Below are 72089 nucleotides of genomic sequence, written 5' to 3' on the forward strand. Positions count from 1 at the left end.
ACAGCAGGAGGAGCAACACCCATAGCATCAATAGCTGGTCGTGGTAAGATTGGTATGGCTTTACATATTTCTCACTTTGATGGTTTTGATACATGGATTATTGATTCTGGTGCGTCTGATCATATGACTTATGACAAATCTTATTTTACTATATTATCTCTTCCACCAGTACCATATGTTACTAATGCTAATGGTGAGGCCTTCCCCGTATTAGGGAAAGGATCAGTTCGTATTACTCCCACAATAGAGCTTCACAATGTCTTATATGTACCTGCTTTATCTCATCATTTGATATCTGTCCCACAAATGAACACTGAAGCTAAGTGCTCTGTGACATTCTTTCCCATGTATGTGATATTTCAGGATCTTCTCACCGGGGAGTTAATTGGTCGGGGGTATCTACGGGGCTGGTTGTTTCATTTGGGTCAGACATATGCGGGGGAAAAACCAGGGGCACAGTCCCGGATCGCTTTGCTCTCCAGTTCTGATAAGCTAAGTGAAGTTTGGTTATGGCATCGTTGCTTGGGGCATCCTTCATTTAGTGTTATGAAAAAATCCATGCATACTTTGTTTATTGGTGTGGATGAGTCAGTTTTTCGTTGTGAACTTGTGTTTTGGGCAAAAGTCATCGGTCTACTTATTCCCCTAGTACTTCTAATAAAAGTATTCTTCTTTTTGAATTAATTCATTCTGATGTTTGGGGACCCTCCAAAGAATCTACTGTGTCGGGAATGCGGTATTATGTGTCATTTATTGATGATTGCACACGTCTTTCATGGATTGTTCTTCTAAAAACCAAAAAGGAGGTTTTTCCGGCTTTTCAAGCCTTCTATACCACTGTCCAAACACAATATAATGCCACAATTAAAATTCTTCGTTCTGATAATGGGGCGGAATATGTGAATCGTGTTTTTCAGGAGTTTTTTAACACACACGGAATTGTTCATCAAACAACGTGTCCTTACACACCTGAGCAGAATGGAGTTTCCGAAAGGAAAAATCGTCATTTACTTGATATGGCTCGGTGTATTCTCTTTAGTGCGCATATGCCTAAATATCTTTGGGGTAATGCTGTCATAACTTCAGCTCACCTCATTAATCGTCTTCCATCTCGTGTCTTTGAAGGCAGAGTTCCATATGAGGTGCTTGCTTCCCATGTTTCCTTACCCTCTTCTCATAATCTTCCAGCCCGTGTTTTCGGTTGTGTTGCTTTTGTCCATCTTCCAAAACATCAGAGGTCTAAGTTGGATGCCCGAGCGGTTAAATGTGTGTTCGTTGGATACGGAGGACATCAGAAAGGGTACAGGTGCTTTCATCCACCTACCAGACAGTATTATGTCACTATGGATGTTTCTTTCTTTGAGGACATGAGCTATTTTACGTCTTCTGATACTGCTCTTCACATGGAGATTTCATATTTTGAAGAACTGTATCATGGAAAGGGGGAGACAAGTCAGCCAAGAGATATGGTGCCAGGTTCGGTTGGGATTACTGATGTGTCAGCTACACATGCACCACCAGAGGATTCTGGTATAATCACTCCAGAGATTCAGGTACCGGAAGCTGACAACACAACTGCCTCCCCTACTGTTATTTATACCCCTGACCAACGTTCCCCTGGTACAGAAGATCACTCATATGAGGTTAGTAATTCTATTGGGACTAGTACTAGTGAAGCTAATAGTAGACAATATATCTTGCCAAATAGGTCTACTCGGGGTCAGCCAACAAAAAATATGAACCTACCCTTCAGGCTAAAGCTAAGTATCATGTGGCAAATTTTATGTCTACTAAAAGATTGTCTAAGTCATATGAATCATTTGTGAATCAAATTTCTGCTGTATCAATACCTAACAAAGTGCAGGATGCATTAGGAGATCCAAAATGGAGGAAAGCGATGGAGGAAGAGATGGAAGCATTACATAAGAACAATACATGGGAGCTTGTATCTCCACCACATGGCAAGAAGGCAGTGGGATGTCGTTGGGTGTTTACAGTAAAACATAATCCAGATGGGTCAGTGAGCCGGTATAAAGCACGCCTAGTAGCAAAAGGGTTCACCTAAACATATGGCATAGACTATGATGAGACTTTTGCACCTGTTGCAAAGATGAACATTATTCGGGTATTGCTCTATTTTGCTGCTACCTTAAACTGGCCGCTTAGACAATTTGATGTTAAGAATGCATTCCTTCATGGAGAACTTACAAAGGAAGTGTATATGGATCTTCCTCCTGGATATGTGACAGCTTCTCCAGATAACTGTGTATGCAGGTTGAGAAAGTCTTTGTATGGTCTTAAACAGTCTCCTCGTGCTTGGTTTGGAAGATTTTCACAATTCATGAGGAAAATTGGCTACAGACAGAGTAATTCAGACTACACATTATTTCTCAAACATCAACAAGGGAAGGTAACAGCCCTAATTATATATGTTGATGATATGGTAGTTACTGGTAATGATACTATTGAGGTGGACAGATTACAAAAACAGCTAGCCACAGAATTCGAAATGAAGGACCTAGGTACACTCAAGTACTTCTTGGGCATTGAGGTAGCCCGGGGAAGTGATGATATTTATCTGTGTCAGATGAAGTACATCCTTAATCTACTAACAGAGACATGTATGTTGGATTGCACTCCAATTGATACTCATATTGAGCAAAACCATCGATTAGCAGAGCACCTAAATCAGGTACCTACTGACAAAACTCGTTATCAAAGGCTAGTTGGACGCCTGATTTATTTGTCACATACCAGACCAGATCTTGCGTATGCAGTAAGTGTAGTAAGTCAGTTCATGCATAATCCCAGTATGGATCACATGGATGTTGTTGTGAGGATTTTGAGGTATTTGAAGTCAGCTCCAAGAAGAGGAGTAATGTTTTCTAATCACAACAATACCATTGAGGTTTGTGGTTTCACAGATGCAAACTGGGCTGGAAATATTACAGATCGGAGGTCCACATCAGGGTACTTTACTTTTGTTGGGGGTAATCTTGTTACTTGGAAGAGTAAGAAACAAAAGGTGGTAGCTCGATCTAGTGCTGAAGCAGAATACAGAGGTATGGCTCAGGGAGTATGCGAGTTGTTATGGCTTAGAAATTTGCTACAAGATTTGGGTGTTAAGCCTAAGAATGTTATGCAGTTGTACTGTGACAACAAGGCAGCTGTTGATATTTCACATAATCATGTACAACATGATCGTACAAAGCATGTGGAGGTTGATCGTCACTTTATTTAGGAGAAGCTAGATGCTAAGATCATTAGCTTTCCTTTTGTTCCTTCGGAAGAGCAACTTGCAGATATACTCACAAAAGAAGTATCTAAGAAGGTTTTTTATGACTCACTTAGCAAGTTGGGCATGGTCGATATGTATGTACCAACTTGATGGGGAGTGTTAGCATGAGTCAACAAACAACAAACAGATCTCACCAACCAAATCTATAGCTGTACTAATTGACAAATCTATATTTGGCTTCATGCTTGATAAATAGTAGTTTAGATTTCTATAAATACCTTGTAATTGTTCATATCAATTAAGCAAGAATATATACCTTTCTTCTTAATGAACAACATAATGAGACATTGATGTATGCTAGTTTTCAGGAGTAGAATGACCAGACATACCATAGCTTAGATGTTACAAAGATTTCACTACGATGCACAACACCAGGAGATAATAGTTCCTTCAGTGCAACTCCTATCTGATTTAATACAACGTAACACGCACACACACACACTTAAAAAACCAGCATACTGGGCATACAAAGACAGAAAATGTAACAGGGTGTTACAAATCGATGAATTATTACCTCTTTTTCATTACCATAGACTGTTGCGCAGTCAATATGCCAATAACTATTCTGCCTAACCAGGAAAGTTGTCCAGCATAAGTTCTTGTTTTTTTTCCCCCCCTAAAAAAGAGCCTATTCCTAACCATGTGAACTTCTATGAAGGAACCATTATGGCCGTATCAAAATTGTACCTTCACTACTGCAATGACAGCTTGACCAACCACACCCGGTTCAGCATTCCATGTTCCAAGGCCAACCGATGGAATCTTAGCTCCAGTATTCAGATCAAAATGCAGATTTTCAGAATCTTTATTGTAGCTCATGTTTTATGTACTGGTGAATAGAACCAAGATTCAGCCTGAGATGAACTTATATGATTTGGAAAGTGACAGTAAAGTAAACCAATTACAGCTTGAAACTCTTCGCAAACAATAGTTAGTGAAAGGATGTTGATATCGTTTACTAATTCCGATCAACTGTAGGAAGATAATGTAGAATCCGTAACAATACTTCTCACCAATGTAATCTGACGTGAACACACAACAGCTTTCTAGTTACTAGTTTTCCCATCTCCAACTTTTTCTCAGAGTTAAATGGTAAGGAATGAGAATGGTGAATGTTTTAGTTGTGTACAGCCTTTCACGGGAAAAAAATATGGATCTTTTACTACTCGTAAACCACAAAATAACAATAATAATAATGAGGAAACACAAAACAAAAAGTGAGGAAAAAGATACATTTTAGAAAAAGTGAGGAAAAACAAAACCAAAATTACAAGAAATGTATATGGTTGATAAGTTTGCGAACATGGAGACATGTTCTGTGTACCCGGAACACTACGTGACACTATTATATAGTGTACTCATCTAATCATATGACTCAATAGTGTGATAAACATGAGAAATTTTTCAGTACTCCCGGAGAATCACGTGAGATATCAAGTGGTCCTCTCTTCCAATCACCATTTGACACTCAAGATTTAATAAAAAAATCATATTTAAGTCATTTTATCAAAGACTATTTTGGGTTTCTTTCTAAAATCCTACACCATACACTTTTTTAATACTCTAAACTCTAAAACCCTATACCATAAATCCTACACTCTAACACCCTATACTTTAAACTCTAAATCCTAAACTCTAAATCAAAAATTCTAGTTCAAAATCATCAATATCCATGAATGTTATTTCACAAATAATAAAAATATGTAATATTATAATTTTGGTGTAATAAATTCACATGTCAAAATATAACAAGTGAGAAAGACCAGTAGACATTACCACGTGGTTCTCCGGAAGGATTGAAATTTTTTTCGATAAACATGCACGCGGTGAAAGGGGAAAAATTATTTAAATATAATTAACCAATCAAACAAATACAGTAAAAAATAGACTAATAACATTAAAAGAGTATGTGATGGGCTCACCCATAACCTAGGCATCTTCTGATATGGACACCTATCAGTTTCTCAAGACACATCTCCATTTCCTCTCCTCTATGTATTAGAACTGTAGCAGACATCTCTAGTTTGTCTTGTTCTAAGTTGTTTTGAATAGCCTTAGTGGTCTTTATAATGTAAGTTTTTCCTTTCATATGGGTATGAATCAAATGAACCAGTTTTAGCCTTCTTCTCTCCTCTCTAACTCGAATACTCTATCATTGGTATCAAGAGTCTTTCACGATGAGAGGCCTGCAAAATCCAACGTTATCGTTACCCATGTCCGGCGCGTTGGTTGACCCACCCATACCTCCACCCAACTCCACCACCCAAACTCCCATAGACCCACCACCAACACCGTCGCTAGAAAGCCTTCACCACCAAACTTGTGAGATCCGCGCTACAATAGCACAAATGCTAATTTCATAGATTCTCAAGCTGCGTTGCACACAAACTGACGAACCAGATGGCCTCCATGTTCAGTCAGTTCCAAAGAGTCACTCCGCCGCCACTCACCGGTACCCCTCCCTTTACCTTTGGACACTTCACACCCACCACCCCTGACCTGGCTACTGCAGACAAGGTCTGGGACTCTATGGGCCTCGCCAACCCGTTTCCAACCGGCTTTAGCTCCAACATCCCGCCGGGTTCACGAGCCGACGTTACTTTTTCCACCATTGCAGCCCCCTCCGCAGCTTCCCCTTCCGCCACACCTAATCAAACCTTCGATAACTCTTCCTACCGATCACCCAAAATAGAGCTGCCACGTTTTTACGGCGGCGATGCAGTAGGTTGGATTTCAATGGCTGACTGGTACCTCCGTACGACTCATGTTCCTATACATGAGCGAGTCTCTCTGGTTGCAGCCCACTTCGGACCTGGCCCGTCGTTGTGGTTGAACTACCTAGAGCAACACCATCCTAATATCACTTGGGATAATTCCGTTGACATGTTTTTGGAGAAATTTAGTTCAGGCAGTCCGTCAAATTTCAAGGTCGAGCTATCGCACCTCCAGCAGCGTGCTTCGGCGGACGAGTATTTTGATGACTTCACCAAATTGGCTTGTTGAGTTCCCGACTGGTCGGATGCGGATCTGTGGCCAGTTTTTTGTGGTGGGCTTAAGCCGGAGTTCCGCCACGATGTGCTAGCGTTGGGACCGCGGTCTCTCTCCCACGCTCATCAGCTTGCTCGCCGATACGAAACTAAGCTCAAGGATAAACGTTTCGGCAGTGGTCGAAGTTTTAAGCCGTCGACGTGGTTCACATCCACCACACCACCCAGTGGTCCCTCCTCTAGCTCAACCTCCTACTCCTCCACGCAAAACACCCAGCCCACCCAGCCCCCAAATTTGAAAATTGTCCCCACTCTAAAACAAAATACTCCAACTCACACGACCGTTCGTCAGTGGTCCCCAACCGAGCAAAAAGAGTGTCATGCTCAGGGTCTGTGCTGGACCTGCCATGAGACTTACCATAGCCTCCATGTTTGTCAGAAACCCTTTATGGAAGTTTTGGAACCAACTACTACCCCTGTCATAGAGCCGGTGGAATTTCATGACACTTAGGCACATCTGGACGAGCCGGAGGACACCGACACTCCATTTCATCTTCATGCTATTACCACGTCAGTTTGACGGACCTTATGCGCTTAGACGACATGATTCATGATACTCTAATTCTGGTGTTTATTGATTGTGGGTCAGCTTCGAATTTTCTTAATCCCCATATGGCTGCCAAACTCCAACTACCAATTGACACCACAATAACGAACATATTTGTGTCCGCCTCGGATCACAACCTCCGGCCATCGAGTATTTTTAGGGGTGTGACTGTATTTATGCAAGCTTACTCCTTCTCTAGCGACTTTCTTCTTCTTCCGGTAGAGGACTATGATTTAGTGTTGGGAGCTCCGTGGTTAAGTACTCTCGGCTTCATTGGATGGAATTTTGTCAAGAAGTTAATGATCTTTTATGTGAATGGGAAATTATATACTTTACAGGGACACAACACCGGCAAGTTACGTGATGGAGCTGGGTTATTTACTTTGGTCAACGAGGCACAGATTGACTCCTTCTCCCCTACCAATTTACCTGACCTGAACCCCCTATTGGGCCTCCCCGACTGTATGCTTCAGTTGTTAAGAGCCTATGATGCGTTATTTCAAGCTCCCACAGAATTACCTCCACACAGGGCCATTGAGCATCAAATTAACCTATTTCCCAATGCAAGCCCCGTCCGGGTTAGCCCGTATCGCTATGCTCATGCTCAAAAGGCAGAGCTCGAGGCCCAAGTGAATGAGATGCTTTGGACTGGTATCATTTGTCTAAGCACGAGTCTGTATTCCTCATCGGTTATCCTTGTGAAAAAAAAAAGATAAGTCGTGGCGGTTTTGTGTTGACTACCAACGACTTAATGAGGTCGGAATCAAAGATCGGTTTCTCTTTCCGGTTGTTGATCAACTTTTGGATGAGCTTCACAGTGCCACAAATTTTACAAACTCGACCTCCGATTCGGGTATCACCAAATTCACATGAGGAAAGAGGACATTCCCAAGACAGCATTTCGAACTCACAATGGTAACTACGAGTTCTTGGTTATGGCATTTGGTCTCACAAACGCGCCCTCTACGTTCCAAGCTCTAATGAACCACCTTTTTCACCACTTACTCTGTAAGTCCGTACTTGTGTTTTTTGATGACATACTTATTGTTAGTCCGGACTTACCCTTTCATGTGAATCATGTGCTTGAAATTTTGAGTACAAACAGGTTGTACGTGAAACTCTCCAGGTGTGCTATAGCACAAACAAAGGTGGAGTATCTAGGTCATGTGGTCTCTAGCAAAGGGGTGGAAATGGATCCGGCAAAGGTCCAAGCAATTGTGGATTGGCCCCAACCCAAAACCCTCAAGGAACTCAGGGGATTTCTCGGCTTAGCCGGATACTATAGGAGGTTTGTCCGTTCATTTAGTTTAATTGTGCAACCTTTGTATGTTATGTTGCGCAAGGATAACTTCAACTGGACACCAAAATCGAAAGTGGTTTTCACAAGCTTGAAGAGTGCCATCACGTCAGCCCATGTTTTGGCTCTACCAGATTTCAACAAACCCTTTGTCAATGAGACAAATGCAAGTGCTTCTGGGATCAGCGTTGTTCTTCTTTAAGACCAACACCCCGTGGCCTTTCTCAATAAGTTCCTCTCCCCGAAGCATCAAGCTCAATCGGCGTATGAACGTGAGATGTTTGTTATTTTGTTCTCTATTGAGAAGTGGCGGCCTTATTTGATTGGTAACTCATTCAAGATTCTCATCGACCACAAACCATTGAAACACATCATGGACCAGAGAGTTAGCACTCCAACGCAGCACAAGTGGGTCGCAAAGTTAATGGGATATAATTATACAATTGAGTATAAGTAAGGTCGTTCCAACACAGTTCCACATTTGTTATCTCGCCAGCAAGAATTTATGGCCATTACGTCGGTCATAGCACCGTTCTTTGATTCCATCCAACAATTGGATATGGTGTGTTCCCGTGATCCAGCAGCACATCAATTGGTCCACGCCTTGCGCTCTGACTCCCATCCTAAGCATTTTGAGTTGCGTCAGGGGCGCCTCTTTCATAAGGGAAAGATTTTTGTTCCAGCTTCGTCGGATTGGCGTGCAAAGATTCTATTTGAGTTTCACAATTCTCTCCAAACCGGCCACTCCGGCTACTTGCGCACTCTCACGAGGCTCCGTTGTAACTTCTCTTGGACAGGTGTGAGGAAAGATGTAAAGCAATATGTTGCTTCATGTGATGTGTGCAACGCCAAATGTATGAGGCCATACACCCTCCTGGCCTCTTACAACCCTTACCAGTCCCCTCTCAGCAGTGGACAAATATTTCCATGGACTTTGTGGAGGGCCTGCCTGCCTCCAATGGATTTAATGCCTTGATGTAGTGGTTGATCGCCTCTCCAAGTACGCCCATTTTATCCCGGTCTCCCATCCATTTATTGCAGCTACCATTGTCGACACCTTCATGAGGAATGTGTTTTGCCTCCATGGCATGCATCGGCATATTGTAAGTGATAGAGACCAAATATTTGTGTCCAATTTTTGGGTGACATTCTTTAAGCTGCAAGGTACAACTCTTTGTCATAGCTCTATTTATCACCCTCAGAATGATGGGAAATCTGAGGTTGTGAATCGATCATTAGAGCAGTATCTTCGGTGTTTTATCATGGACAAACCTTCTAAGTGGTCGAACTTGTTGCACTGGGTTGAGTGGTGGATCAATACATCGTACCATGCTTCAATCAAAATGTCTGAGTTTTAGGCACTGTATGCATATCCTCCACCCTCTGTTGTATTTGACTTACCTAGAACAACTCAAGTGGCTGCGGTGGACAAGGAACTTCGCAGAACAACTGCGCACCACTCTTCAGGAGTCACAGAACAGAATGAAACAACTTGCCAATAAGAAAAGGACTGAGCGTGAGTTTCATGAAGGGGAGTGGGTTTTTCTGAAGCAACAGCCATACCGGCAAAAATCTCTCATCCAACGCCAGTCCAACAAATTGACACCACGCTATTTTGGGTCATTCAAGATATTGCAGTGCATCGGCACAGTGGCATATAAACTGGAGTTGATGGGCTCACCCACAACCTAGGCATCTTCTGATATGGACACTTATCAGTTACTCAAGATTCATCTACATTTCCTCTCCTCTCTGTATTACAGCTGTAGCAGCCAGCTCTAGCTTGTCTTGTTCTAAGTTGTTTTGAATAACCTTAGTGGCCTTTATATTGTAAGAGCGTCTGCTGGTTGGTTTTCCTTTCAGAGGGGTATGAATGAAATGAACCAGTTTTAGCCTTCTTCTCTCCTTCTCTAACTCGAATACTCTATTAGTACGCCACGTAGACTATGTACCAGGTACATATAATAATTTTTCATGAATTATGAAGCCATGATTCTCTCAAATCAAACTTAAAAGGGAAAAACTGATTAACATTTGAAATTTTCAAAACAGGGGAAACACCATCCATTTGATGGAAACCATTTTGAATTAAACTATGTGTCCTACCTTTTAAGTGTAGAAGGGATTCCAAGGGACTCGCATGATCAAAAATGTCACAACACTGATTCATTGGTTTCAACCTACTATTCCTATCTTGTTCATCCTTCTGAACTGATTTGCAATCCCACTACCCTCTATCCAACACGTGAAACCAACAATCACTGCTCAATAAAACCCTTTAGGTTCTTCAACCACAACAAATACTCTCTAAAGTCTTTGTTCCTCATATACTCCTCCAAGAACTTGGTTATGCTTGACTTAATCCCTCGAACCTCCAGATATTTCAGGAAGGCCTTCTGGAAGCTCTTATCTAAATCACTGTAGCAAAAACAAATATATAAAACACACATCATATCAGCATGAACAAACTGAATAACATCATACATAAGATAACGAAACAACAATCATTTCCGCCAAAACCTTACCCCAAAATTAGGCCCTTCATATTCAGTCCGCTTTGATCCCTCTGATTCCTCCGGCTGCCTGATCAACAAGCTAGCAATGCATATCTCATCATAAAAGGCAGTGATCCTAAACTCCAGCTCCTTCCCATTTCCTTTCGATACACTCACAACCATCGGAATCCCCGTGTCTTCATTCTCCTCCTCCTCTTCGTCCTCGGCGGCAGAAACATTAGGAACATCAACCGCCACTTTGATGATCTCTCCATCAAATTTTCTTCTGAGCATTATGGTCTGCTCTCCAGCCAGGGGCAGAAGTAAGTGGCGGGCTGGTAGGGCTATAGCCCATCCGAAATTTTAGCTAAAATACCCCCAACTATATGTATATTATCTATATCAGCCCTGCAGCCCAGAAAAAAAAAATTTATTCCTAACCTCAACTCTTATTCCGCCGACTTCCTCAGTTGTGTGATGTGGGTCAGTGGACATGCTTGCCAAGGTTGGAGTTCATCACTAGTCTGATGATATCCTGAACAGCATGTCAGTTTCTATCTCTCTCTTTGTTATTATTGCAATTTGTGTTATAGTTTGTTGTTTTGCTTTGTACATATGCTCTGTAATTAGATCCTCTTGAGTCTTGAACTGATTACATCACTGTGTATACTTTGTAGTCTACAGGGGACTCTTAATTGGTAATTGGAAATTATATTTATGTCTTACCTTGAATGATGGGTCTTCAAAAAGAGCAGCATCAGTTGGCAACATTAGTAGATCTTCATCTCTTTTTTCCTTGATATCCTGAACAAAACAACAATAATAAGAAAAAGAAAAACCAGTAATCAGCCCGCATCTCCATTTAACCTCCTGTTGGGAGCAATGTCAAAAATTAACTAATTAAGTGTATGTTCATATTTCAAACCTTGAAGTACGAATTATCAAATTTTAACCATTGAGCTGTGCAAGATTGTCCTCCTGGTGCGCCTGGCCATCTTTCTGTTATGCAAAATAGTGATAGTTAACTTGCTGGTTAAAGAATCGAAATTATTGTTCTTATTATCAGCTACATATGCTTGTTAGTTGTTAGTTGTTAGTGTACTTCTGAATTAAAAGCAATGTTAATTAGTTGTTAGTTGTTAGTGTACTTCTGAATTCCAACTTCTGTGAAGGAATGTTAATTAGTTCAGCATTAAGAAACCAAATAATTAATGGAAGGTAATTGACCACTTTAAGCATTTCCATTACCTGTACAATATCATGGTACTGCCTTGCAATGTTATTGAAGACCTAGTTTTGTGCAAAAAGACCATCTATTATATATCCTCCTAAACAGAATATGGCTGTTATCAGTCTGCAGGAACAAAAAATTATGTACTTGTTTCATCCGTTGTAGTATTCAGTCAATTTTCTATCGGCTGAATACAGATCTTCCTTCAAAGCTGCTTCCTCCCCTTCCAGCTCCTCAATTATTAACTTTACCCTGATATACTCACCAGGAAAAGAGAAACACACTATAGATCACCTTCTCAAAAAAAAAACCACACACACACACACAATAGATCACACAGTAACATGATGAAATAGGACAGTAGTGCAGAAAATTATATATATTTGATTATTCTCCCAAAGAATGGGTCTATAGATGCATCAAAAGGTACAAGTATAATCACAGACTCTTGACACACACACAATTATAGTCAGATTGATTAGTGCTTCTAAAAGATGATGGGGCTAATGATCTAGCAGAAAATGACATCTTAACTACTTTCTTGACATATTGGACACCTCATCTTAAGCCACGAAACGTTTTCTGATATAATTCTCTAATTGCGATTATTAATGTCAGCTACTAGCACATGACAATGTTGTTAAGAGCGAAAGGAAATAAATATTTTGAAGGCACAAAAGCACTCATTTTGTAGAACTCAGCATATGACGTAATGTTGTGTGCATATAATTCTAATTTGGGCAAGCTTTGTACTCGTGTGCATATAATTCTAATATTGATACATTCATACATATATTATTATAGGTATTGACGTATTGTCTTATTGAGCATAATGACGGATAACAAAGAGCCGAAACGGTTGAAAAATCTTCTTTCATGGTTTGTGAGGGATCAAAGTAGTGGGAGTGGAAGTGGGAGAAATGAGATTAGAAGTGAGGTTGAGAGTAGAAATGAAAATGTTGGTTCAGACTCTAATATTCTTTTAGAGTCTTCTCCATCTAGTCCACTAGAAGAGTCTCCATATGTTCCATTAGAAGAGGATCATAATGATAGAATTGGGGAGCAAACCAATATTGATTTCACTTCTCTTCAACGTGACCCAGGATTAAGACAACCAATAGGCTAATATCCTTTCAAATTCCGTGATAATGTTCGGAGAGCTTATATTGTCTTAGGACCATATCAACCATACTTAAGTAGTTATCCATCTTCTTGGGATGGAGGGCAGGGTCGAAGATTTTGTCACAAATGGTTTAAAGATTGGTCGTGGCTTGAGTATTCTGTAGAGGTGGACAAAGCATTTTGTTTTCCTTGTTTCCTATTTGATAGTTATCCATCCCACCATCCGGCATTCACTACGGTGGGTTTAATAGTTGGAAGAATGTGAATTCAAAGAAGTCAGGTCTTCTTAAGCATGTGGGAGCCCTCAGTTCTCCACATAATGCTTGTATGCGCCAATGAGAATCTCTAAGAAACCTGTCTAAGCACATTAAGAGTGTGATTAGTACTCAATCAGCACAAGAAAAATTAGATAATCGACTTCGGCTTGTTGCTGCTATAGAGAGTGCAAGGTTGTTGGCACATCAAGGATGTGCTTTTAGAGGTCATGATGAGAGTAGTAATTCATCAAATGGTGGAAATTTCACTGCTGTACAAAATGCTTTTGGGATGATGAATTTAGAAGTAAAAAGAGTCTTGGATAATGCCCCTGGTAATGCCAAGTATACCTCTCCACTTATTCAAAAACAAATCATAAATATACTTGGTAACAAAGTTAGGACCAAGATTTGTGATGAAGTGGGAACTTCCAAATTTTGTATACTTGTTGATGAAGCTGTTGATGTATCTAATAGGGAGCAAATGGCTATCATTCTTTGCTTTGTTGATTGTCATGGGTTTATTAGAGAACGATTTTCCAAGGTTATTTGTGTTGGAGACACTTGTTCTCAAACTTTGAAAAATGAGATATCCAAGGTGCTTGCTCAATATGATCTTCAAGTAGAAAATATGAGGGGTCAAGGATATGATGGTGCTAGTAACATGCGAGGTCAGTTTAATGGTTTACAAGATTTGTTTAGAGAAGAATGTAAATATGCATATTATGTGCACTGTTTTGCTCATCGCTTAAAATTGGCTTTGATTGCCTCATCTAGAGGAGTGCATGATGTTTGGCAATTCTTTTCTTCTCTAAATGTGATTGTGAATTTTGTTGACTCTTCTGTAAAACGTCATTTAGCGTTAAGAGTTATTAGAGAAGAGGAAATTGCAGATTTAGTGGTTGCAGGTAAACTTGAAACTGGTATAGGGGCTAATCAGACTACTACTTTGCAACGGGCAGGGGCTACTCGTTGGGGTTCACATTTTCACTCTATTTCAAGTTTGATAAAAAATTTTGGAGCCACCCAGAAAACTCTTGCAGATTTGGTAATTAATGGACTTCCCAAAATACAAGGAGAAGCAAAGAGTGTAGGTAAAGCTATGAAGAAATTTGATTTTGTGTTTTGCTTGTTTTTGATGCATGATATCATGAAGATTACTGATTTTCTTTGTCAGTCATTGCAAAAAAAGGCCATGGACATCTTAAGTGCTCTAAGAGTTCTTTCTATTGTAAAACAAAAGCTTCAAGCCATGAGAGATAATGGTTGGGATGATTTGATTTTGAGAATAACATCATTTTGTTGTGAGCATAATATCATTGTTCCAGATTTGTGTACTCCTTACAAGAAAGGTACAGAACGAGCTTGTCCAGAGGATATTACAAAAGAACATTATTATCGGATCAATATACTTAATGCTCTGATAGATGTTCAATTGGCAGAGTTGGAGAGTAGATTCCCAGATCAGTCGTTGGAGATCCTTACTCTTAGTTCTACATTTGATCCGCATGATAATTTTCAGGCATTCAAGCCTGAAGATGTTTGCTCTCTTGCTTTGAGATTTTACCCTATGGATTTTTCTACAGGTGATATGCTTGCTCTAGAGATCGAGTGTGGATTTTTTCTATCAGATGTTCAGAGTGATCTAAGATTTGCAAATACAACTTCTATATCTGATTTATGTCGGCGGTTAGTTGAATCAAGAAAATTGGATTTTTTTTCCAATTCTTTATAGATTGATATGTCTTGTATTAACTCTGCCAGTATCTACAGCAACTACCGAGAGAGCATTTTCATCTATGAATATTTTAAAAACTAGACTTCGAAATAGGATGGAATATGACTTTCTTGATGATTTGATGGTTCTCTACATTGAGAAAGAGTTTGTTGATAGTGTTCACAATGATGATGTAATTGAGGAGTTTACAAAGTTAAGACCTCGGAGGGTATCATTCGGTTAGTTTTTATATTATGATTGTTGTCATTTTAAATTTACAGGGTTTTAGTTTTATGTCTCTCCTGTTGTATTTTTGAATTTAAATATTAAAGGCGTGAGGATGAGCCTCCTACTAGGTTCCAAACCTCAAACAAAAATTTGTATGCATAAAAGTAGTCATACTCATCTTGAATTCCTAGTTCCGCCCATGTCTCCAGCAATATCTACTATCTCAAAAGGAAACCCATCTGCAACCTCACCTACTTAGTATGTGCCACATCACACAAAACCCATTACTCAATTACTAACTGGGCCAAAATTTGATTCACTAAAAACCCATTTCACAATGTAAAAAAGATGGCAACTTTAACATAAATGCAAACCCATTAACCAATTAACTGAACATTTAAACATCAATTCATTGAAAACCCAATGATTGCTAACAAAGACAGCTTAGTTAAATTTGGGGAAAGGCTGAAATTAGTTACTGCCTGATGAGTTTGAATGCCCTCTTCAGCGAGCTTGATTTCAGACTCGAGAACTCCGATGGCAGTGTCGTCAATGGAGCAGAGCATTGGGGGGGGGGGGGGGGTAATCTGAGTGGTGAAATTGGGGACGGTGGATATTGAACGGTGGAATGTTCTGGCAGATCTGACGGTGCGGAGGGCGAAGGAGAATAAGGAGCAGGATGGCCTGCGAAGAATCGACGAGAACAAAGCCATTTTTAGGGTTTAAGGACGAGTGAGCTGCGTTCTGAGCTCTCTGCTTCGGGGTTTTAGGGAGGCAAAGCCAGTGTTATTGGGCCTGTGGTTTTACAACTAGGCCCAACAGAAACTATTGGGAATAAACGTAAAAAAATATAACTAAGCGCATATCAAGAGGACTGATTAAATGCATAACAAGTGATTAAGGAGCATGTCTCTTAATCCAGATCCAGAGGGGAAAAAAAACAGAGAGGATGCCTTGGTAACCAACGCCACCTAAACCCAGCAACCTCAGTGTGTGGTTTAAAATCAATTTGTCTTCGTGTTCTCTGTTCTTCTAGAAATATTTACCGCTTAAATAATCGATTAGGAAATTTGTGAAAATATAGTGACAACATTGGCGAGAAAAAAAATATTGGAAATTTAGTCTTCAAAAAGGGACAAAATACAGGAAAATGTAAAAACTTGATCATTATGACTGAAATTAAACTTGCTGCGAGTGCGAGAAGCACCAAAGAAGAACCCGGCCTCAACTCTTCATCGATCAATCATCATCAATATGAGTACTTCTCTCTACTGTCTCTAGTCTCTACCTTTGGTTGTTATTATTCTTCAAATCGATCTGATTTTGAACTTCTTTCCGTAAGACTTCGGTATCCGAATCGTAGTGCACCCTTGATCCTCAAGGTACTTAGGGTATTTAGGCCCGAAGCTGGTGATCGAAAAATGGAAACATAAAATGTCACATGATAAATAATTAAATATAAAGCTAGAGTATCAGTTGGCATTACAACAGAGCTTCACTTACTCTCCGTAAATGTGGGTGAAATCTCCGTCTGGCTTCAGACGTATCCATTTTTTGTTTGAAGTATCAAGATTACTTTCATTGAGATATTGCCAGAATTTCTTCAGCTCCGTCCGCAATGTCTGCTTCTTCTCTATTGGAATGCCTCAGTGACAGTACCCTACAATTTTCCCTTCATCTTCATCAACAACAACATCAACTGTCACTCGAATGTTTCCCTCAATGAACTCTTTTCTGAGTCGACTCTTCCCAGCTTTTTGGTCATCTCTGAACCCTTTGCTTCCTGGACAGTGGAATTAAACAAAGTCAATACCCAATACTCATCACTGATCACCTCCCTACTTTGCAGCATAAAAACAAAAACAAAAAACAACAACAAAAAAATGGCACTCACGTGAATTTTATCGTCCACAATAGTTGTGATCTCAGAGTCGATATCTCTCATGAAACTACTCCATGCAGCACTCATTTTTGGAGATTGTTTCGTACCTTTAAATACAGAGCACTAATAAAAAGTTTCGGACATGAATCCGCGGTCAAAGGACCTTGCAGGACCGAGGTTCGGACGGCGATGGAAAACCGTGGTGGATGGCCGGCGAAATATGGACGACTACGAAGCCATCTTCAGGTGGTAGCTGTTATCTCTGTTTAACCAAAGATGGCTAAATATTAGGCTTTTCAACTTTGCTTGCGGACGACGTAACATAATTTTGGGCTTTATTTCTAGTCCTATTTGAATTGGAATTTGATTAAAACAAAGGACACACCGTGAAGCGGTGAGATTCATAAGATTACCCGAAAAGGAAAAGAGAACTGAGATATTGTAAGGAGTCAACTAATTGATTTAGTCCAATGCAATAGTTCCAGAATGACAATTTCCAAAATCTGATAATATAAACCCTAGTTCCATGCCTCATAGAATCCAATTCAGTTGAAGAAAATGGGCACAGGCTGACTTCCTAGATTTCACCATCCCACAATTCCTCAACGCTCCTATAGGGACCAAAAGTGTCATGAACAAATGAAGTCCCTCTTATCGGTCTAGCCTGCATGCATCAAAATATGCGACAATAACTCTTGAGTAATGTTTTAGTAGGAACTATATAGTGGTGCAATGTGTTTATTGGTCTTATTCGAGTTAAATATTATCAGATGTTGGCAAGACTTGTGATGGTGGGGACTCACTAGGGAGGTTATAAGACTGATACCAAAAAAAATACTTTGCCTGCTCAATCTCAGAAAGCTTGGTGAACAAGTCCTCTGTAATAGACCAGTCAAAGACGTCAATGTTCTGCTTTATCCATGCTTCATTACTACTCTTTGGAAGAACACTGTGACCAGCTTGCAGTCCCCATTGAAGAGAAACTTGTGCAGCAGTTTTGAGCAGTTTCTCTACCGCCATGTATAGGATTCTCAAGGACGTCACTTTTGATCCATGTTGTGCCAGGAAAACCAAGAGGTGAATATTATTAATAATAGGTATGGTATATTTCCCAGATGCATTGTTCTCCAAACTGGAGGATATTTATAGCAGTACATATTCACCTATAGCTATGTATGAATGAGAAATATAATAGTAGAGCTATGTATGAAATATAGATACTATAAGTCATACAATTACAACCACATTAATGCCGTAGAAATCTTGTCTGGTAGAGAGTCCAAATTTGCTGCTTCTAGTATTGTGTTGTTGTAGATTAGAACGGCTCACTTAACACTACCCCTCAAGTTGAAGAGTAGATGTCTCGCATACCCAACTTGTCTAGTGAGCTGTGGAATACTTTAGCAGAAACAGCTTTGGTCAGAATATCTGCGAGTTGATCTTCAGTGCGTACATGCGGCATGTTAATGATTGTTGCTTCCAACTTCTCCTTGATGAAATGTCGATCAACTTTAACATGTTTTGTTCTATCATATTAAATTGGATTGAGTGCTATGTCGATGGCTGCTTTGTTGTCACAATACAAATTCATAGGATTATTGGGTTTGAATCCTAACTCTTTCATCAAATGACAAAGCCACAACATTTCACATAGTCCATGAGCCATTCCTCTATACTCGGCTTCTGCACTAGATCTAGCAACTACATTTTGCTTCTTACTTCTCCATGTGACCAAGTTACCTCCCACAAAAGTAAAGTAACCAAAAGTAGACCTCCTATCAGTGATAGAATCAGCTCAATCTGCATCTGTGTATCCAACTATCTCTGTGTGATTATTCTTTGAAAACATGATCCCTTTACATGGATTAGCCTTCAAGTACCTCAAAATTATGTACACCGCATCCATGTGATCTTCACTTGGTGCATGCATAAATTGACTTACAATGCTTACAACATATGCAATATCAGGTCGGGTATGTGAGAGATAAATGAGCCTTCCAATTAACCTTTGATATCTCTCTTTGTTAGTAGGCACTTGCTCTAAATATTCTGCTAATTTGTGGTTTTGCTCCATAGGTGTATTTGCAGGTTTACATGCTAGCAAACTGGTCTCCATGAGTAAGTTAACCACATACTTTCTTTGAGATAGGGAAATGCCTTCACTTGATCTAGCCACCTCAATACCCAAGAAGTATTTCAATCATCCAAGATCTTTCATCTCAAAAACAAATGAAAGATGCTCTTGAAGTCTATTCACGTCCTCTGGGTCATTACCTGTCACAATCATATCATCCACATAAATGATAAATGTGGTAAGTTTATCTTTATAGCGCTTCAGAAACAATGTATGGTCAGAGTTACTTTGTTTGTAACCAAATTGTTTCATAGATTGACTGAATCTTCCAAACCACGCCCTCGGGGATTGGTTTAGTCCATAAAGAGACTTCTTCAACTTGCACATCATTCTTGCTTGTGAAAGTAGAGAATAGCCAGGAGGTATATCCATGTAGACTTATTCTTTGAGGTCCCCATGCAAGAAAACATTCTTTACATCAAACTGCTTTAGAGGCCAATCTAGGTTGGCTGTTAATTACAACAGTACTCGAACAGTATTCATCTTGGCTACTGGTGCAAATGTCTCTTGATAACAATGTCATATGTTTGGGTATATCCTTTAGCGACTAACCAAGCTTTGTATCTATCCAATGTAACATCAGCCGTGTACTTCAAGGTATAGGTCCATTTGTAACCGAGTGTTCTTTTGCTTGCTGGCTTTGGCACTAATTCTCATGTGTGATTCTTTTGCAAGGCTTCCATTTCCTCCTCCATAGCTTTGGTTCAGTTAGGATCCTCTAGAGCATCTTGTACTTTATTTGGAATGATTATAGTAGATAAATGAAGTACAAAAGACACATATGACTTAAATAACCTATGGGAGGACATGTAAGTGTTTATGGGATACTTGGCCTTGGTTTTAGGATCTAGCTCATACTGAGCCTTTGGTTGGCCACAAGTTTTTCAAAACGGCAATCTAGACACTTCCACAATGTTACTTGGTTCTATTTTAGAGTTGGGCTCATAAATATCATGAAGTTCAGACACAAGGTTAATAATGACCTCCGGATCATCCTCAGGGAGCACTGGTGTTGATGGGGTATTGGAAGGGGGAAAACAATCTCTCTCTGGTGATTCTGGAGTTGGTTGATCAGCTTCTAATATGGGTGACTGGGGTGACTGATTACTCATTTTAGCATCTCCATGTTCGATTCTTGTCACTGAAGTATCTTCATGTACTCGGTCAACCATGGGAAATGAGGGACCCAAGAAATCCCCTAAAGACTAATCTTCCTTAGTTTTACTCTCCCCATGAAGATGAGTATTCGGGGAAAAATATAGCTCACGTTCACAAAATGTAACATACATGGAAACATAGGAACATTTCGAAATGGGGTTATAACACCGGTAACCTTTATGAGTGGAAGCATAATTGATGAAGACATACTTTTCAGCACAAGCATCCAACTTAGTCCTCTAAGTGTGTTGGATATGCACATATGCTACACAACTAAAAATCTTTTGGGTCAAGGGCATGTGTAGGTGGTAAAGGCAAATAGCTTGCAAGAGCTTGAATTGGTGTTTTTGGTAGTGGAGAATTTTCTTTGGATGTGGACTGAAGGGCTTGTGTAGGTAGTCTATTTATGAGGTATGCAGTAGTGAGAATAGCATCACCCCATAAATATTCAAGCATATCAGCTCCAATCAACATGGAGTGAGCAACTTCAAGAATATGGCGATTCTTTCGTTCGGCCACACCATTTTACTGAGGGGTTCGAGGACAAGTGGTTTGATGAATAATGGCATGTGTAGCTAGATATTAGTGAAAGAAATGGCTTACATATTCTCCACCATTATCTATTTGATAAACTCTGATAGGCTTTTGAAACTGAGTTTGAATCATGGAATGAAAAGTCTGAAATATTGAAAAAAACTTCACTTTTATTTCGTATCAAGTAAATCCAACTCATTCGGGTGCAATTATCAACAAATAAGATAAACCATTTTATTTCTATGTGCATTGGTGGACTAGGCCCCCAAACATCATAATGAACAAGATCAAATGGAGCTACACTTTTAGTCTAGCTCAATGGATAGCTCACACGGTGACTTTTTTCTAAAATGCAAGTGTTGCATTTAAAGTCTAATGGCTTATGATGCTGAAGTAATAAAGAAAAAAGAATTTAGAGATAACCAAATGATGGATGTCCCAATCTCTTATGTCATAACTAGATTTGTTCTTCATCGGTTAATGTTTTCTTTTTTCTGAATCTGGTGCACTTCACTAACAAGATGATTACCGGCTAGCAGATGTCATCTCATGTAATATAATCCCCCTTTCTCAATACCCCGCCCAATGGTTTCCCCTGTTCGGATGTCCTGAAATATACAACACCAAGGGTAAAGAATCACACAACAATAAAGTTGTTTGATTATCTGTTTGACTGACAAGAGGTTATGAGACAAGGAAGGAACAAGTAATATTGTATCAAGGGTAATAGTGTCTAAAAGAGTAGGGCTGTAAGTCGGCTCGAGCCGCTCGTGTTCGACTCGTGTTCAGCTCGATTTTAGCCCGTTCGGCTCGAACTCGTAAAGCTAAATGAGCCAAGCTTGAGCTAAGCTTGAACAACAAGTATTCGGTTCGTTCGACTCGTTTAGCTCGAGCTCGTTAAAAGCTCGACTCGTTTATTAAGCTTGACTTAATAAATTTTATAATAGATATACATATATAGTATAATTTATATGAGAAATAATATTAAAAATGTATTATAAATAATAATTAAATAAAATATTAATCTTATTATACACTATATAATTAGTGTTTACTATGAGCCATAATTCGATCAGTCCATAAATTTTTCACCACCCCAAATGGTCAAATCCTAAAGAAACAAACAACTCTCATCGTCAATTCGTCATGGAGCCACAAGCGGTTCCCTTCTTTCTTAATTAAAAGAGATTTTATATGATGCTATGACATCAAATTTTGAATTTTATTTTGAATTTCTTGATTTTAAAATATTAATTTCAAATGATTCAAGCCGGCCCGAGCCTAGCTCTGGCTTTTCAAAGCCGAGCCGAGCTTGAACATGAAGGAAAAAAATCAAATTGTAGCCCGGATCGAACTCGATCGAATGAAAACGAGTCAAATATGAACAACTCAATACTCGGCTCGGCTCGGCCCATTTACACCCCTATGAAAGAGTGACAGATCCAGTACCAGTAATGAGATATGAATCTCCATTAGCTTTGGTTACGCCAGACCGGTGAACTGGAGTTAAATGGTGAATGTTGCTAAAGTTATTAGTCATATAGTCAATTGCACCAGAATCAATTATACACATATCTTTCCAATTAAATGCATAATTATCCAAGAGCAGAGAGCAAAATGTACCTGAAGTGGCCATGAAAGCGAAATTCTGGTTACTACAGTAATCACCATGAGCAGGTTTCTCAGAAATTGAATTCAAACTTAGGTCTAGTGGTGAGGCAACTTATAAGGAGGCTTGAGATTTGCCATTGGGCCGGTAGCTCTTTGTGATCTTATTTCCATGGGGCTGGAATGATTGTGCTTTCTCTCATACTGCTTTAGCTTGTGCTTCCTTCAAGGCAGCAATGTGACCATCCCACCAGTCTGGAAAGTCAATTATGTGGAAACAAGACTCCGTCATATGTCAGGTGGAATTGCAATGAGTGCATTTCATAGGCTTTGGAGGTGCCGTTTGGAAGATGATGTAGATAATGAAGGATGAGAGCTACGAACATGCAGTGGTTGGTATTGAGCAGTCATGGCAGATCCTTCGTGCTTGGTATCAAACATCATCTTTTGGAGTATGTTGTGCTCAACACTGACTTGAAAATAAGCCTCTTCTATGGAAGGTAATGGATTAGTGTTTAGAATATACTCCAAACTCCATCAAGGTGACGGTCTAACCTGGCTAAAAAGAAGTAGACACGGTGCTTGGTGACCCTATTTGCCATGTAGGTGATAGAATTTGCATCCTTGAGCCGGAGAGGATCCAATATGTCAAGCTCCTGCCATATTTTCTTCATATTGTTGTAATAGCCATGAAGGGGAGCTCCATTCTGTTTAGTTGAAACAGAAGCAATTTGAAGCTCATAATTTCTTGTATCATCTTGGGCTACTGAATAAGTAGTTTTGACAGCATCCCAAATTTCCTTAGCTATCTCCAAACTTTCATAATTTCAGCAGACATCCTTGCATGGAATTGAGGAGTCATGCTTGAACAATGTTGTCTTCTTCGACCCAAATTTCATAACCCTCCTCATCATCTATTTCAGATAGTGCTTTTTTCTTGCCGGTGAGATAGCCGAGTTTGCCTCAACCGGTGATGTTCAGCTTGCCATGTTTAGACCAAGAAATAAAGTTGGTGTTATCCAACTTGTCTGGAGTAATATGGCCATTATCGTTGGATGATGATTGCCCTTTATGAGAAAGAAGATTCTGAGTTGGTTGCTGAGGTGTGGGATGAATTGGTGGAAACTTCATTGAGAACCATAGCTTAGTAATTTTTTTTTTTTGCTTGGTACTAGAACAGATCAGGCCAAGCAGATTGGGCTTGGGCTCAGGTGAGTGGACTAGGTCAAATCTGTTGGCTATTAGTGCACCAGAATTACGTTTCCAGTAGAAATTCTCGTTCACCGGAAATTGGTCACCGACCTTGGTTTGATGGAACTGAGACATGTGGTTGATATGGCCTGAATTGACAGAGCTTTGATCAGAGGTCAACGGCGGCACGGTGAAGGTGCTGCGGTGGCGGCACGGTAATCCAGTCGATTGAGCAACATGTGAGGTTGACGAAGCTACGGTCTGATGAAGATTTTGCCTTCACAACAAATCTGAAATTTCAAGACACTGAAATTCCAAACTTTCTGGTATGGGTATAAAGAACAAACTTTGTTCTTCGTATTTTTTGAGTAAAAGGGTATAATCTGGGCTCTGTCAGAATAAAATTTGAGATCGGTTTTTGATCAGTTGATTTGGTTTCTGGAAAAAAAAAAAAAAGGGCTAACGCCAAAGAACAAATGTTGGTATTGTTTCTGGGTATGGTATGGGTACTGGGTAATAAGATGAAGAAACAAAGTTCCTATCTTGGGTATTGGTTTAAAGTTTATGGTACTGCTATTTTCTGGGTATTGGGTACGAAGATCTGATGAAGAATTTCAAAGTTCTTCACTTGGTATTTCTAGCAGCGGAATAAGGTTTTGGGTATCGGTCTCAAGAGCAGAATTGCTCTAATACCATATTAATAATAGGTATGGTATATTTCTCAGATGTATTCTTCTCCAAACTGGATGATATTTATACCAGTACATATTCACCTATAGCTATATATGAATGAGAAATATAATAATAGAGCTATGTATGAAACATAGAGACTGTAAGTCATACAATTACAACCACATTCATGTCCAAATTTGCTGCTTCTAGTACTGTGTTGTTGTAGATTGAAACAGCTCACTTAACAAATATCCCTGAAAAATCAATTCACAACTTTCAGCCAACTCAAAAGGCTAAGAAAAGTAAAAGATTGCCAATAAAACATAGGTAAATTAGGACACAGAAATTGCACTCCAACACTTCTATACTCACAGATACATGAACACCCTTGGATTTGCAGAATGAATGTAGCTTTGCCTGCTGCCATGAAGGATGGCACTCCACTTGGTTAACAGCAGGAGGAACGGAGGAACACATGCCACATCCAGCAAATCTGACAGCTTCTTTGTAGAGAATTGCTCACACCGGTAGCTCAAGCCTTACCTAAATCATAAAGAGATTTCACTGTGCTCCATGTGGCAGGGATATCTGGTTGTATAAGATTTTCGGGACAAATCTTTTGAACCCTTCTTCAACCATACTGGCCAATGCATCTTCATATTGTCATAAGTAAATTAGTTGCAGCCAAATAATGTCCACAAGATGGTATGACAAAATATCTTGATATATAGGGCAACATAGACAGGTTGATATGATGATGATGATGGTAACTATCTACAATTTGACATGATATCTAGATAGCGCAACATAGCCGGATGCTCAAGGACCTTCTTCTTTCCCAAGGGTGAATACGCCTGGATTAACATATACATCAACAACATCAGTACATCAGTAACTGTGGAGATTTGGATCACAAAATTGAAAACTGGTAACTAGTCATCTTTGTTTCTCAAAATATTTGATGTCATAATTATATGTTTACAACAAAACAAGATTTTTTTCAATATATAAGATCAAATAATTACTTCAGCCTACTCACAGTTAAGTGAATTCCTTTAGATTGACAGAAAGCATGTAGCTTAGGTTGTTGCCATTGAGGGTGCTGTTGGATAGGAGAGATCTCACATCTAAGAAGTGACAAAGAAAATAAAGCTTATAAGTGGGTGGATAATAACCAATTGTACTGAGGCCTTTTGTGATTAAAACCTAACACATGTGAGGTGGTTAAGTTGGGACAATATCTGTATAGTTGGTCCACAGGCCACGCTTGTCGCTGTTTAACATGGTATCAGAGCGGGTCCCTCTCCAGTCGCGCCTCCAATCTTTCGTGAGCCCGAGTTGGGTGCCACTTTGTCATGCCATCGGAGGATTTCCGATTGGATGGCCACTAAGTGTCGTTGGTTACTGGACCTTAGTTTCTTTCATCCCAGTATGTGGGATGTTAATCTGTCACGTGCAGACCTAAAAATTAGGTTGCACGTGAGGGGGCGTGTTAGAGAGAAGAGATCCCACATCTAAGAAGTGACAAAGAAAATAAAGCTTATAAGTGGGTGGATAATAACCAATTGTACTGAGGCCTTTTGTGATTAAAACCCAACACCTTTGAGGTGGTTAGTTGTTGGGACAATATCGGTACAGTTGGTCAACGGGCCACGCTTGTCGCTGTTTAACAGGTGCATCTCCACTTGATTAACAGCAGGTGGTAATGTGGTGTCCGTGCCACCTCTAACAGATCCCCGAGCTTCTTTGAAGAGAAATTGCTGACTCCAAAGTACCTCCATTGCTTTCCAAGTAGCAGGCATATTAGGCTGAGTAAGCTTTCCGTTTTTCATGCTGACTGGCCAGTGGATCTACCAAAAATTGAATCACATGTCAACAGAAAATAGGCACCGAGGGTACATCTATGGACATATGAACTGATTGAACTCTAAATACATGCACTAGTGCATGGTCTGAAACTCTTCAAATTTGTGTTCAGTGGTACACAGATGTGAAGCGTAAGAATGAAGAATCAATTTCTGAGTAAAATCTGCTTGGAACATTTTCAAAAGGGTAAAGCTTTAGATTTGGTTCACATACCAGATAAAGATCTAGATAGTCAAGTTGCAAGTCTTGCAGTGTTTTATTAAATGCTTTTGGCACATCTTCTGGTTCATGATCAGTACACCTGCACATCACCATAACCATCTTAACTCAGAAATTGAGATTCCAACAGCCACTTAAAGTTGAGAACTTCATTTCCTCAGAATAATGAAAACTTCCTATTATAAATTGGGAAACTAAATAAGCTAAGCAGAGATTCAAGTGAACTAAGTGGAAACAAACCAGAGTTTGGAAGTAATCCATAAATTCTTGCGCTTCACGATCCCATCATCAAACAGCTTCTTCAGAGCATCAGCAATCTACATACACCACAAAAGCACAAACTCTGCATAGTTAAACTTTCCCAGTAAAAATGAGTATTCATCGAAAATTCGAGAGAGTGGTGTCACCTCTTTCTCGTTGCCATACATTTGAGCACAATCAACATGACGATACCCAACCTGCAAACCATTCAGGCTATATGAACAACTCAACTCAATCCAGTGATTGGATTTGAAGGATGATGAGAGTAGGGCAAGGTACCTTAATGGCAGTGGTGAAGATGTCGAGGGTCAGATGAGGTTCTGTGCGGAATGTTCATAGGCCGATCGAGGGTAACTTGGCGCCTGTGTTCAGCACAAAATAACGAACTAGATTTGCCATTGTCTCTCACTCTGCCGTAATTTCCAACTAAACCAACCACGGTTCTAGGTTGGGTTCAGCTAAAGGCTGAAACTCTCATGGAAGATGCCCATATCTATAGTTTGGTTTTTTTTTTTCCTCGGAAGTTCCATGGTTTAACAATGGTTATGTGACATTGTAGACTACGTTGGAAGCAACTAAAATTAACCTAGTAATGTATGGCGTTTGTTTTTTCGATGAGAAGATGAAAATTACAAAGAGAAATTTCTACAAAAACCAGAAGCAAAAGGTAGGTGCCATATGATGTAATGTATGGAGGAAATGAAAACTTATGATCTTAAGTATATTGATGAGATCTGAACCTATCATATGAGCTAAAAACATTGTTCAGCAAAAGTGCCAATTCACCATTGTGCATTTAAGATCAATCTACAACCAAATAAGACTCGATGAAGGCACTAAGAGGAACCAAATGTTTCTATTAATCTGGCGTATGCTCACTATTCTCCATCCCAAAGTTCCTCAATGGTCTTGTAGAAACCGTGAGTCTTGTGGATGAATGCAGTACCTTTAAGCAGCCTCTCCTGCAATGAAAGACATAATATTTACAGCGTCAGATCACCAAAAGCATATAAATGATCATGGAGTTGCAGCTGAATTATGATTTTGGAACAGAATATGCAGATCGTCACCAAATTTGAAGCTTTCATGATAGAAATTGCATTTATAATTCATTATTTAAGCACCAAAGAAAACACACAAAAGATATTTCATAAGTGTACAATGGTAAGGCAACACAAACAGTAGATAAATTAACAGTGTGAAGAAAACAAAAGTATGGAACTGATGAATAGGCACTTGCCTGCTCAATTGCAGAAAATAAGGCAAACAAGTCATCAGGTATAGACCAATCAAAAATATTGAAATTTTCCTGAATCCTCTTCTGATTTGTACTCTTAGGCACTAAACTGTGACCCATTTGTAGCCCCCAACGAAGAACCACTTGTGCAGGAGTCTTGCCTAATTTGTCTGCCACCATATTCACAATAGAATGCTCAAGGATCTTTGTCCTTCCCAATGGTGCATATCCCTGCAATAAGATCATCATCAAATGTTGCATCAGAAGTCAGTAATTACTCTATGCTGAGTTTTGTAACCGCAGAACTGAAAAACTGGGGGGCATTTACAGATTTCCATGTCATCATAATTACACTAGATGTTGCTCACCATTGAGATATATACTGCGTAAACCATGAGAACAGAATATGACTTTAAATCGGAATACTCACAGTTAAGTGTATGCCCTTAGTTTTACAGAAAGAATGCAACTCAGCTTGCTGCCATTGAGGGTGCAACTCCACTTGATTAACCGCTGGAGGTATTGTTGCGACCTCCAAAAGATCTCCAAGTTTCTTTGCAGAAAAATTGCTGACTCCAATAGCCCTGGCCTTGCCTGAGTCATAGATTGCCTCCATTGCTTTCCATGTACCCGGTATATTAGGTGTGGTAAAGTTTTCAGGATCAGAACCAACTGAACCCTTTTTCATGCTGACTGGCCAATGCATCTACCAAATTTTTCATGACAATCATAGCAAGTAAACAACTACAAATCATCACATTACGAGCACCACGTACAGAACATACTCAATATCACCTTTTTTTCCATTTGACCTCCAACATTATGCAAAGATAATTAAACCGTAAATCAAAGAATCACTACTCTAGTCATATTTGTTTGTATAAATACAACAGTAGAACTTAAAACTTGTGAACATACAAGATATAGATCCAGATATTCAAGTTGCAAATCTTGCAAAGATTTATCAAATGCCTTCGGTACATCCTCTGGTTCATGATCGGTACACCTGCAACATAAATTAAACTCTAACTCAAAATCGCATATTGTTAAAAGCTAAATCTTCATCTCCCATAAAGTAAGTGACTTCAACAATAATCTGGCAAAAAAAAAATCCTAAGCAGAGGGTCAGCATTCTTACCAGAGTTTTGAAGTTATCCATAACTCCTCACGCTTCACTATCCCATCATTAGAGAGCTTCTTCAAAGCATCACCAATCTACAGAAGAAAAACCCAAACTGCTATCAAAGTTTTAAACCAATAGTAAATAAGATATTACAGGTAAAAAGTTACAGATTACAGTGTCCAAGTCTCCAAAAATCAATCTTTTTTTTTATGGATGACGTCAAGAATGACTGTTTGAAATTCTGGCGCCTACCTCCTTCTCATTGCCGTACATTCGGGCACAATCAATATGGCGATATCCCATCTGCCCATGAAAAGGTCAGCATTTCCCTATAGAATCTGGTATTGAAGGTTTCAGAGGTGAGAAAACAATGAGGAATACCTTGACTGCGGAGGTGAGGACGTCGCCGATAAGATGAGTATCGGAGCGGTAAGTGCCTAAGCCTACAGAAGGCATCTTGGCGCCGATGTTCAACTCAAAAAACCGAATTGTGTTCGCCATTCTCTGTCTGCCCTGTTTGGCTCTAAACAGCTGGTCGCCGCTTCAGATATTCCAATCCTGTTTCCTTCCGTGAAGAGACACTTGGCATTACACTACTGTTTTTTTGTTTTTTTATTATCTTCGGTGGTGCTACTTAGCAAACGTTATTCTCTATTGACACACCTCTCTTCTAGTGAAAGATGATGCTATCAAAGTATCAAACGCACAATCTTTACCAGTGTGTGAAACTGTAAATTGAGGTGCGTTACCCTTTTGAAAACAAAAGTATCACATGTTAACGTACTCGGATCCTTTCCTGAGCCGACACGTATCAGTTCTCATATCCAACGCTCTGAAAAAAATTTAGTTTTGCTTGTTCTCTTCCTTCACTCGGTTCTGCTCTCTGTAAACCCCATAAAGAGAAGCAGCTGCATGAGTCTTGCCCCTCCGACCTCCCCCTACTGCACCTTCTCAACTCTCAAAACGTCTCTGACTCCTCCCCCCCCCCCCCCTTCCCCTCCCCAAACACACTCCTCTGTCTCAAATTTACTTCACACGAGAGAGTTCTAGATCTTGACATCTTAATTAAACAAATTCATGTACGTTTTTGTTCACCATAGTAGTTCTCACCTCCTAATTGATCACTAGAGAGCTTAATCATTGGGTTGATCCTGTATGTTTTGATCGATGGGTAGTGGGTATGAAACCAATTGCCTGAGATCGGCTTCTCACAAAATTTCTCAGGAGTAATGGGTATGGCACAAATGAACCCAAATCAATTAATTTACATGCTTCTGTGGTTGTTCCTGAAACTTAGTTTCTTTGATTGGGTTTTATCAAACTTGTATGAAATTTGTAATTGAATAAAGAGAGGGGTTCAGTTTGAATAATGGACATAGAATTGCAAATGAAGGACTCAGTTGATTCAGCAGAAGAAGAAGAAGAAGAAGAAGAGAGGGAAGATAGTTCTCCCATGTCCTAGCTACATCCACCGTTGGATTGGGGTTTAAAAGAAAACTAATAAATACAGTATTAGATAGCAACCATTAGATTCAATGGACATTGGCGCTTTGTAGTGCAAAGCTCAGGTCCTTTCCTTGCTCAGGAGAGGATCCGAGTCCAGTCATTACATATCAACAAGCTTTTAGGCAATGAATCAAACAACGATATAAGTCATGTAAGCACTATTGTGATACGTAAGATAAACCATTTATGCATATAACTAAATCACTCAATTACTTCATATTCGACGTTGTTTGTATGATTGTATCTAATAATCTGTCTACTCGATCCATTTCGGTTCGCCTGCCATATTTAGGTTATGGAGCCAAGTATTGAAGGAACGTATACTAATCATACAGAATTTCTCACGAACAGGGTCTAGAATGCTACTGGATTTCAGGATTTTGGTACATGTGCAATTGTGCAAAATCAGTTCTGAATAGGTAATGCATTTGATGTTTCACTGAAATTTATTAGAAATTCATTAATTTTTAGAACGGTACAGAGATGCCAGGACTTTTGGATTCACCCATCTGAAGTGAGACATTGACACTGAACTAGTGAAAACTACAAGCAAAAGAGCTAACAAAGGCATGAAGAAAAGGCAATTGTTCTTGTTACAGCTAGCATATGCTCACAACTCTTCATCCCAAAGCTCCTCAATTTCTTGTAGAAACCATGAGCCTCATTGACGAATCCAGTGCCTCTAAGCAGCCTCTCCTAGGGGTGTAAATGAGCTGAGCCGAGCCGAGCCGAATATTAGGTTGTTCATGTTTAGCAGCCGGGCCAAATTTTAATTTTTATGCTTCATGCTCGAGCTAAGTTCAGCCGGCTCATTTTATTAAATGAGATCGAACTCGAATCTAGTCGGTTTAAATCATACGAAATTAAAAATTAAAAAGAAAATTTAGAAATTCAAAAGAAAATTCAGAATCTAATATCATAACATCATACAAAATCCTTTTTGTTTGTAATAAACTAAAAATAACAAATCAAATTCGTTATAGAACTTAAAGTGTTTAACTAATTATTCTAGAAAGAAACATTTTCAACTCTTTCAAACTAATATTATATTTTTAATATGATTTCTCATATAAAAAGTATATTTTATATATACTATAAAAGTTAACAAATCAAACTTAATTAATAAACGAGCCGAGCTTTTAACAAGCTCGAACTAGCTCGCGAACTAAACGAGTTGAACGAGCTAAATACTTATTGTTCAAGCTCGACTCATTTTAAGGTCGGGCTAAATATTGAACTCAAACTCGGCTCATTTAGCTTTGAGAGTTCGTGCTAAAATGACTAAAAGCGAGCCGAACACGAATCAAACACGAGCGGTTCGAGCCTACTTACATCCTTAGCCTCTCCTGCAAAGAATAGAGAATATTTCAATTAGAAAACACCAAAAACATATAAGATAAATACCCTAATAAAGTTACAATACCAATAGAAATATAAGCAAAACATAAACATTTGTCGCACGTCATGTCTCATTCCTAGATTATGATAAGCAATTGAGCACCAATACCACCAACAGATGAACGGAATTTAGGAATAGAAACAAGTGTTGAAAGTTCAAGACAAGATGCACATGCCTGCTTCAGATCAGAAAACTTCGAAATCAAGTCCTCGGATATAGACCAATTGAAAACATCAAAATTCTCCTTGATCCTCGCCTCCTTTACGCTCTTAGGCAGCACACTGTGACCTGATTGTAGCCCCCAACGGAGAGCCACTTGTGCAGGAGTCTTTCCCAGCTTCTCTGCTACCAATGCCAGAACAGGATTCTCAAGGACATCCCCTTTCATACCACTTGTACACGGGGATCCCAAAGGTGAATACCCCAGTAATAAAAAAAACGTTGGCAAAATTTTAATAACAGGATACTGCTCCACTCAGAATTATAGTTACTCAACTTACAATTCTATCACATAAGTACATGAAGTATCAAACTTGAATTAATTTAAGTACATTTCATCATTAGCTCCGTTAATTTGTACATTTTTCATCATACTCATGAGGACAAATTCGTCCCAATGATAAGAAAAACAATTGCATTGCAACGCAAATCTGGACAACCTCACCATCTCCTCTCCTCATTACCAGGATTATTCATCTTAGATTTTCAGCTCACTCATAAGAATAATTGTTCGGCTTAGAATTTTACTTCATGCGAACAGTTTGTACACAGGAAAAACCTTTGCGGTTCTCCTTGTTATTGAATGTGTATGCTTTTGGCGTGCTAGTACCTATGAGTCAGGTACAACTTGCTTCTACTTGTTGATGCGCGCTCGTACTTCCTTCTTCTCAAACGACTCAATGCAGATACTGACTAAATCTGCAACTAAGTTTGAATAAGACCTATGACAAATGACTGCTAGGATTTTTTTCCACCCCTCTTTAGGATGGTCGTTCTTACTTAAACCGCTTAGGAAATAAGCAGAGCTAATAATTAAGATTGTGGGGACGTTTGTACTGATTGTTGCTGACTAGATAGACTTTTGGTTTTTGTTACAAGCTAAGGTAGTGACTCGATGGACTTGACGCTTGCCGAGGTAAGTCAGACTTGTGCTACATACAGCGAAAGTACATATGATAATAGAGGTGGCAATTAGGCCAAAAAGCCCGAATCTAGTACGAGTCCGGCTTGTTAAAAATCGGCCTGACACGGTCCGAGCCCATTATTGTAATGGGTCAAGCTGGGCCTAGATATTTTAACCATGGGTCTGGCCCGACCCGATCCCGTTTTGAGCCCGGCACGGTCCGGACACAATAAATTCATGGGCCGGCCTGTAAAAACATAATTTTATATTATTTATATAATTTTTTAAAACAATTATAATAATGATAATTGAATATTATACCTTTTAAATATAAACCTCTTGATTATTTCATTATTTTAATTACATTATGTCACAAGTATCATCAAAATAATGATAAAAAAGTCACAGAGTTGTAGTATTTTATTTATTTTACTATTATAAATAGTTATATAAAACAAATATTCTAATTACACAATTTTTTTATATTAATTGTGTCTTATAGTGCTAATGGGCCGGGCCAACCCGCTTCTTATTTGAGCCCGACTTTGACATGGGCTTGGGTTGTAGACCGGGTTGGGCTTAATATTTAAGCTAATAAGCCGACTCGACATGAAAAATAAATGGGCTGATCCGAGCACGGTTTTGGCCCTCTTAAAATGGGCTGAGTCGGGCGGCCCATTTGCCACCTCTGCATGGTAGCGGTGTTCCGTTGGGAGGCTTTGGTTTTGTTGTTGCACAAAAGTTTAGTTGTATTTTGTGTGTGTGAGTGTGTGTGATTTTGGGCTAAAGACTCATTTATATAGATAACACGATTTGTTCTTTCCTTCTAATCAAATCATCAGAATCCCTTAGTTAATTAGGACAACAATTTTTTTCTCAACTCGGATTCTCTAATATCCCCAAAACATGTTCCTAAAAAGAATAAAAATATTTCCTGCTAATATCTTCTTCAAATAATCGGTCCAACGGATCTAAATCTCTAAACAATTACCCAAAGAATTATTTAGGCCCAACTAATAACTAATCAATCGAACAAATTTGAACACGCAAGACATTAATGGTTTTCACAGGACCCATATTCTCAAAAAATTTAAATCCCAAAACCCAACACCACAGAGCAACAGCTAACCCGATCTTCTCTCTAGCTAGCCATAGTACTCTACAGTGTCTACCATAAGCCACACGTCGTCGAACATCTCGAAAAATTATCCCAACCCTTGTCACCCACCTTCGAAAAAGAGTCTTTACAGTGATGAGTTCGAGAGCAGAAATTTATATTGGTTTTGGTTTTGGAGAGAAGGCGTCATGTTACTCATATGGTTAGCTCTGTGATCTTTGAATATTTTGGGCAAATGGAAGTACTGTAGTACTGTACTAGAAGAGAAGGCTTTGAAATAGCGACTGAGATTAGAGTTTCCTGGGTTTGGATTGGGGAAAAGTAATCTTTGGTTTTGATCGAGTTACGAGTTCATTTTAGAGAAAATCATATTATACCCCTTGTTATTTACTTAATGGCATATGGATGGATGGAGTTATTAACGGTGTGGACAAAAGGGGTATAAGTCCATACATTAAAGTATAAGATTTGTAAATTCATGTACAAAATTTGATAGTGAGCTAAATTTCATGTACTCTTTCTAAAATTTTCCCAAAAACTTAATTAGTTTATGATCCAAGCAATCACTATCCGCAGCAGCTGGTGCATTTAAAATACACCAAAAGAAGAAGATTGTGCTATATGCCTATATATGTATCAGGTTATTGTATATAATACTCACAGTTAAGTGGACTCCCTTAGATTTACACAACTCTTTTAGCTTTGGCAGTTGCCATTGTGGGTGCAATTCCACTTGGTTAACATGCGTGCCAGTGTGCCACTGATAGTAGATCTCCGAGCTTTTTGGTGGAGAAATTGCTTACTCCTGTAGCCCTGGCCTTGCCAGAATCGTATAGTGCTTCCATTGCCTTCCAAGTACTTGGTAGGTCGGGTTGAGAAAGGTTTTCAGGCATGAACCCAACTGAGCCCTGATTCATGCTGACTGGCCAGTGATTCTACAAAATGCAAACAGTTTCCGGAAAAAATCAGTGGCAATAAGTAGATGAGGATTGTATCAGTTTATCGAAAAAGTGAGTCTAGCAAGGTTGCAGTCTGTGCTTAATAGCCGGTATATATTCCGCATAATGGAATCTGAAGAATAATAAGAAAGAGCTATGCTATGAACTTATCAAGTGCAGACATTGATCAATTAATTGCTATATATCTAGATTTACCCTCTACGAAACATAAAATTGTCACAGCGTTTGACAAGACAATATTTGATATGGTCTGCGTACCAGGTACAGATCGAGATGTTCGATTTGCAAGTCCTGCAGAGTGGTATCAAGAGCCTTTGGCACATCTTCTGGTGCATGTTTATTGCACCTACACAGGGCAAACACATAACTCAAGTTCACAAGCTTCAACCTTTCTCCCTTACACAATCAACAAAGAAATTACCTTTCCAATCACAAAATAATATATACTTAAATAGTGTGCCATGAGCTAACCATAGTTTTGAAGTAATCCACAAATCCTCACGCTCACTACAAAAAAAGGGAGTAAAGGCTACGAATCATTCGTGAGAAATCTATAATCGTTGGCACGAAATGATAATTGTGGTATACTCCCTAACGTACAAAAGTAAACGTGAGCTAACCATTTTTATATAATTTTTCCATACTAGTTTGTGTCAGGAAATTGACATCGGCACCAATATTTTATTTTCAAACACTTCCTGCAAAAAGATAATAAAACCACTGATTATTTTTTGCATAACCTTTTATTTTCAGCCTTAGATCAACTCTTGAGATTTGAGTCTCAACACTTCTTACCTTTCTCATCCCCTCCCTCTTCCTTTTGTTCTTTCGTTGCTGCGCAAGTCTTCCTTCTCCTGCTTCAACTTCTTCAGTCGCCATTGGCGGCCTGCCATCACTACAAGCTAACTACCGACCCAACTAGTTTCTCTCTCTCTCTCTCTCTCTCTCTCTCTCTCTCTCTCTCTCTCTCTCTCTCTCTCTCTCTCTCTCTATATATATACACACACACACACACACACACACACACACACACACACTTTCAGTCTGTTTCTCTCTGAACTCGGTAATGGGTTTGATTTGAATTTGAGTCTAGGATAGGCTGAACTGATTCAACTGAAGAGACTTTCAATTGCAATAAGAACAGATCAAAGACGATGTTGTTAGTGAGTTAGTTGTAAATTGCGATTCTAGTCATAGTAACGTGTGATTTTGATTTTCTTTGCTTGCTTTTACTTGCAGCTATTGATCATGGAAGCTTTAACAGCAGGGTCACCCGTTCAAAAAATTGGGTTAATTTCATTTCTATACTGGTTTACAATAGTATATTGACATAAAATGGAGATCTGATTTACCCTGATTTAGTGTTATTAGCAAAGTTAGAGCATTTATTTGTTGAGATCATTTACTAGAACCAATATTGTATAATCTTTTTGCATTACATTGGTTACATACTTGATTCAGTTTTCAAATTTGATTTGATTATAGTTCTTCCTAAGCTCATATTTTGTAAGATTCCTTGTCAACTTTCAGCTAGAGCGTATGCTAAATGAATCTAAATTCCTTTTCATTCTTTTTTTTTTCTGGAACAGGCAATACTAGAAACAGTTGCCCAGGCTAAGTCAAATAAAAACGAGCGAAAGAGGAAAAGTATATGCTTCTTTCTCATTTATGTTTCTGTAGATCTTTTCTGATTGGTTGAAGATTCCCATTAGAGTAGTCCACATAACTTTATCGTTATCATCGTCTTTATCTAAAGTGTGATCCTTTTTGTAGCGTAAATAGGTCGTTTCAGCTAAATGATAATTTGGATAATGATAATGGAGTGGAAGAAACCCCGACACTGGTAAATCACAAAGGTAAGATTGCTTCATAACTACTGCAGGTATCTGTCACTATGGTTACAAGTGAATTTACTATTTCATTTTCGACAATGTCTTTATAATATCAAATTTTTAATCAACATATCCAATGCTGCAGCTAGACTTGAGGTAAATTTACATCTTCGACCTGTTCTTATTGTAATCTAGGATAGGCTATTCAATGGGAGGTTATACTCCTAAATGATGATGACATCTCTTGTAGGTTCCAACTCAAAGCACCGGCCATTTTCAATTTCGGTACTTTTCCCTTTTGATCTAGATGGTTAGAGATAAAAAAAAATTCATGTTGATAAATTTGAGGCTTCATTATTCGTTGTAATCTGATTACCGTTTTGGCACTCTACTCTGCACAGGGATTTTCACCGTCTGGTAATAATCAAATTGTGATTTGGCTGTAGGAGGTTAATATGCTATGTTCTTGACTTCCCATGTAAGTTTATATGACTTAGGGTTTTTGTGATTTGCTAAAAGTGGTTGATCACTGTGTTATTGTTTTAGAGTTAAATCATGGCAAAGACAAGTGGTATGCACCCTTCAATGGTTTCCTAAGCTTCTAGTGTATTGAGCAACTGTAAGTGTTAGTTCTGGACTTTAAAATTCAATGGCTTCAGTATATCCTTTGTAGCAATTGGTTATGTACTGTTATAGTTTTTAAATATACATTGGCATTAATATTTATGTACACAAAGCTATGTGACCTTTAGCTTTATAATTTTATGTGAATAAGCTTAATCAAACTACTCTTCTAATATCTTGAACCTGTAAATTAATTCTAAAGTAAATTATTTTATGCGCAGGCCAATATTGAAGATGTTGATGTCACTGATAATAAGATAAAGGTTGTTGATGTAGCAAAGCTACCTGTACAAACTGTTTCTTATGGAAAAAAGAGCTAAAAGAGGTTGGTTAATAACCATGTAGTTATACCTGTGTTGATTTATAAATTATGTTTAAGTATGAAATTATAAATTCACAATGTGGCATGGATTTCGATTGCTACTCACCAGAATGTCAATTCACAAAAAATTTGCAATATATACAGTGAATTATTTTAGTGCAGAGATTTAGTTAATTCTTACTGGAGCATTAGTTGCCACTGTGTTATTAATATACCAACATGAGATTAGGCCCTTTTAGTAAGTTAAATGGACTTGGTTAATATGGCCAATTTGAGAACATACATGGTAATTTGCTTCTGATCTTAAAGCTTATTGGTGGGTATAATTACTTTTGTGTTGATCTATGTTCTCAGTTTTGATATCTGAATTATGTGATTCAAATTTGTATTGTAATTGGTTGAAAGTGAGATATATCATTCAACTTGATGACAACTAAATTTGTAGTCGGCGGTTAGTCTATTATAAACTTATACATCAAATTTGATCTATAACATTTTTGTATGAAGATATTGTTTACTATACCTCAAAGTATGTTTGACTTATAAATTTCCTTGAACTTGTAAGGTGTTGGAAGCAGATTCTCCTCTGCGAATTTGAAGAACAGCTATTTACTAAGCTTAGAGTTAGATGAAGGTGGAGATGGAGTTATGATGCCATACTTCTATTAGTAGCAGAGAAGTTGTCTTTAGTTAATTGGACTTGCCTATAGGAATATTAGTCAGGTTTTTTTGTTTTTGTGTTTTGGATGAAAACCGTACACGTTATTTGCTCATATAATTAGGTGCTTGTGGTTTATCTTTTCTTTTACTTACAAACAAAATTAGACTTAATTGTTGTTTCTTCTGTGGTGCTGAGTTAATAATCCAGCCAGTTTGATTAATCAAGCTCACTTGCAATACAAATATGAGATTTTTTTTTAAATCATATCGGGTGAACTCACGAAACCGAAAGATTTGTGGGTGAAATTATTATTAGTATAAACATTGCCACGATTCTGCCAAGAAATGTGAGATGATTTAATTCTTTGCTGGTGGTAGGTCCCAAAGATGGGGCCCATGGAAGTAAACCCACGAAACCCACATAAAATGTGATAATTCTGGCAATAGCCACGGCAGTAAAGCGCACATTTCCAATTATTGTCGCTGCACCGTGGGTGTATGCGTTGACCACAAATAAATGTGGGCATAGAGGTCAAAGGCGACGAATCCAAAACGTGGGTGTTGTCAATATTTTCTGTAGTGGCTTCACTACCCCATCATCATAAAGCTTCTTAAGAGCACAACAAACCTACACACAAATCCAAATATTGAACTTTGAACTTCACAGAATGCAAGAAACAAAATCGAACTCAATAAAATATGAATTCCCTGAATACCTCCTTTTTCGTTTCCATAAATTTGAGCACAATCAATATGCTTATACCCGACCTGCATTAACAATTTGAGTCATTTCACACAGTCCCAAAGATTTGATCTTGTATAATCTAACCCATTTTCTCATTAAGCGAAAGGTACGAAATAAATCAAATTGATTTTTCGATCAAAAATATTATGTGAAATACATAGTTGGTTCTCATCATTCAGAGACTACGAGTGTAATAGGAGCATCAATCGACAAAAGAATCACCCTAAGATGATCATCTCATGGCTATTGAGAACGAATCAAATCAGATGGCTCTATTTCTCAATATTTCTGATTTGCTCCTACGGAACCGAGGTCAAAAAGATTGAGAAAAATCGGTCATTCCCAACCACTAATGAAAGATTCCTTGAAAAGTTAAGAATTCGTAATCATTTTTTAGAAATACATGGACAAAATAATGTAAACTGCACCATTTTTCTTCGTGAAAATAAGGAGCGGCATTTTGATAATACCTTGATGGCAGCGGTGACGGCTTCACCAGCAACGCAGGGTTCGGCCTGCCACGTCCCCAAACCCGACAGCCGGAATCTTGGCTCTGGTGTTCAGCTCAAAGAATCGAATCACCTTTGCCATTTTTGCGGAGTGCAATACAAAACCTCGTAAACCCTCCCGTGTATTAAATACACATGTCACATACAACTGCGGGTTTGGCTTATGACTGGTCATGGCATTTGGGTGGCAAAATCTGTAAATAAGGCCGGACACTAGGGGGCTGAAGAGAGACATTTTCTTTTAGTACAAAAATTGGTAACCAGTTGAGGTAAAACTCCGGTGCCGGGAGCAATGGTCTCATCTCAAGAGAAAACTAAAACGAGTCCTTAGATAGTCTGTCTCACTTACAACCTACCATATGTGCTATTGATATGGAAACAACTATTGATGAACTTGTGATGTTTGGATTTAAATTCGGATCAAAACATGAGTTTATTCTTTTGTTATGCATATTAAACTTGATATTAGGTGTTTAGGGATCATATGTGACGCTTTCTTGGTGCTTTTTCTTCCAATCTAGATATCTCTAGTTTTGTTGCAGCATAGTGATGGTTGTTATTAAGGTAATTGAGTTGGCATAAGTGCGGGATTGGAAGCACATATGGTTGGAAGTTGACTCTTCTCTTGTTCTAAACTTCATAAAGTCTCATTTATTGGTCCCATGGCAACTTCGTATCAGTTGTCTTAATTGCTTGCACCGGATATCTCAAATGTTTTTTCGTGTATCGCACATTTATCATGAGGGTAATAAAGTGGCTAATGTTTTGGCGAGTTATTGTACGTCTTCTCTTGGTATGGTCTGGTGGGATGTTCCTCCAGTGTTTATTTCATGACATTGTGCCAGTGACCAATTTGGTTTTCCTCAATTCCGGTTTTGTTATTTTGTTGGCATTATATAGAGGTTTTGGTTTGGTCCCCTCCTTTGTTATTTTATATCCTCTTCTACAAAAAAAAAACTTGATATTAGGTATATTCTTTGAAACTTTGCAACATGTTGTGGAGATTTAATTCCGACCATGTTATGAAGTTTGTGGAGATTTAATTCCGACCATGTTGTCCGGATTCCATTACTTGAACATTATGTAAAAAATAGTTTGACAAAAGTGACCGCTATTTAATTCATTTAAAGGGAGAAACAAAAGCATTGTAACCTCACTAACCTGAAAAGTACAGTATACAATTGTTTGGGGCGGTCTTCTGTTCTTTCGTTTGGGTTTTACTATGTATATCTTTTGCTCCTTGGTTCCTTTAAATGTAAATTTTGTAATTCCACAAGAGATGGGGTTTTTTATTCATGTAGCTAGTGGAGTATCGAATCATTTTGCACCCAAAACAGTTTGTTTTGCTTTACTCCTTTAAAGAAAGTGAGGGCGACAAACACATATATCCAAGTCATTGTCGAAAGAAAAAAACATATATCCAAGAAATTGATGCCTTGACTCGATCTCTCCCTCTCCTTTTGGTTTGCTGTCATTGTCTATTTGCAGTGATTTTAAACGAAATAAATTAACTAATTGCCTCTCTCCTTTTACAGTTGGAACGTCATTATCTTAAACGGTTTGCTTGTTTATTATTTAAGGAGTTCTTAGTTCATTAACCATGCAACACTTGGTCACTGAATAGCAGAAGGTTAGCTCAGAAATTGACATGACTTTATGTACTATAAGAAAATTAGAGAAAGTACTAGCATGTTGGTATGACTGTATGAGGAAGATCACATCTGAAAGAAAGAAAATGAAACACTTGGACAATGAGTGATTCCTAATTAATTTTTAGAAATAAAACGAAAAACAAAAGATTTTTGAACTTTAACTTAATTGATATATTATAATCACAAATATAGAACTAACATCTTTTATGATTCAAAATGAGAGATCTTTATGTAGTCACATAGACCCATAGATACACATGCACATGAGTGTTTAGGTATTTATTTAGAATATTTCAGACTTTTTAAATTTTGACTGGACTGTTATACTACCACATGATACGTTTGTCCTATATAAATAAAAAATCAGAAATTAATTTCATTCATGGTCTTATCAGCTCGATAAGAGATTCAAACTTAAGTGCATAAATTTTACGCAAGCATAAATTCTAATCAACTCGATCATGGTATCATTAACTACATAAACTCGAGACATCAAATAAACCAGCAAGAAAAATATGGAAATTCTTATATGTAGAAAGCAAAAAAAGGAAAAGAAAAAAGGGAAGTCCACGTAGGAGGGTGTCAGTCCGCCAGCCTCACCGTCACAACTCACAAGGTAATTGAGGAATGACTAAATAGACATACCTCTCCACCCCACCGGGACATCAATCCATTTCTCTTTCCTTCCCGTCACCATTATATTCCGTCCATTTTTCTATATACCCAAACTAGACGAACACAACCAACCACCACTAGGGTTTTCCATTATATTCCACTTCCTTCCAAAATCAAAACCCCCAAAACAGAAACCCGATTGAGACCGCAATCCAAGTCATTGAATATTCTGACATTGGAAAGTTTCCGGAAATGGATGAGAGTGTGGGAGATGTAGCTGCAGTGTGAAGCCTAGGGTTTTTGCTTTGGGGCCCTTCGATCGGAGAAAGGGCCTCTAAGTTTTGTTCAAGGTCAGAAATGAAGGAGCTCATTGGTAGACCGGGGTCGGTTACTGGGTTACTGCTTAGAGTCGGCCAATTTGGCTCTGCTGCCGCCGCCATCGCTGTTATGGTCTCCGCCGATCGCTTCGCCACTTTCACCGCCTTCTGGTAACTTTCTCTTTTTCCTTTTTTTGTTGTTGATAATTTTAATTTTCTCTGTTGTAGTCTGTAGCGATGTTGATATAAGAGAACTGAAAGTTTTATTCTTTTTTGGTCAAAATTAATCAATTATTGGAGTGATGGTTTTGCTTGATGTGAAATTTCATGTCTTGGTGTGCCACCTTGCCTTATTCAGCTGCATTTAGATTTAAAGATTATGTGCTCAAACTGTGGTTTTGCGGTTTCGTGATTTGCTTGGACTGATTGTTTAAGTAAACGTTGTTGAAATGGAAAATTCAAACAGCCAGGAATCTGAGGAAGTAGTGTTGGCATTTGGTAATCATTTTGCTAATGAGAGATGTGATGGATGCAACTAGATAGTAGAACTACATAGGTCGGGCGGAGATGTTTCATTTGAGTTATTTTGCTTTCTCTTATTGACTACCTTGTTGATATAATGATATGTAAGTGCAGAAACCGTCCACTCATGAGTTATATTTCGGCGACATTTCCTTGGTGTTTTGAAATGTGAGGCCTTGTTTCCTTGCATCTTTTGACATAGACCTGCAGCCAAACTAGTTATAGATCTACCCTTTCAGTAACACCTTGTGTTTAAAGAGTATGCACTTATTATCAATGTCGGAATCTGAAAGTGATAGCAATTTGACAGTGTTGTTTGTGCTGCATGTTTGATTTGCAATGTTGGTGGATTGTTGATCATGTATCAATTTATTATTTCTTGCTTATTCAACTACTCTGTTAGAAATGCTATGTTAATCTCTGTCTTCTGGCTCAGCTATTTGATTGCGTCAATGGGGCTTCAAGTGCTATGGAGCTTTGGGCTTGCTTGTCTTGATATTTATGCTTTGAGGAGAAAGAGGGACCTCCAAAATCCAATCCTAGTTAGCCTGTTTGTTGTCGGTGATTGGGTATTTCTCCCACTTTATACTCTATTTTTTCAAGTTCAGAACGTCTTTTAATATTTCATACAAACTCTGTCTTGCTAGAATATGAGTCAGTTGTACACACGTATATCTGCTAATTGTGGCAGATATTATATTTTGAACGTCTTTGGGAGTTCCTCAGTATGAAATACATTTATCTGCAGTTGAATTTACAATTCAAGTGCCTCCAATTAAGTTCACGTGGTTACTCCTACATAAACCTAATAAATTCTTCTCCAAGACGCACCTATTAAAAAATCTTCTCTAAGACGCACCTATTAAATTTTACTTTGACACAAAATTACTCTTTATATAATCCTAATGCCTCCTATTAAGTTCATGTGGTTACTCTAAACTCATAAACCTATTAAGTTCTTCCCCAAGACGCACCTATAAAATGTTACTTTGACACTAAATTACTTTTTATATAATTCCACCAACTTTAACAAGCATTTCATGTACCACCTAAAGCACTCTCAACCACACATTTCTTGTAGTCGATAAGTTTTATACTTTTACATGTCCAAATGATCCTCTAAGTAGATTAGTTTCTGCTCTGAGCCAGATATACTACATTTAGGAGCTTCGTAGTTACAACAATTGAAAAGGGCATTACATGGTAGAGATTAGGTGACTGTTATGGTAGCGCGTTTCTTTGTCAGTTTAGGGGGACATAACATTACTTTCTCCTATTTCAAGTGAAATCACAATTATTGCTATTGGCATGTTAATTTCACTATGTTCTTTTGGACTGCTGCTACTTTTTAGTCTGTTTGTAATTAGATGGTTAATCTTGGTCTCTCCTGATGAAAGGTTTTAGGTTGGATATTTGTTTTATTTATTTATGTGGATATAAAGATACAGAGGCCATTGTTGGCTTCTTCCTATCGAATGATATACTAATCGTTTCAATTGTACAGGTAACAGCTACTTTATCACTGGCTGCTGCAAGCGCTTCAGCAGGAATAGTAATTTTATATGCAAAGGACACAAACTTCTGCACGTCAAAATGGGATATACCATGCCAGAAGTTCCAGATCTCAGTGGCTTTTGCTTTCCTTACTTGGGCCTTTATTGCCATATCTTCTCATGTGATGTTTTGGATCCTATTAGCTTCGGTCTAGAGATTCTTGCTGTCCTTTTCTTTCTCCTCTGGGCCTGCTGCTGACATACATGTAAGTTACAGCATTCATTTGTTTTCTATGTAAATGAAAAGGTTTCTGTAACATGCCTTATCTTTTCTGGGGCAGCTCTCCGAATCCTCGTATTTGAGTTTCTTTCTGTCCAGTCATGTTACTTGAACACCTGCATCGTATCCTACTCTACTGTGTCATTTCTAGTATGCTAAACCTCTAGGATCGACGTGGAATTTACTTACACAGTTACACTGCCGATCAGCCTTTTTTTTTTCTTTTTTTTTTTTCCAATACCACTAGGAGTTCAACCTCCCCAATGAGTTGATGAGTGTGGGGTTCCCTCCTGGCCTACAAGGCTAAGCTAGATGAAATTGAATCCCCAAAATGCTAAAATCGATTTGTGCATCCAAGAATTGGACTCGCCGTTGAGATTTGTACATGAATATACCATAAATGATAGTGTTGTTTTCAGAAAACTCTGGCTCAGGGTCGGACTTTTCTTCCCTCAAATCTGTAGTCATCTTGTAGGTCTGTTCTTAAATTTGTTCTCCTTTTCATAATCTGTTCCAAATGTTAGAGGTAATATAATTTAGGTACTGATATATTAGGTTATCATTTGGGTTCAAACTGCAAAGAATGTAGATCGCTATTATGGAAATGTAGAATAACTGAGCAAGTTCTAATAAATTGAAGCAATAGTCTACTTCCCCAGCTACCCTCATCTCTGTGAACCAAGTGTCTTATCAGTTGTAAACCCTTGTTGGTTCAGCTGCGTGAAAACTTAATAGACGGTTGGATAGTACAGACTGCCGAATATGTTTGTACTTCGTCTCCAATCTCTGCAGCCTTTGTTATGCTTAAACGTGGCATGTTATGTAATATCAAGTGGCTTCTGTGACACCAAGCCTTGTATATAAATGCAAATGCAGTCTTAGAGGGCCTGCGTTGGATCATTGGCTTGTACATTCCCTTGAAAATTGAAACCTTCACATGGGAGCCATTTCCTTACATGAACGGGTAACGTTTCTTGATTGTGATGAAGTAAACAACAAAGCATATCAGTCCTTTGCAAGTTTGCACGAGTATGTTCCCCTGTCCACTTAAAATTGCAAGATCCGAGACACTCCCTACTCTGTGTAGCAACCCAATAATGTGGTTCCTTAATTTCCAGTTCTAGAGGATTTTTCTGTTTCATTTTACACTTATTTGAGTTGTTTCATATGGTTATGGACTAGCTAGCGTCTATCACATTAAAGACAGAGTTGATCGTATACGTAAGCTATCTCAACCCAGAACCCGGTGATATAAATTATGTTCTAATTTCAATAGTATTTACCAGGAGTAGATTAATTTTCCAAATGTCTAAGATTTATATCAAGGGGTTCCCTTCACCAAATATGATTGAACCATTTACATTTCTGAGTTTTGGTTGATGGAAAAGATTGATAGTTCTGCATATGTCTTGCCAAAATGATTTGGGCAAAATCATGATATTAGAACAGGATGTGAATACATCATACGAGTAGTGCCGTCCCATGACCAAGTAAAGCTTAAAGCAAAAACTAGGGGTGGGCATAAAAAACGAAAATCTCGATCCCGTCCCGAAATTCGTAGGGACGGGACGGGACGGAGGTCTAAAAACGTTCGTCCCATCCCGATCCCGTCCCGTTTCATAATAGTGGGATGGGACGTGGGACGAATAATTTATATCCCGCTTCGTCCCGTCTCGTCCCACCTTTAATGAAAACTTAAAAATTCTTATATATTTGTATCAAAATGAAACTAATTTATGTTCTTAATAACTCCAAAATTATATCAATTCAAATAATAATGGTAAATTATAATATTTTGAACATAATATGTATTTTTTTTGTTAAAATTTCATTATTAAATGTTTTTTGTTAATGAAAAAGTAAAAATATAGGTTTTTATTTAACTTTATCGGAATGTGGGATTTGTCTTGTCCCGTCCCGATCGGGATAAATCCCGAGTGGGATGCATTCTTAAAAACCCTTTTCCCGTCCCGATCCCGTCCCGATTCAAAAGAGTGGGACGGGACGTGGGATGAGCCTCGTCCCGTCCCATCCCGTCCCGTGCCCACCCCTAGCAAAAACTAAGAGAAGCCTTGTATTAAAAAAATAAAATAAAATAATAAACACTTGATATTCACATGTCTTTCATAGCAAAATGTATTACATAGATGATGAATAAATTAGATTACATACGTAATAGCATTAACAACATATAAGAAGCTAGCTTGATACAAAAGGTATGCTAAAACAATTCTATGTTCAGTTGAATGCCACTTTTCTTGTCTTCTGAAATGTAAAAAGGTTGATCAAATTATCATATTTGAACTGTTTGAACAACTTTATTTCAATATACAACATGGCCAATCCATTCAACCGTTCTTGTGACATGGTTGATCGTGAGTACGTTTTTATAAGCTTGAGAGCTTAAATAGAGGAAGATTGGAAGAGATTAGAGATATTATCGTTTAGATTGAGAGCTTAGAGCAACGTTCTATTCCCAAATTGATGAAAGATTGAGGACAATTTTTTGGCTTTTTCTTTCTAATCCGAATTTGAGAAACGTTAGAGTCTAACATAGCCTCACATGTGTGCTACTTCGCAGACTTTTCTCGTCTATCTCTATTTTTTTAATAAGTATATATATGTGGGATGTAAAGAGGAGGCCTTCCCATTTATGGGGCCCAAGTCTTGGCCCTTGCCTGCCTTGGTCTTAGGCTACCGATGTGCCCTTGCTGGCCTTAGTTGCTGAAACCTCATTTGTAACGACACGAATAATGTACTCAATTTCGTCAGCAACTTCTTTCATCGAGGGTCGATTTTGCCTCCTCTCATCCAAGCATGCAGCAGCCAGAGACCCCAGTGCCTTCATGGTCTCCAGCTCCATTGTGCCAGCCTCTTCTTTAAGCTTAGGATCGATAGCATCATTCAGTCTCTCTTCCCTTAAAATGTTCTTAACATAAACCACCAGGTTCACGTCGTCTTCTTGTCTGTTGAAATCAATAGCTTTCTTACCAGTCAACAGCTCTAACAGCACAACTCCAAAGCTATAGACATCACTCTTGTCAGTCAATTGGAAGTTCAAGTAATAGTCGGGGTCCAGGTACCCCAAGGTTCCCTGAGCACATGTTGTAATGTGACTTGATTCGGGCACGGCCAACCTCGACAGACCAAAATCAGCAACCTTAGCATTAAGCTTCTCATCGAGTAAAATGTTGCTCGACTTTATGTCGCGGTGGTAAATCTTCGGCTCAACTGAATCGTGCAGATAGGCAAGTCCTTCAGCTGTTTGGTGAGCAATTGTGAGCCTTGTAACCCAAGTTAGCGATACCCTTTTGGTAGCACTGTGGTAACTTCCATGGAGATGATCAAAAAGGGTACCATTTGGAACATACTCATAGATTAAAAGGGGTTGTTCAAGCTCAAGACAACAACCCATTAATCGGACTAGGCTTCTGTGGTTCACTTGGCAAAGAATTCGAACTTCGTTGAAAATTTGATCGATGCCCTTTGTGTTTCCCGCCTTAGCTTTCTTGACTGCTGTGACAGTTCCATCGGCAAGTGTGGCTTTGAAGACATCACCGAAGCCACCAGAGCCAAGAAGGTTGTCTTTGGAGAAGTTGTTGGTTGCTTTTGTGATTTCTTTGCCTGTGAAAGTCTTGGCTGATTTGCCAGCACTACTGTTTGCATTTAGTATGTCTTCTCTGAACTTTGTCAAGCTAGTGTGTGCTGATCTTGCAACGTTTCGATCACGTCGCTTAATTATAAAGGCAGATGTTCCTCCGATTAGCATTGCAACCACAGCAAAGGCCGAGACTAATAAGAAGATATTAGTACAATCATAAACAACGTTTAATCATTCTAATCCAAGAAAATGATCCAATGAGTTCTCGTAGGATCAGTGCTTACCTCCAATAACTGGGGCTAGAGACTTTTTCCGTTTGCATCCTCTCAACTTTTTACACTTGATGTCTACAAGAAAAACAATCAAGTTTAATCCCTGATCGGGCTAGAACTAACATATGTTTCATTCAACCTTGTGTTGGAAGAAAACGTGAGCACTACTTGCCTCGCATAAACTCAATGGACATATATATGACCTAGGAAGTAACTTATAACAAGAGAAAACAACCAAAACCGTACCAACATTAATTAAGAATGCATGAGCCAACAATGTAATTGATTTTAATCAATTACCGCATGTACTGTAGTCCTCACACTGCATTTGAAGCCGAGAAACAAAAATGGCCAAATAATTACATTATATAATACAGAACATCATTGAACTTGTTGGACACCACTAAACTCTAAAACCAAACTGTTGAATGAGCCAATGTAGTATGATATGCAAGCTTTATAATATGCAGATATAGTATATGCATACATACTTTGACATATTCCGTTGATGGGATCCCATTTGAACCCAGGCTTGCAGAAGCACTTTCTCTCTTTGGCACTAGACGGATCCGGCAAGCACACGGAGTTCGCCAAACCCCCACAATCTACGGGTAACTTGCATGCTGGCTCTTCCGGCAACGCCCATTCTATCTCAGCCCCAAGCTGAGGCCATTTGCTCACATCCAACGTAGTGTCCAAATTTACAAAACTCACATAAGCAACACAACGTTCCTTTCTAACCCTGATTTTGTAGGCATTTTGAGATCCACCAGTTTTAAATGAACAACATAGTGACAAGTTCCCACAAGCTGATGCTGTCATTGGGTTGTGCCTGGTTTTGGAGAATTACAATTTCAGAAATGAAACTGATCAGTGTTGAAAAATCACGAACTCTAATTATAATGAAGCAAGTCAGCAGTGGCTAATGTATGTTGAAGTATCAAAATGGGACGACCTACCTAACGTAGTCGTGGCATATGCTATTGGAGGAGCAGTTCAAGGCGGTGGTAAACACTTCAGTTGAACAGTTCAGGCCTATCACAGTATTGCTGGCACTAATGTTGAAGGGAAGGTTGTTGTCCAGCATAATTCCCTGAGATTGGAAATCAGCTGCGACACAAGTGTTCTTATTGGCCAGTCCTGGTGGCCGGATTACGATCCGCTGTGTTAACGGATTAATAGATGTGACCGGATAGGAGTTGTTGAGGGTGGGAAACCACAGCGTTCCTGCATTGCACTGAATCTTGTAAGACTGGTCGCCGCAGTTTGGCCCCGTGCTCAGTGGATACGGCACTGGGGTATGGCCGCAATCTTGACAACGGTTTGCGGTTGTGCACCATAACGTTGCCAATTTGAGGAGTAGAAAAGAGAACACACTAACATTCCTCATTAGAGTTAGAAGTGAAGATCTGAAGTTCTGAACGAACAAGCTAACTAGCTAGGCTTGCTAATTACTGCGTTCTCTTCTTAGTTCTGGTTTCATACATTAGTTTATTGCATTCTGTATGATGTAAGATTATATCTTTTTTTTTTGTTGAGAAAAGATGTAAGATTATATCTGGTACTTTCTTTCTCGTTATACTGAAAATCCTGATGACCCCTGGTGTCATATTAATCTCGTATATACTGAAAGGTGTGAGTACGTGTTATGGGACCAATGGTTCTTCAATATTAAGGTTTCCATGGAAGTCGGAAATGTTTGCGGCGAAGATCCTTGTGTTCAGAAATGAATAGAAAGTGTATTTGTGGAATTTGTAACCTCATGGTGGACAGATTCTGCTATATAACTATATATATTACTCTGATATTGTTCATATAGGGAAGAATTTCGCATGTCACTTTTTTTTATAACTCATTAACAACATTAGAAGCTCTAAATCTATTTGAATTAGTGACGGATTTAGAAATATATCTATCATTTATCTAGGTCTTCTTTAGGAGTTAAATTATCGCAAGTTTCTTGTTCTCTAATGTAAAAATAATTATGATAAGAGTACGTAAAAACATAGTGAGCGAGATCAAAAAATATCTGATCGGGTCAATTTCATGCAAAAACAATTGATTGAATTGATGTGTTCAAGTAATGGCATCATTGGCATGCATGTCTGTTGCCCTAACAGCATCCGCCCGGCCGCCCCTGCATGATATCCTGACCACGAGAGTTATTGCAGGCATGTTGCTCCTACATTAAGTGCTTAGCGAAATCCCAACGTATATATTCCCAGTAGATTCATTTACTTTACCTTACACTTTCTGAATCGATTATAAACGACATTCCATTTCACTTGATTTTAGCTAGATACCCTATTTCTTTGGTGTTATAAAATATGCGAGACATCATATGGCCAGCTCAAATGGAATGTGGAGTAGTACCTTAAATTTAGGAGTTGAAGAATTTGTCCCCCAATATATAGGACGCAACCATTATTTATGTGCATTACATGAACATGATTTGTAAGAAAGATGATGATCGATGATATGACTTCTGTACTATAAGACATTTCTAGGGAGGAGTTTAACCTCTTAAACCCGTTGAATGACTCGGAAACATAAGTTTATGCTATAATTTAACTGCAAATTGTTAGATCCAAAGCAATTCGAGTTTGGTTACTCATCAGAAAATTTTGTTTAAGAATAGATTTGCGTCTTTCAAAAGATTTACCATGGATATTCAATTGTGTCGGTTAAGAAAAGTGTCGGATTCAAGTGCGATGGGTTACCCAGATCCAATTAGTATTACTCTCTTTTTCTTCTTTCTTGGACAAGGACATGCTAAAAAAAAAGTGCCAACACTTTCCAAACAATCGTAGCATTTAGTGACCGTGGTTTAAATGAGCCAAATTTAATTAGCATTTAGTTAGAATTTTTCGTGTAAATGCTCTATTGTCATCTAGTAATCATGTGAATGAGGTTGTTTGGTTGAAATGCACTATTCAAATTGATTTTTTCTAAGTGAAACCCACATTTGGTAAAGATCAAAATAATAACAATAACGAAATAGACTTCTCAAAATAGCTATGAGTACGTAAATGGTTCTAACTTTACTAAAAAAACGAAATAGCTTTGTGATCGTGTGAATGAGGTTGTTTAGTAGGAATGCACTTGTGATGAGCATGACTTTGATAGGACGTTTTACAGTAATACTGTATTTATGTGCGTGTATTATTGGTTGATTAGGAATTACTGTTGTTTACTTTTTTTTTTAATTTCATATTGGATTTCTACTTTTTTTGTCCCTAGAATTGTTCGGAGTTAGTCATACTTATCGAATACATGTTTAGAAGCATCCAGCCACAAACACATGCTGCTCTATCCCTTAATTCTTGTCATTCTCTGTCACTTGATTAAAACGGGTCGGCCTCCCTTTCCCTTCAATTTCTTCCTCTTCTCTTTCTTCTTCTTATTTCACGAAAGCTTACAATCTTGTTCTGAAATCTCAACACCCATTTTCATGCCCAAAGTCGACGATTTTGCAATTAGTTTGAAGAAACTATTGTTAAGCTAGTTGTTCAAATCCTTATTTCTGTTGCAGCTATCTTCCGTAAAACTTAATGTAACAACCGGAAATAAATAAATAAATATATACATATACATATATACAGTTCATATCTAGAGTGAAGTTTCACTATGAAATTACAGAGTGAAGTTCTAATTTTGGCACACTTTTCGGTCAATTTTTTTCACCATAAGCGATTCAATATTTAGGTATGTTATTCAAAATCATCTTTACAAAGTTTCATCTAATTTGACAATGGTTTGAGTTTTCAAAATTGAGATTTACACGAAAGGTTCACGTTGAACAGTTTTAATTCATTCATTGATTTGATCTAATTTCAATACATTAACAATGTCCGAATTAGAAGAAATTTTGTAGAGATGATCTTAAATAGCATACCTAAATATTGAATCGCTTATGGTGAAAAAATTTAACCGAAAAGTGTGTCAAAATTGGAACTTCACTCTACAATTTCAGAGTGCAGCTTCACTCTGGATATAGATTGTACATATTTATATATATTATTTTGATTTTGCTGAAATATATAGTTATATAGTTTGTTTTAATTTTCTTTATTTTTTTATTTAAGTTGGAGAGTGTAGCCCAAGACCATAACCCAATACCTAAATAACCCAAGTAGAAGTCCAAACTAAAAGCTTTTAAAAAAGAACAAAAAATAATTAAGAAGAAGAAAAAGAAGTTTTAGGCGCAGAATGATGCTTAAACCTAGAACATTGCCTTCTTCTTGGCTTTCTTCTCCTTCATATATTTTCCTGTATGAAACCACATAAACCAGCAGTTTTCTTAGACTTTCTAGAGAAACCAAAGAATCCTAACAATGAGGTGTCAAGAGGGTGGAGAACAATTTTTTCCATTAATGACTCCTCCAAGTTGGGAAACAAGAGCTGCAAATCTATAAATCTAGAGGTGGCAGGTCGAATGCCTAAATGAGTAAGATTTCAATTGTAGAATTCAATTTGACTACCTTCAATTCTGGCTTGAACATCAAGTTTTATCGCCTTATGTAAACACTATAAATTGGCACGACCTTCTACATTTTGAGATAGGTTTTCAGAAAATCTAGCCATTATTACTTAGAGAGAGAGAGAGAGAGAGAGAGAGAGAGAGAGTAGAGAACTGAGTATTATAGGAAGAAGAGTCAAGTTAGCATCTTTATTGTTTTGATCAATTGTTTGTTCTGTAACTTTGTGATTATTGGGATTGTGTGTGTGTGTGTTCATAAGTTCTAAATTTAATTCAATTTGGAAATTTGGTCTTGTTATTTCTTTGATTGAAAGAACTGTTGTTTGGAATAACATTGGTTTTGTGATGAATTGAGATATATATTTTCCAAAGGAAAGACATATTCGGTGGTTTAATTCTATTGCGATTATGTTTTCATTGTTATTTTTGGCTTGTCTAAGTTTTTGTTATTAATTCAAATGGTTTTGTTTGCTAGTGTCTTATACGTCAAACTTAGATGGTAGAAATTGAATTTTAGTGTAATGGTTTTAGTTCCAGTCAAGTCTGTTATTTTTCCTGCTGATCTGCAGCTTTAAAAATGTATAAGTAAATATAGAAAAATCATTTTGCTGTGATTTCCATTCTCAAAATTGATTCTTAGGATGTTTTCTACATATGTTATAAAGACACTATCTTGAGATAACCAGCCTAACTATTTCGTTTTTGGCCAAAAGTTTTACTGGACAAAAACTTGACAGATTAATCTGGGACTATAACTGAATTTTGAAAATTTGTAACTAATTCAGAAAAAATCATTTGAGGTGATTTCAAGTCTCGGAGTCTCTTTAACGTGTCTTTTATAATTCTTTAGAAGAACTTTAAATCAAAATCTTAACAAAATAGTATAGTTTTTACTCTATAGGTGACTGGTTCCTGAAAGGTGTTTTCTTGATGTCAAGTAGTACTATTTTGGTTATTTATATCTTGTCGTAGCATCATCACTAAGTCTCACTTTATTTTGAAAATGAAATAGAGTTAGTACATGATATTTTCACTAATGCTTGTATTTTTTATTAGGTGCTTGACAGTTGAAAGTCGGCAAAGGTAGGGGGAAAAACATGAGGAACCTCTATGCTTACTTTACATGTTGTTTGATTAATAGTTTGCTTGTACTAAATGATCATTTAATTTGTCACTTAACTTGTACATGGTATGTTTAAATGCATCAAACTATTATGATCATTTGTGACATTGGGGACAAGTTAATGCTATGCATATGACACTTTGGGTAAAGAAGTTAGGATTAAACTTTTGCGTAGTTAAGTCCATAACCTCAGTAGGTACTATACACCCATGTATGCTCATGGTTATTGTGCAATTAGAATAATATTTGAAAGGGTAATTCGAGGTTGGCGAAAAGAAAATTGACAAGATGACTAGCAAAAGGGGATGAATACTCCAAGTCATCCTTGTGGTAAAATACATGGTATGGAACATGTAGGCTTGGTTGTTTTTAGCTATATGAACTATATGGAGTAGATAAAAATGCATTCATTTAGTTATTAAGGTTGAATTTGATCTATTTTATTTGGAGAGGATTTTCCTCCTACTGGGCTATTATGCTCACCATTTTAAACTATTGTGTAAATGAGGAACAATATACTTGAAGTTGAAATTCTGTCAAGAATATGTTTTTGTATATTATATGTGTTGTTTTACTTTCATAAAATAAAACTTGGACTTTCAATAATCCACTTTTGTAGTGTTTGTACTAGTACCTTATGCAATAAAGAATAAATTTTAGTTCTGTGTATATGCTTCTCTATTCCAATCATTCTTATCAATTGTAGTGATATACTTACATTTCACTAAGTTCTCAGTTACACTAAAAGACCAATCATTTTTATCAATTGATTGTTCTTGACATTTAAGCTCCAGCTCTTATACTCCACAGTAGTCTTGTGATATATATATATATATATATATATATATATATATATATAGATGTATAATTACACTCTTGAGAGTACATCACTAGCTTGCTAGATACATGTCTTTTTATTAATATATTGAGTATGGTATTGACATTCCAAGGTCTCTTTATATATTTACTGATGTCAAACTTTGTAAACATTTATTCTCTTGTAAGGTGTTGTTTTATAAGAGAAAAATGGTTTCAGGTATAACCCTATTTTCTAGACAAATTTTTATTCTAAACTTGGAGGGTGTTTCAAGTTACATATCACTTTCAAGGAGTAAATAACTCCTGGAAAATATTGATTTTCATATTTATGTGTTTTTATTTGGTTAGGCCCGGGGAATTTATTAAGGAGGGACTATGACTTCCTAGTGTATTTACCCAAAACTTGATCAAGATCCGCTTGCGGAGTTTGCTCAGTGTTTTAGCTGAGCGGTGGGCTCTAACTGGTATTTTTTGAATTCGTTGAAATTTGATTTGAAGCAAAGCTTCATATAGCTGCAGTTTGACCAGCCGACAAAAGGAAAGAGTGTAACGACCCCAAAATTTCGAGTATAAAACTCAAAATTTCAAAGTCGTGAAACACCAAAACAATCTCAATGAATCGAAATCAATTTAAACGCCACAGCGGATCATTACTGAGTTCGCAATACAACTCAGACAAACCAATTATTACAAACCAAATTTATAATCCAACATTACATAAAAATGGAAATGTAATAATCCTCACAATCTCTCACAACCCACAAATAAATCCTCACAAGTTCTCACACACAAATCCACAATAAAAACCTCACCACAAGTAGGATAATGAACAACTTCGAGTCTTCAGAGTTGTCCCTCGATCTTCACTAATCAACACCTGCGGAATTATCCCCTACACCATTGAATTGGTGCACCGGGATTGTAAACACAAACCCGGTAAGCTTTACAGCTCGTATGAGTAAAATGCAAATATAAATCGCATATCAATATATACGAAAATCCACAAATCAACAAATATAAATGCACTCATGAGTCAATGGACGACCCATCTGGTTGTCCCAAAAATATGAAATGAAGCGCTCATGAGAATTTGGGCAACCCTTCTGGTTACCCAAATGCATTTATAATACGGGTACTAATGAACGCTGGTACACATCTGTTACTCCTCACGTAGTACACCGCCGATATTGGGCAACCTCCTGCTACCCAACAACAAAAAATATGAGTACTCATGAGCCGATAACTCATCTGTTACCTCACATGCAGTACTCCGGCAGACAGACTAGAGCTCTAACTGTATCGTAACTTTCGCCCGGCCAAAGACTAGGTTCCGACATGCCAAACACGTCCGAAGACTGGTCCGAAGACATAAACACGTTTTAACAACTCCATGTTAAAACCATATACAATAATCATCACCTCATATTATACAAATACAATCATATGCTCGATATATAACTCTCGTCATCAAAATGACATCATCACGATAAAATCATAACAATATATTATATAGCAAACTATATATATATATATGTACATATTTACCATTTATACAATATATATATAATTCGCTATATCATATTCCATAAACACGTCCGAAGACAAAACGTTTTAACAAACACCATGTTAAAACCACATACAATAATCATCACCTCTTATTGTACAAATTAACTCGACATGCTCAATATATAATTCTCGTCATCAAATGACATATTCACAATGAATTCAAAACAGTATATAATATAGCAAACTATATATATATGTATTTATTTACCATTTATACAAATATATATATATATATATATTCCACTATATCGTATACATGTCGTATTTCAATATTTAAAACTCTTGCAAAATTTTGAATCTCTGCAAGGGTAGATTCGTAAATATGTGAGATTTTACTCACCTTATCAACTCGAGCGTAATTCCACAATTTTCGAAGATAATTCATTTCCTTGATTTATAGATCACCTTGAAAAGATAAGAAAAGAATTTAGAAACGTTTCGTAAACCTTAAATGTCGAAACAGTAATAATAAGTTACTGTTCAGCAATTTTCTGGTTTTATGAATTTACTGTTCACGGGGTTACTATTCATGTATTTATTATTCACGTATTTCTATATAAATACACATCAATTACGTATCCATGTACGTGTACATACTATTTACGTATTTCTGTACATACGAATAATATTCAAATGTAAATACTGTCTCAGTAAATAATAATTACTAAATTACTCTTCTGAAATTACTTTTTATATTTACTGAAAGTAATTTACATTTACATTTACCCTACGTAAAATAAAATTTATATTTACCGTACATAAATCACTTTTACATTTACCATACGTAAAAATAAATTACAAATGTACCCTTCAGAAACACTGTTCACGCGCCGCCGCACGTGGCGGCATGTGGGGTACACGCGCCACCTCCGGCAGGCCGCACGTGGCGCTCACGCGCCACTCACTATGGCAGCGCGTGTGGCACACGCGCCGAGATCACCGGGATTTGTAGAGGAGAGCCGTGCGGTGCTCCTGGGCTAGGCGGTGAAGACCACGGCAACCTAGATGCCGAGATCACCGGTGGAGACTTCGTTCGGAGGGAGAGAGCTCGAGGGAAGAGAGAGAGAGACGAGAGGGAGGCGCGGGCTTGGAGAGAGAAGAGGGTTTCCAATTTTGGAAACCCTAAGCTGATAAGTTTTCCTTTTATACCCCTTTCTAAATCGGAAACTAACTTCCATCGTTAATAACTTTTACGTACGACGTCCGATTTGAACGCGTGACACGTCCACGAACTCGTATTGACGAGCTCTATAACTTTCGTGAAGGAAGTTTTCACAACTGAGCGACAGAATAAAAATCGATATATACGTTGCGGAAACGTAACGTTTTTTCTAATTAAACGTTCCGAGAACGTTTCCGTTTTCGTTTCGTAAAGTCGCAAACAACCCAATTCATTTTTAATTGAATTTCACAACTTTATAGAATTCAAATCAACACCAAATATTTTTTCCGAAAACTAGGGTTATTACAAAGAGGTTTTAGAAATTTTGTTATAGAACCTGAGCTGAAATGCTTTTATTGTTGTTCATATTTATTTAGTTTATCTTTGGGGCTATTTGCTTATGATAATTTACATTTTTCCTTTATTCGTTTGTCCTTGGATCTCACTTACTCATTGCCTCTTGAATTTCAATGCTTAGCCCCATTTCAAAGCTTGATTCCAATTATGTCTTTGATTCATTTTAGTTTGTTTCAGCAGCAACTTTTACACATTATTTGTTCTTGCCCTTGTATTGTTATGCTGATCATTTTTCATTTCATATTGCATGCTAATTTAGAATTCATGATTATGATGACTGTTTGTCGTACTTACTGAGCTTTAAAGCTCATTCCCTATATTTTTAATTTTATTTTCAGGCAAGAAGTCCATGAGTGGTAGTGGTTTCGATGTTCTAGAGTCTTGAGCTGCTAATGTGTAGAGTCTTGTGTTTTTGGAAGTTCCATGTTTGACTAAGCTTTTCTTTGACTGCTATATGGACTGAAGTAGTTGGTCCTCTACTCCAGGAATTGTACATCTAATATTTTTGTTGTGTACATGTTGTGAATGTATCTGAAGTATGAACCTGAAGAAATGGTACTTAAGTTGTGGAGTTGTTTTCAAGACAAATTGTACATCTTTGTTTATAAATGAAAATTTATTCCTTATCTTTTGTCATACTTTCTTTTAGTTGTCATTGGCAACTTTGTGAAAATCTTACACAAGAAACATAGTTGTGGCTAAGTTTTATTGTTTCAGATTAAAATATTTTTTGACTCAATTTCTTACCAAGTTCCAAATTCTTTCTCTTCTTCTTTTGACATTCACAAAAAAAAAAATATTCGAAAAGAGTTTGTTGTCATTTGCTTAAAGTAAATCTACCACATTAGTCATAACCCTGGTTTGGGTTCTAACAACACTATTCAAATGGTTGATTTTAATTTGAAGTGAAACCCTGATATGGTAAAGAAAATAATAATAATAACGAAATAGGATTCTCAAAATATTTATGGGTAAATGGTACTCTTATAGTTTAGGGTACTCGCATGTTTACTTCGACCTCCGTACATGATGCTTAATCTCCTTTAGGGGATGGTAATTGCTGCTATTTTCACCGATTGAAATTTTCACGAGGTGGAGAGAGATTCATCCCTCATAATTACATGTGTGATGTGTCAATGGATCATGTTCAGTTCCTTGGAAGCTCAAGTCTTTGGTGAGAGATGTAAAAGCGCTCGCAAAGTCATTTAGTGATATATTCTTCAACCATATCTTTAGATAAAAGCCAATTTTTTACCGATGATGTTGCCTCTGTGGGTCATTTTCTTAGTTCCCCCTCTCGCTAGGAGCAATAGAGTTCCTTTGAGATGGCTCTTTTATCTGCTACTATTTCTTATATGCATCTAAGAGGCACCTCATTGTAATGTTATTTTTCTTTTCAAAAAATAAAAAATTATTAAAAACATTCCTTTGGCCTGGCTTGAGCTTTAGATATTGTTTGTTTTTTTTGTGTATAATTATACAAGGATATGAATAAATCTTTGATTATCAGAATCATAGTACCGACCAATCTCGGAGAACTTGATCAAAACATTAACAATCACTAAGCCAAAAATCCCTTCAGACAGCACCTTTCAGACAACAGAAGATTCGAATATGCTGTATGAACCTTGTTTAATCTCTTTAGTCAACATATATTTTCTTATATGCTATCTAAATAAGCTGAAAATGTAAAATTGTTAAGAATTTACAACATTTCTTAAATTTTGAAAACTTTGAGATTCTTTAGACAACACATTAAAACTATCTGCTGACTGAATAATTAGAGAATTATAATTTGAAAAAGTTTTAGACAGTACATGAGAACTATATGATGTCCGAACAATCTATTATTTAATTTTTTCTTTCTTTCTTTTCTAATTAACTTCGCCATAAAATGACTGCTTCCCTAAATATCCCCAAATCTGTCCCGACTCCAAAGTTAACTCTCAGTCTAACCCTAACTAGCACTTCTCAACCTTTGATATCTACCTCAACCCCGACCCCGAGATCTTCCTCCTTTCTCCGACCCCAAACCAACCTGGTCCTCCTCCTTCCTCCTCTATTCGAACCAACCTCCAACTCACCTCACGTCTCCCTCATGATATTTTTCACAACTGCAATTATGTTAGTTGTCATTCCTCTCCTCTCTCATACTCATCGATTCTATTGAGTTGCTATTGTAATTTGGTTTTGCGAGACATTGATTCTCTTTGGGTTGATTTTGTTTGGATCGTTTTAGGGCTCAAGATCTTGCTTATTTGGTTTCGTTTTGATTTTGATGGCGATTTTCATAATTCGTTATTTGGGTAAGTTCTAACCCTACAATTTTAGATTGAGTTTTTCGCTTGGAAGGCTTCGTCGGCGTCTCCAACAGCTATACAGGTTGGCCATTCTCCCAACTTTTCAATTGAGATTTACCTTTCTCGTTATTACTGGATACGTTTTTGTTGATTGAGTTATATCAATTTAGATTTGGGTTTCTAGGATTTATTGAGTATAAAAATACTGATTCAAATTAGAACTTTCAAATCCGGAATCGGTGTTTATTACTACTTTTGGATGAACATTGGCCAAAAGGCAAGGACTTTCAGAACAATTGAGCCACATCTCTACTTTGGTATGTTCAATTATACACAAGGTTACACCTTATTCTCTCGATCTCAAATTTGGGGCAAGTAGTTTCAATATTGAAGTCCCAGAAACCCTTTAACTCTCACTCTCATCCTCTCTTAATGATAGCAATAAGAGATAAGGGATATAATTCAATGGTGGCTTGTCTTCTAATAGCTGGTGGCTTTAGAACCACTTGAAAGAAAAGGGATAAAATTCGTATGCTACAGATCCTAAAAATCCATTCAAAAGTGTCTTGGAGTCCTGCACCTATAAAAATGGCACATGGATGTAGTTGTTGAACATGTAACCTGCTTAGCTGCATCCTTTTGCATGCACAAGACGGCGAAGTCCCATGCAGTTCCTAAAGTCCCTTCCATAGTTTCCATGTTACTACTATTGGGTATCCTTATGGCTACCATTACCACAACAGGTCTCTCTCCGGATCTCTCTTTCAATGCATAATCATTATAAGTTATACAAATGTTGTGTACGTGTGCTTATCCTATATGTACGTAAATCTTGTTTCCGGAAGTAATATACATGTATGAATTATATGCAGGTGCCCAGATTGGTGTTTGTTATGGAACTGTTCCAAACAACTTACCATCCTCTCCATGAATCATGGTAAAGAACCCAGCGGCATTTCACCATTCGGTCGAATCTCGATACTCAATCGCAGTTTTTTTTTTTCAATTTTCATGAATCGTGTTGAAATTACTCCATATGCGTTGATGGGTATTGATTTTCTTTGATTTTCAGTGGTATGTTCTTGTTTGTTTTCTTCTAAATCAGCGGCTACCTTCATTTGGATATGAAGTAAGTTCTAAACAAGTTCATTCTTTTTGCAATTGATATTCTGTAGTACAAAGTGAATCAATTTTTTCCATTTTGGTCCAATAGCTTCAAACTATTGGGTAGCAGAGGATGAGTGTTTATATTCTGAGTATGTATTATTGGTATGTTTTGGTGTTGTTCAATGGGGCCTTGTAGTTTTTGGTATTTTAGGTTTTGCCTGTTCTGTTGAGAAAGCCACAATAGCTTTGGGAAGTTGTTTCTATAAGGATTCTTATAACTTCTCAACGCTTGCTTACCTAAAATGAGGATTGCAATTTAGTATATGGTAAGAACTTGAGGGCTTGTCCGATCTTCCTTGCAGAACTTTAGTTTATGCATTAGTGCCATAGATCTTCCTTAATTTTTTTTTGTTTGGTATGCAGAGATACTTGTAGAAATCATTTGCCAAAATCTTATTTTTGTGATTTCATCAAGGCAAACTGGTTAGTACTTATGACAACTCAATTCCAAGGTTGTTATGTTTTAGTTTTGAATTCATTGTTGGTTATTTCAATTATTTATCTTGTCTATTCACTGACATAGTACGTAACTTTGAAGATCCATTCACTTAGAGTAAGAATTGTTAGCTTCACATTTATAAAATTAATTGTTAACATCTGAATGAATGTTTTAGGATGGCAATGATATCAAAATTTATCACCCACCATACAATGCTATGTGAAGGTGTCTATGCTTTGGGTCAGGTCCGACTTTCAATTTTAATCCAGATGCAGCTGACTAGCAGTTCATGTAGTTATTGAGGAGCATGTAATTGTGCCTCCTTTTCTTTCTCTTATTGTGCACGAGTGTGAGCGGTAGTAATAACTATGCATTTTTCTAATGGTTTCCAAAAATCAGTGACCGAGTTCATTATTTTCCCATAATAAGTTAGATATCATTTGTATTTATGTTGTGATCCTCATTTTCCCATGATAAGTCTCCATGCCTAAGGTTCTGTGGTTCGCTAATAAAAGCGGAAGTATACCATTCCCAACTCCATTCAAATTATTGTTCATATTTGTTGAAGGGACTTTAGACTTCCTTGTTGTTATTGTTTGTTGTTCGTGACTATCTCTTTTCTTTTATATATACTTTGTTGTTGTTGTTTTTTTTTTTTTTTTTTTATGTTCATGGTTAGCATCTTTGGTAACTTGCTTTGTTCTTGCAGTGGGAATTCAGAAGCAAACCTTGTAATCTTGCATGCAATTCAAAGCTGATGACATTAATCAAGTCTGAGAATAATATGTCATGGTGTTTGAAGAAGGCCGCCCAATCTTTTAGAGATGATAATGAGGTGTTTATGGTAGACTAGTAGGACTTAGAAACTGCTTTTGTGCGTGTATTTGGGTTGAAATGTAATGACAATTGGATTTTGTTGGATGCTTGAATGGAATGTTGTTAAATATGGCAGGTTTGTTGCAAAATTTAAATGAGCTTTTGTAATGCCAATTCATATTTAGGAGAAAAAAATACATTAATGTCTTAGTCTCACTCAGACAGCATATATATGTCATGTATATGTCATTCACCCAACAGATAAACTAGATTTCTCTTATTTTTATGTGAGTTGGGAATCACTCAGACAACACATATGTTATGTATATGTCATTCACACAACAGATAAACTAGATTTCTTATCACTCAGACAACACATGTTATGTATATGTCATTCACACAACATATAAACAAGAGTTCAGTTGGAAATTACTCAGATCATAAATTAGAAAATACGCTGCCATGTGAATGTCTTCAGATATCGGTTCAAAACTGTTGTATGAGTGTACATAATATAACACGGACTTAGACGACACTTTGTTTTGAATTAGACAGCAGTTCTGCACTGCGGTTTGAAGGGTTTATTGGCCTAGTGAATAGATAGATATTTGATACAACAATTTTTTTCTGTCATATTAAAGTTTTGATATTCAACAAATTATGTCGGGCAACAATTCGATTCCGATATTAATCAGTTTGTGTATGTCAAACTATAGTTTCGATATTCAACGACTTATGTCAAGATTTAGTTGGCACAAGAACTTTAGCATAGAACTAATACACTGCCAACTTGAATTAACATATGCAAATATGGCCCTTCGGCCGTCACAAATTCACACACGACTTCGATCACGTCCCAAGCATTAATACAATCAGCATTTACATTTGACTTTCCCAAACATTACCTTCATTCACATTCCACACTAACACATTACAACAAACCAAGTTAAAGTTAAGCATATGGCCCCTTTTGGGTTTTCCATACCCTTAATGCTTCATACTTGCAAACCCCCAGATTTAAGGTTGAAAATAGAAATCTAAATAGTAAGTTCAAATATTTTTTGCCCCACCACCATATTTGACCAGTTGGTTGCACACCTTCGTCTTTCTTCAGTCATGCAAGTCACCACGACTTCATCAGTTCATGATTGCCATCATATAGCAACTCGACGACGAACCGGAGATTGAACACCAGAAGACATCATAACTTGAGCAGTAGTGGTAGAAGAGGAAGCCGCTGAATTGAGTCCACTAAAATCTGACATCAACCGCTGAATATCGGCATTCTGAAACCGGCCCGAATCTCCTGGAAGCCTGATATAGGCAGCAGAAGGCGACTCGCTGAACCATGATGAGCTTATAACATCGCCTGCAGCTTGTCTATTGTTGTTCTTGTACTCCACTATTGCTCTATACACAAATGGAATCAAACCCTCCATCTAATATAGTTTTGGTTTCTAAGATCAGCGAAAGAGGAAAGAAATCTAGAAGTGCTTCTGATCGACTTGAGGACTCAACCCTGAGGGTTTTAGATTTGTTCTGGAATAATGGAGGGGTGAGATCGATATGGCAAATGGGCTTTAAAGGGTTGGAGATGGACATGGATTGGTGACGTTGCGTGAATGAGGCTGGAGTCCAGCTCTGGAAGCCAAGCCACGCAAGACTTGAACGCAAACCCGCACGACGACTTTGAAAGCTCTATCCAAACAACCAAAACATATTGTTTCTCATTTACATCTCACCAAATCTCAGTATTATCCTCTATTATACCAGAATTTTGATAATTAGTTTATGTAAGGTGTTATGGTTCGGATTCAGTGGTTTTCTATGAGCTTTCTGAGGAAGATTGGTTCCTCATTAAACTAATGGCGCCATTGGCCACCAATGTTTGTCAAGCTGTCTTGATCGACTATATTATATGTGTTTGATCACATTTGATTTTCAAAGGGAGGTGATTGAGTAATTAACAAATAATTTAGCAGGCGCCGCGCCTAATTAAGACTGATACAAAACCAGATGTAGCTGGATGTCTTTGCTATAATAATATATTCATACAATCATACACCATGATTATCGATCTATATTTCTTCATCTAAGAAAAGGTTAAATGCAATCATCTCCAGGCATGGCTGCCAATAGTTTTGTATATTACCGCCCCTTAGAATTTAGAAAAAATGAATTAGACCCAGTCGAACAAAACTGTGTATGACATATCTTCGTAGTTTCCTTCAAATCAGTTCCTGAAAAGTGAAAATTTATAAAATTAAGTTCTGTACTTGTAGAGAACTAGATCATTGGTCTTTCAAGTCATCAATCTGATTTTCTGAATTCAAGATTAATAATAGAAAACTGATTAGTCTGTAAACCGAAACTTTGTGAATACACCGCGCGCCCTATCAATTTTGCGTTAATAATGTAATTTTGACGGACATTAAATGTACACACACTTAATTTGTCTAATGAGTCTAAAGTTTGATCAAGTACGTAATCGTCGAGTCGTCGACAATCATTAAAAATGATCTAAATTAAAACCAAATTGGATGAGTCAGGGTAATATTGCAAGCCGAAGTGCTAACCTTTCAGTTCTCACGTTTTGGTAAAAAAAAAATGATGATCTCACGAGAAGCTACTGTATATGACAAAAATGAAGTAGATTGATGAGAGGAAGTACGTATTAAAAGTGTATATCATCCATGAATCGACAAAATGCAGTGATGATCTAAACATCCCAACCTGAATATGGACTTCTGATTAAAATTTCGACATCCACGTACGTACATGCCCACGAACCATGCATTATCTAATTAACTAGCTCACTGCATGCTTGTAATTTTTCGCTATCATAATAATCAATATAAATCCTAAATCGCAAGTTAATTTCTAGACGTACTATTGTTAATATCAGCTATATATGATATATCAGCTTAGTTATTGATTAACAAAATTAACCATGGAAATTAGTGTTCATAAATATTGTGATATATATTGAGATCAAATATATTATCTGAATCCAATTATCCAAATCCAAGTAAAACCAGATACGGAATGTTAAGACCCATCCATATATAATATCAATCTTATTAAGAATTCTCATTCGAATGAAGAAAATTGTCAGTCGTCAAATGGTTGATATTTCTATTTGATATTTCGTTGTACAACTTTTGCTTCATCACTCTAACTTGTTCATATATATGTCTCTGGCGCCCATGAAGTCATTGCCTGCATCATCGATAGGGGTGGACATAAAAAACAGAAATCTCGATCCCGTCCCGAAAGTCATAGGGACAAGACAGAGGTTTAAAAACGTTCGTCCCGTTTCGATCCCGTCTCATTTCATAATAGTGGGATGAGACGTGTGACGAATAATTCATATCCCGCTTCGTCCCGTCCCGTCCCACATATAATGAAAACTTAAAAATTCTTATATATTTGTATCAAAATTAAACTAATTTATGTTTTTAATAACTCCAAAATTATATCAACTCAAATAATAATGGTAAATTATAATATTTTGAACATAATATGCATTTTTTGGTTAAAATTTCATTACTGAATGTTACTTTGTTAAAGAAAAAGTAAAAATATAGGTTTTTATTTAACTTCATAGGAAGGTGGGATTTGTCCCGTCCCATCCCAACCGGGATTAATCCCAAGTGGGATGCATTCTTAAAAACCCTCGTCCCATCCCGATCCCGTCTCGATTCAAAAGAGTGGGACAGGACGTGGGATGAGCCCCGTCCCGTCCCATCCAGTCCCGTGCCCACCCCTAATCATCGACCAATCCCACGACTTAAAATGAATTTATTTCCCATCGATCGACACTAGTGGAAAACCGGTCTTAAGCGGCGAACTAAAAGCTTGGCAAAACAATTTCACCTCTTAAGTGCTTCTTAGGCGATGAAATATAACTTAGGCTTGGTTCGTCCCCTTAGAAATGCACCTAGCGACAACAGTGATATATTTGTCGCTTAACTGCGTACTTATACGGCGAAACACCTTCATCGTTATGTGTTGGTCACTTAAGTGATTCTCAGACACGACGGAAATTTGTCGTCACCTAAGTCTCTTTAAGAGGCGAATTAGGGGTTCGAAGAGACGAATTATTCCGTCTCTTAAGTAAACCCCATCTATAACATCAACTTTAAACCCAGATCTAAAACAAATTATTTTGTCTCTTGGTCAGTTGTATTGGCAGCTGCATATAGGGGAAAAGTTGCAATGAAGACAACAAATTGGGAAGAATGTCATTTGGATGAGAAGACAAAGGTGACAGATTGTCTCTCGGTAAGTTGTAGAGGTCCTATTTTTTATAGTTTATTTGTAAATTATTAAAACTAATTGGTATAATGATTGTTGTCATAATTATGTTACATATTTTTTTGTTATTGATTATGAGAATGACGACATGTGGGCGTGGATAAAAAAAAGGCGAGAAAAATATTTGCGGACTGGAAGGGGGACTTTGCTGCCCACTATAAGACTTATGGGAGTAAAGAGCTCCCTTTGGAGCTTTGTCACAGGCAAGATGAGTGGGTGTGGCTTTGTCAACACTTTGAGTCACCAATGTTTAAGGTAAACTGTAAACGTATAAGTGGTTTGCCTCTATGAATTAAAATAGAATTAATTAAGTCAATGTAATTAAGCATCAGCCGTATATATCATAACAAAGTTGTATAAGTCATAGTCCTATCTTCTTATTTCTGTTTGTGATTAATGTTGATGGTTGTGTATAACAGAAACGCTCAGTCGCTAACACGAACAACCGTAGAAAGAGGAAAATGGAACACCATGCAGGGCGGAAACCAATCGTCTACATGATGGCTGCATTTAGAGACAAAGGTGATGAACTTTTTGTCATTTCAGGTTATGAGGAGTCTTATGCTGCCTCCAAGGAGGAGGAAGCTGCTGTAAATGGGGTAAGTGATTTAAATTATATGAAAATTGATTTTTTGTACTAATTGTATGTTATACATATGTATATATATACCACACTTTCTGCTTAAGGGTTGCTGACTATTGTAACAACTATATTGTTCCTAAACTAGTTTTAGATGCTGCTATTGTTGGTATGGTTGAAGATTTACAAATATTTTTTGTTAGTATCTGAATGACATGTTTTCTTAACAACTATTTAGTGCATGCCCTATATTATTTATGGTGACAAGAAGAGTAGTAAATTTTTGTGTTTATTTTTGTTTATTGTTTATTGAATGTTTAGACTGATGTGAAACAAAATTGTAAACAATGTTGAATGCTTGTCATCTTACACTTACAGAACAAGATGAGGGATGAGGCCACAAGATTGAAGAATGATTTTATAAGTAAAAATCCTGACACCCCTAATGACCAGATCCCACCTTTTGGTCTAGAGGCTCAATATGGACTGCTTGAATTTGGACTTGGAACAAGAAAAAGAGGGGGGGGGGGGGGAGCTGCGTGGTCTTGGACATGCAAGCATCAAAGATGAGAGCCAATCTTCCACCTCTTCCACTTCATGTTCTCAACCGAATATGGAGGAGAGACTACGTGAGGTCACTGACAGGGCTGAAAAGACTGAGGGAATGGCTGAAAGTGCTGAGACAAAGACTAAAGAGCTTGATAAAGAGGTTCAGAGAATGAGGACTCAACTTGAGTTTCTTATGTCTCAATATTCTAGTGCACATTCTCGAGGAAATGTCAACATGGACACGAACATCTCGAGCTAGGCTCATTTAGGTTTGTAGAAGTTTGTTTTTGCATGGACAAATTGATGTCAATTCCATGGTTTTTTTTTTCTGGTACTTGTGTGAACAATGTTGCTTATTTCATATTAAGTTGGTATTTTTTCCAAAATATGTCCATTACTCTAATTATTAAGAATATAAATAAATAATTATATATATATATTAAAGTGTAATTAAAAATAATTAATATGAGTATTATATAGAACTAATCGACATATGGATTCGTCGGCATACTCAGATGAAACATGGCGCCTCTTAAGTATATAAAAATTTCGCCATCTAAGATCACAGGCCACTTAAGAGATGAAAATGAGTCGACGTTTAACTACAAAACGACGAAAAACCAATCGTTTAAGAACAATTGGTTCCGCCGCCCTAACTCACTAACCATTTAAGCGACGAAACCACACTTGCCGCTTAAGCAAAAAGGAGACGGATTGTTCGTCGTTAACATTACTACATTCGTCGCATAATATGTTATGACGAAAAGAACCTTTTGCCGCGTAAGAGCTTCACTTAAGTGACGAACGTCTTGTGTCGCCTTGATAGCACCTATGCAACAAGGCCTACGCGACGAATCTTAAGCGACGAACTGTTCCCCTCTTAAGTACTTATGAGCCGGATTGGGATTCTTAAGAGTCGAAAGTTGTCTGTCTCTTAAGCATTGTTTTCGACTAGTGCAACCATGTTGTTTTCTTTTTCCATTTGAATTTGTAGCTTCAAGACAGTCCTTGAAAGCACTCCAAATCCTAAGCAAAAGAAAACCTAAGCTTTGGGGGCAAACCCAGTTTCTATAACACTGTCAATGTTTCAATGCGGGGTTTTTTTTTTTGAGAATATAAGTCTCACATTAGGAATTAAGACTTAGTTTGTGGGTTTATAAGGATTTTGGCAACTTCATCTATTGTCAATTGGTTTTGGATATGAAACTCAGATCACTTTATCATGGTATCAGAGCGGGCATGTGGGTTTATAAGGATTTGAGCCACTCCATCTATTATCAATTGGTTTTGAATGTGAATGTTTGATCACTTTACCAATATTATCCTCTTTGAACTCAAAGGCAACGAACAATGATTAATAGATAAGCTCCACTTGGATTAAAAAATTGATTCTGGCAACATCACGGTTTTGGTTCATGTCAACGTCTTAGATTTTAAATCCAATCATAATGGTTTTTAAATTGACAATCAACTATCCAAAATCGGCATTAATAATTGTTCTAGAATCTCTGAAAATATGTATCAAACAAATATTGTATGGTTTGCATATTTCATTTGTGATTTGTAAGAGGCGAACAGATCATGCAACAGCCTGTACGTGCAATCTTCTTATTGAAGATCGAATCCTGATATCCATATTACCGTATATAATCTCTTGACCTAGATCATAGTATAGCTATATAGTACAGAATGAAGTGACTTCCAAATGGTATATATTAATCTCATGAGAATATATAGGAATAATAGGATGATAGGAAAGATGTCAGTTGGAAGGTAGCCTTCAGCCCTTCAAAGTGAAGCTACAAGTTATGAGTCTGGCGACTTTAGTTTGTGCTATTAGTTATCACCATGGTCAATGAACATTCTATGCCATTTGCTCCATAATTTTTAGAGAAAATTAGGGATAGACTCAATATTGGAGTCCCTCTTTGAACTTAAATCCACAACCAATTGTTTTTTCAATTTTACCTAAATTCTTTTTATACAATTATATTTTTCCTTTTTAATCATTTTGGTTTGCTTAATCCTAGTATCTATTTAAAATATTGTACAATTCAAATATTTTATTAATTCTTTATTAGTTTAAATTGTTGAAAGATTCGATTTCTGATTTTCCTTGAGAAAAACTTCTTTATATATAGCTAATATTAAAGTGAACACGTACTACTTCAACTTTTATAAATCATACAAGAGAATTTCAAACATATTGTGTATTTATATCATTCGTTCACTTCATTTTTGAATTTATGAATAAGGTGTGTTATCCATGTAATATGTATGTATATATGTTTTCTTAAATGTTCTCTTTTCATATCATTGTACATAAACTTTCATATGGTAAATTTTTATTCTAGGTTTCAATTATTCATTTTTTTCTCTCTATTGTTACCTAATAGATAGAAGCATGCATATTAGTATAAATTTCACATTCAACCAGCTATGAAACAGATTTTTGGAATGATAGAATACCTAACAAATAGGTTGATGTAAAAATCTCTAAAAGAGATAACATTTATAGAGATACTTACCTAGTCATTAGGTTTTAATTTTTTTTTAAACCTACTAGCTAGGGGAAAAACTTATTATTTATACCTCAAACATATGTTGCATTGATGAAATATGAACAAAATCTACCTATAAAATAGAAAGTTTAAAAGTTTTCAAAAAAATGGAAAGTTTATATCACCATGAAGTGAATTCGTTATTGAATTGATTTAAATTTAAAAATTTATGATTTCTAGATATATGTAATTAAGAAAATGTTCCATTATTTATATTTCTAAATTTATGATGAGTAAAAGAAAAACTAAAATTATTTAGGGACTATGAAAATCTATAATTAAAGTAATAAACGAGAGCATAATTTATTCATTGACTAATCACTGATGTATCTCAGCTTTTAATAGTGATATTTTGTAATTTAGATTTAAGTGAATGAGAATAATTTGATGAATAATAAAGAAAAATATACGTGGGTTTCTCTTAAAAGAGCTTCTAAAAATTGGGTTTATATTAAAATACACAAATACCCCTCATTTTTTCTATTTTGAGGATATAATGACATCAAATCGATCTTAGACCTTATCATTGGGCCTCAAGAGGTTAAATTGATGTCATCAAGACTTGCTGTTGAATCATATTGGGCCTCCGCTAATCAGATGTGCTCAATCCAGTGTGTGGCCGTTAAGAGGTTGCGAACTTTTCGAGGACGATGGTGATCAGATGATGTTTACAAGAGAAAATAACAATAATAATCAGAAATCAGCAAACTCGATTTCTCAATCGGGCAATAAAGGATTATCACCATTTCAACACCCTTTCAACACTCACTCAGAGTCACGTGCTTGTTGTGTGCATATATATAGCACATCGATTAAAGGCTATAGGTGTATGAACTCGATCAATCATTTTAAGAAAAAACTATACTGAGTTACTATTTAAATGCACTTTTTGCATGAATGTCATAGATAGAAACCGTCGAGGTCCTATATATGAAAGATGAATTATACAAGTACATGTTTCACGTTGAGAGACTTAAGTCACTGTTGTGTGCAATTCTCATTTGTGTGCGATTCAATTATCATTTGCAATTAAATTTGACTGCAAAATCAAATACCCAAAGTGTACGTACTATAATGATATATGACCGGTTACCCTGCAGGAGTCGTTGCTTGTTGCTATTGCATGCAATCATTAGTCGACCTTAATTTTAATTTTATATCATTCAGAGAAAAAACCCAAAATG

The 72089-nt window shown here is 37.4% G+C and overlaps 4 protein-coding genes, 1 long non-coding RNA gene and 3 pseudogenes across 6 annotated transcripts; 2 read left to right on the forward strand and 6 right to left on the reverse strand.

The window, feature by feature from the left end:
* LOC126800425 (NADPH-dependent aldo-keto reductase, chloroplastic-like) overlaps nucleotides 1-4117 on the reverse strand; it is a 7049-nt pseudogene extending 2932 nt beyond the window's left edge.
* A 6158-nt stretch (nucleotides 4118-10275) lies between these two features.
* On the reverse strand, nucleotides 10276-15949 carry LOC126800426 (uncharacterized protein At2g39795, mitochondrial-like; annotated as a pseudogene).
* A 1746-nt stretch (nucleotides 15950-17695) lies between these two features.
* On the reverse strand, nucleotides 17696-27317 carry LOC126800423 (NADPH-dependent aldo-keto reductase, chloroplastic-like; annotated as a pseudogene).
* A 142-nt stretch (nucleotides 27318-27459) lies between these two features.
* LOC126800422 (NADPH-dependent aldo-keto reductase, chloroplastic-like) lies at nucleotides 27460-29674 on the reverse strand. Its single transcript, XM_050527790.1, has 7 exons — nucleotides 29503-29674; nucleotides 29374-29424; nucleotides 29137-29213; nucleotides 28917-29004; nucleotides 28429-28704; nucleotides 28002-28229; nucleotides 27460-27723 (listed from the first exon to the last, which is right to left on the reverse strand). The coding sequence occupies exons 1-7, from the start codon at nucleotides 29620-29622 to the stop codon at nucleotides 27640-27642; spliced, it is 924 nt and encodes a 307-aa protein (XP_050383747.1). The 5' UTR covers nucleotides 29623-29674; the 3' UTR covers nucleotides 27460-27639.
* Nucleotides 29675-31237: 1563 nt separating this feature from the next.
* On the reverse strand, nucleotides 31238-39999 carry LOC126801061 (aldo-keto reductase family 4 member C10-like). Its single transcript, XM_050528514.1, is given in 12 exon segments — nucleotides 31238-31269; nucleotides 31272-31323; nucleotides 32202-32451; nucleotides 34929-35021; nucleotides 35023-35201; nucleotides 35484-35571; nucleotides 35697-35728; nucleotides 37967-37975; nucleotides 39256-39293; nucleotides 39383-39431; nucleotides 39879-39941; nucleotides 39943-39999. Coding segments are annotated over 12 exon segments (942 nt in total).
* LOC126801063 (uncharacterized) lies at nucleotides 36555-38892 on the forward strand. Of its 2 annotated transcripts, XR_007672745.1 has the most exons (6): nucleotides 36555-36872; nucleotides 36999-37342; nucleotides 37459-37535; nucleotides 37604-37676; nucleotides 37903-38006; nucleotides 38569-38892. It is a non-coding gene; the product is annotated as an uncharacterized LOC126801063 (long non-coding RNA). The 2 variants fall into 2 exon arrangements; XR_007672744.1 differs by having other exon boundaries at nucleotides 36999-37535.
* Nucleotides 40000-42201: 2202 nt separating the features above from the next.
* On the forward strand, nucleotides 42202-44882 carry LOC126801062 (CASP-like protein 5B2). The gene is made up of 3 exons (XM_050528515.1): nucleotides 42202-42672; nucleotides 43460-43592; nucleotides 44528-44882. The coding sequence occupies exons 1-3, from the start codon at nucleotides 42542-42544 to the stop codon at nucleotides 44729-44731; spliced, it is 468 nt and encodes a 155-aa protein (XP_050384472.1). The 5' UTR covers nucleotides 42202-42541; the 3' UTR covers nucleotides 44732-44882.
* Nucleotides 44883-47485: 2603 nt separating this feature from the next.
* Nucleotides 47486-50059, reverse strand: LOC126796763 (wall-associated receptor kinase-like 20). Its single transcript, XM_050523496.1, has 4 exons — nucleotides 49629-50059; nucleotides 49161-49501; nucleotides 48682-48744; nucleotides 47486-48588 (listed from the first exon to the last, which is right to left on the reverse strand). The coding sequence occupies exons 1-4, from the start codon at nucleotides 50057-50059 to the stop codon at nucleotides 47486-47488; spliced, it is 1938 nt and encodes a 645-aa protein (XP_050379453.1).
* Between the last annotated feature and the right edge of the window lie 22030 nt (nucleotides 50060-72089).

This window comes from Argentina anserina, chromosome 6, assembly GCF_933775445.1.
Source record: "Argentina anserina chromosome 6, drPotAnse1.1, whole genome shotgun sequence".
Classification (NCBI taxonomy): domain Eukaryota; kingdom Viridiplantae; phylum Streptophyta; class Magnoliopsida; order Rosales; family Rosaceae; genus Argentina; species Argentina anserina.

Bases quoted from the DNA above. Each gene is read 5' to 3' on its own strand.
- LOC126800422 (XM_050527790.1), bottom strand. From the start codon at position 29,622: ATGGCGAACACAATTCGGTTTTTTGAGTTGAACATCGGCGCCAAGATG. The intron at 29,425-29,502 runs GTATTCCTCATT...TTTCATGGGCAG, and splicing joins TCCTCACCTCCGCAGTCAAG to ATGGGATATCGCCATATTGA. The intron at 28,230-28,428 runs GTGAGTATTCCG...ATCTTATTGCAG, and splicing joins CTAAGGGCATACACTTAACT to GGATATGCACCATTGGGAAG.
- LOC126796763 (XM_050523496.1), bottom strand. From the start codon at position 50,059: ATGAGGAATGTTAGTGTGTTCTCTTTTCTACTCCTCAAATTGGCAACG. The intron at 49,502-49,628 runs GTAGGTCGTCCC...CTCCAAAACCAG, and splicing joins ATATGCCACGACTACGTTAG to GCACAACCCAATGACAGCAT. The intron at 48,745-49,160 runs GTATGTATGCAT...TTTTTCTTGTAG, and splicing joins CATCAACGGAATATGTCAAA to ACATCAAGTGTAAAAAGTTG.
- LOC126801062 (XM_050528515.1), top strand. From the start codon at position 42,542: ATGAAGGAGCTCATTGGTAGACCGGGGTCGGTTACTGGGTTACTGCTT. The intron at 42,673-43,459 runs GTAACTTTCTCT...CTTCTGGCTCAG, and splicing joins GCCACTTTCACCGCCTTCTG to CTATTTGATTGCGTCAATGG. The intron at 43,593-44,527 runs GTATTTCTCCCA...TCAATTGTACAG, and splicing joins TGTTTGTTGTCGGTGATTGG to GTAACAGCTACTTTATCACT.